This window comes from Mastigoproctus giganteus, chromosome 7, assembly GCF_048544385.1.
Source record: "Mastigoproctus giganteus isolate SK-2022 chromosome 7, ASM4854438v1, whole genome shotgun sequence".
NCBI lineage: Eukaryota > Metazoa > Arthropoda > Arachnida > Uropygi > Thelyphonidae > Mastigoproctus > Mastigoproctus giganteus.
In genome coordinates this window covers 151924094-151996182 of record NC_143581.1, presented here as the reverse complement: position 1 = coordinate 151996182, position 72089 = coordinate 151924094, and positions in this window count along the sequence as shown.

The window sequence follows — 72089 nt, the reverse complement described above, 5'->3', positions numbered from 1 at the left end:
GATTATTTTTGCGTGGCATGTTGATCGTTAGCGACTGCCTCTGCTACAACTACTCTCTACATTATTTGCTGTTTTCGTTTCTAGGCCAACAATGTGCATAATATTCGTTTAATGACGACCTTTTCTAGTCATCTCACATATTGGCTGGCAGTATAAACGGTAATCCTAATATGGGCCACGTGTCTTCTGTCTATACGTTATATTCTCAGGCCGATTTGCATGTGCGGACAGGTCGCTGCTTCCCTCTCCCTGTGGTCGGCTAACTACAGCTCTGTTTCGAGGCATTAACGAATTCAGTCTGTTTCAGAATTCGAACTTAGACCTCTCCAAATGGAAATGTATCAGAGGTAGCTGGAGAGGTCTAGGTTCGAGTCCGTCTCTGACTGAATTCGTTATGCCTCGAAACAGAGGTGTAGTTAGTCGACCACAGGGAGAGGGAGGCAGGGACCTATCCGCACATGCAAATCGGCCTGAGAATATAACGTATAGACACTGCCTCTGAGACGATAGACGATGACAATACGCATATTATGTATACATGAATCAGTTTCTTTGCTATTGTTGGGTTTTAGGTGCATCAGCAACTTAGGTTATGTTGCACCGTATATAATATGCCTGTAAACTGCGTGTATTCTGTGGTCGATTTGCTGTTTGCTGAACGAAAAATTCGAGTTTCCAGGAATAATAAAACAGTGCTGTCCTCAGCTGAGCCTGATTAAATCAGCCACGTTGTGAATAAGGCCGTAAAAATTCCTTGCGTCATTGACGGGATTTGAACTCAGGTCTTTTCTTCTCGGTGTGGGGAGGACGATGATTATACTACTTGTGCTACCCACGAGAGCAAGTCCTTTGTACGAGATGAATTAAACAACCATGAAAGAATGAAAAACTGTAGGAGAAACTGAGAAACTGTCTTAGCCATAGTTGGTCCTTTAGTGTCGGTTTTATATCTCAGAAACTCGGTCTGTGATTAGCATTACAGACCGAGTGCTCAGAATCTCTCCTCCTGGAACGGCAGTTAGCACATACTGACGGATTCCATTTGTGTGGGCAGTCTGCGTATATATGGCCTTTGCGTGAACAATGAAATCTAGACTTGTGTGACGCTTGGTTACCACAACGAAAGATTTAAATTTGTGGGCTGTGAATCCAAGGTATAAGTGTTGTTGTTTAAAAATAAGCCAATTATTTTTAGTTACTCCTGTGACTCCAATGGGTTATTGGAGTCACAGGACTGACTCCAATAACCCAATGAACACAATTTTTATTCATAGACTTCGCGATGAATTTAAAGGTTCATTCCTTTGAGAGTTTATCCAGAGTTATGCCAGCAGCGTCCTGTCCAAGTCGGAGATAAGAATAGTAGGATCCGCTTTCTTTGGGGAGGATGACGTGGAGATACCTGCAGAAGATAAGACTGCAGAATCAATCTTGGAGTCTGTTTCAATGTTACTTCATTGTTGCGTGTAAGGCTCACAGCCTTAATCTTAACTTCCACAAGGTTTTACTGAGAACCTCAGTAATTTATTACTTGACATCCTGGCTAGTAGTTAGCGTAGAGTTTTCATTGGGTTTTAAACAGTACTGTTGTCGGCGTATTTGTAGAAAAATAAGAGAAATTTATCTGAGTATGGTACGTAGAACACTTCCGTATGACACTCTCCAGAAATTAAAACGAATATAAAATGAAAAATATACGGCGTATACACTGAGTGATCACTCAGTTATGACCATCTACCTAATACTTCATAGGTCCTCCTTTTGCCCTCAGTACAGCAGCTATCCGACGTGGTATTGATTCAACAAGATGTCGAAAGCGTTCGGGAAGTATGGCCAACCAAGCTGTGTGCAATGCGGCTAGCAATGCAGGTATGGAGGTGATTGGTTTATCCAGATGCCTGATATGCCTTTCCATAGTGTCCCACAAGTGCTCTATGGGATTGATATCGGCGGAGTTCAGAGGCCAATCGATATGCTGGAAGACAGATCTGTGTTCCTCAAACCATTCTTGCACATCAAGTGCCCGATGGCTCGGCGCATTGTCGTCTTGGAAGATACCATCGCCATTCAGGAAAAAGTGTAACATAGCGGGGTGTACACAGTCAGCAAGCAGTTCACGATAGCGGAGACCACTGATACGTTGTTCCACATGCACCAGGGGCCCAAGTTCCTGCCAGTGAAACATGCCCCACACCATACATCCACCTTCACCGGCCAGCGCTTTTAATACCATGCATGATGGATCAGGAGCCTCATGTTGTTGATGCGAAATCCGTACACGACCATCCAAGGTGTGGAGTAAATAACGTGACTCATCGGACCAGCACACCTTCTTCCAGTCTTCTAACGTCCAACTTGTATGCTCTTTGCACCAGGCGAGTCTTTTACGCCGATGAACCTTGGTTAGGAGAGGATGCCGTAGGAGTCGTCTGCTGGTAGAGCCCATACGTGCGAGCGTGCGACGCATGCCAGATATTGTTTCGGGTTGGCCCATGTTGTATTGGATAGAAAACTCTTCAACAGTGCTGCGCCTGTTCGCCTTTACGAGTTGTCGGACTCGGCGCTCACCTCTAGCATCAACCTTTCGCTGACATTTGCAGTTTTGCCGTCGGGGCGTTGTTTGACCATTTTGACGCCAGTCCTGGTACATTTTAACTAGCGGCTCTTAAACACCCGACCAGTTCAGCCGTTTGGAAAATAGAGGAACCAGCTCGTGGAGCACCCACAATCTGTCCTTTATCAAAGTCCGATAAATCCTTCCTTTTACCCATCACGCTCGGAATTTTACTACCTACTGAACCACTGACACCTTATCTATGCTACGTACGTTGACTAACTCCGCACTGTTGTACCTCACGTGGTCAACGGGTCGTATTCAGTTTTCATAGGGGTAATCATAATTCAGTGATCACTTAGTGTATATTAAATACATATAACAAAACTATATAAATATTGCCTACGAATCAAATTCTAATAAATTTAATAATTTTCAGTAAATATTTTAATTATATTTGTTTTTTCAAGTCTTTCAATAACTAGAAGGTATAGGCTATTCATCTAAAAAAATCCAGAGAGTATACGGCGAATACCAATCACTACAGCCCTGGTTTTAAAATGACTGTTTTGGTCCTGAGAAGTAGAACTGATCTTGGGAAAGGAAAGAGGGATATGAGATGAAATGGACTTTAAAGCTTTCCTGAGATCAGGAACTGTGGTAGAGTATTTTTTGCAGCCGTACTTGTTTTTAGTAACAGTTGCTAGTAATACTGCATTAGCAGTTTTTGTTTGTAGTGCTTTTGCGTAAGAAAGAGAACAAGCAGCAGGTGCAAAAGGTTTTTCGAAGTATGCTTCTCAGATACTTCCAGTTCAGCCAAAAGCCGTTCATTTTCGATGATTAACTTATTAAAAGCATGTTACATACCGCTACAAACAAAAATAAACAGTTACATTTTAGGGTCACCCAGAATTTCTTCCATATATCCATATGTATTGTGTTTGTAAATTGCGTGTGTTCTCTGGTCGATTTGCCTGTTTTTCTGGACGAAAAAAAAAACTAGCGATATACGCCTGAGACCGACTATCTCAGCCATGGAGGGAAAAAAGCCATTAAAGTTCCTCGCGTCATCGATGGGATTCGAACCCGGGCCTTTTATACCCAGTGTGGGGAAGATGGTGACGATACCACTATGCTATCTGCGCAGACCGCATACCGCTACATTTTCCATTTAAGCCTCCATCAAGCCGCCATTCCCTAGGCCGAAACCTATCCATGGTTTTGGTCTTGATGGATACTTGCATCTGAGTCCTAAGAATTCAATAAATTTAATTAAAAACATAACTGAACTCAACACAATAAAACTTTTACTATTTTGTTTGGCCACTTAGCCTCTCGCAAGGAAGATTTGATCTTGATATAATCCATCAATCTTAATGACGAGAGTTCCGCCCCTGCCATTAGGAGGCAGGCTTCTACTATCTAGTTCCAGATTCTATCTTCTCTTAAATACCAAGTTTACGTATCTATTAAAATATGCAAACAATCGCTTATCTGTGAACAAGATCCAAAGGGTCTCCCTCTCCAGAATTCCTACAGACATTCTTAGTTCATGTCTTAAATCAGTATAATTTGCACATTCAAGCATAATATGCTCTGATGTCTCCTGTACACCACAATAACACAAATCCATATCCCTGGGCCCCAATTGATAAATTATCATGGTGAGTCCATGTCTAGTTATCAGGAATGTGGCTTGCAGTCCAAACTGCAGCCATATCATCTTCTTACAATCTACTATTTCTACTTTTGGCAGAAACATAAGTTTGTCTACCTTTTTCAGTCCTATCTCAATTTTCCTGCCACTTGATCATAATCTCTTGTAATATTATTTTCTTTTCTAATTTTATATCCGCAGCCGTATACAGGGTGTTTCAGTTAAACGTTTCAGAACTTCTAAGAGGGGTAGGGTACATCCTGACAACTCGAAATCATATAGCAATGTGGGGTCGGAAATGCTTTCCTGAAGCGGTGTTGTACACAGAAGCACCATAAAGAAAAGAGTCTGTAAGTGAGAAATCGTTTTAATAATACATGAAAAGAAGCAAAAGGTACATGGATTAAAGTAAGTGTTCGAAGTTTCTTCCACGGGCTACAATGCACGCCTCCCATCTCCGACGCATGGACATCCGAACATTCTGGAATACTCCAGGCGAATTTCGAATTTTTTCGGCAGCTACTGCGATTCTTGCAACCAGCTCCTCAGCATTGTCAACAGGGTTGTCATAAACTAGCGATTTCATATGACCCCAGAAATAAATATCAAGACATGATAGGTCGGGTGACCGAGCAGGCCAACGCACGGGACCACCACGTCCGATCCACTGTTGACCAAATGTGACATCCAGGTAGTTACGAACATCTCCGCTATAATGGGCAGGGGCTCCATCGTGTTGGAACCACATTGTCTGTTGAGTCGATGCAGAAATCTGTTCATCTCTCAAAGGTTGTGGCAATACTTGCTGCAGAAAGATCAAGTAGATAGGTCCGGTTAGACGACGCGGTAACAGGTAAGGTCCGATGAGGTGATCTCCCATAATACCGGGACATACATTGACCGAAAATCGAATCTGTGCTGCACGACGTCGTAATGCATGCGGGTTCTCGACCGCCCAGATATGGTCGTTATGCGTGTTGAAAATTCCTTCCCTTGTGAAGGATGCCTCATCGGAAAACAACACTTCAGCAGGAAAAAGGGGATTTGTAGCACATTTTCCAAGGTACCACTGTGCGAAAGCAATACGAGGTGCATAATCCTCCGGTTGCTGTGTCTGGACACGCTGCCTGGAGTATTCCAGAATGTTCGGATGTCCATGCGTCGGAGATGTGAGGCGTGCATTGTAGCCCGTGGAAGAAACTTCGAACACTTACTTTAATCCATGTACCTTTTGCTTCTTTTCATGTATTATTAAAACGATTTCTCACTTACGGTCTCTTTTCTTTATGGTGCTTCTGTGTACAACACCGCTTCAGGAAAGCATTTCCGACCCCACATTGCTATATGATTTCGAGTTGTCAGGATGTACCCTACCCCTCTTAGAAGTTCTGAAACATTTAACTGAAACACCCTGTATATCCTATCATCCTCTGGGCAAGAAGATATCCCTATATATAAGTTTCTCTCTTATTTCTTTTTGTTAAATACAATAACCCAGATAATAATACCACAAACTGGACAGGAACTCTCCCGGAGATAACCTGCAAGGCCTCTGAGGAGACAGTTCGACACTCTCGACTTATACCCAGTAACGCAAATCTCTGAGCTTGTGTCAAATACTTTTGAACAATTACAGTTGACACTCTATGCACTAAAGCTCCTGAAGCATATGTAACAATGGGGACAAAAAGACCTTCATATAGAAGGTTTAGAGATCTACTCTTCACTCCCCAGGCCACTCTTATAACTCTTCGGAGCTTCGCATAGAGTGTCCTTCATTTTTCTTTTAAATATCGAACATGCTCAGTAAAGAATAGTCGTTCCTTTATTTTTAAGCCTAAATATTTGGTAACTTTCATGTATCGAACTGCATCACCCAGAAGCCTCACTGTGGGTGCTCGGTTCATACTTAGTTTACCCTTTAATAGCATTTGCACAGTCTTATCTTTAGAAATTTCCAGCATATATTTCTTAGACCACATTTCTAGTTTATTTAAAGCCTCATTTGCTTTTATCTCAATTTGCGATCTAGCATTTCCCTGTATCAACATGACTAAGTCATCTGCATACGCTATTTTCACAACTTCAGGAATTTCCAAGTTCAGGAATTCATCAAAAACAATCTTCCAAGTGAAGGGACCTGTCACCGAGCCTTGAGGACATCCTCTATGCACCTTACCAACTTTTGTAAATCTAATTTTCCCAATAACACTTCTATCTACAAAATAATTTTTAAAAACATCATACAACTTATTCGAACATTTCGTTTCCCTTATTCTACACAGGATGCCATCCCACCAGAGTAGGTCAAATTCTCCTTTAGAATCAACAAATATTCCTAGGACATACCGCACACCACTGCCCTCCACCGCCTGGACTAGTTTATAGGCCGCATCCTCAGTTGAATAGCCCTTCTTAAAACCGGATTGACTATCTGATGCCAAGCCTTTCCTTTCATTACTAATCATTAACCGGTTTATGTTCAACAGTTCATATATTTTTGCCAAAACTGATAGAAGGGCAATGGGACGATAGGTCCCAGTTTCATTTAGCATACGATCTGTACTCTCTGCTAATAATTTTATCCTAGCAATCTTCCAATCCAGCTGGAAGGCACCCTCTTCTAAACATCTATTATACAAATCCACATATAAATCTCGGAACATTCTAAATGTTCTCTTTAAAACTTCTACTTCTATTTTATCTAGGCCCAGCGATCTGCCATTTTTCGCGCGGTTCACTGCTTCTGTTACTTACAATAATGTAAATTTTTCTTCTATCTCACTTGAAATATACCTGGCATTTTCTTCAACTGTTTGCCTCTGTAGTGGATTTTCTTGTCCATCATCTTCCAGAAAGAGACCCTCCAAGATCCTATCCACAGCATCTTTCCATGTCATAGTTTCATCATCTCCCTGTCCTATACTATAGGAGATTTCCAAAATATTCTTTTTATTAGTTAAAATTTTGAATATCGAATTGCAAGGATCTCTGGATCCTTGCTCCCTCACTAATTCTTTCCATTTCTCGTTTTTGGTTTTGCTGACGGCACGAACGTAGGAATATCTCAACTCACGATATTGTTCTTTAACAGTTTCACTTAATTCCAAATCACCAATTCTTAGCCGTTGCAATAAACGTCGCTTCTTAAATACCGTACATCTCTCCTCAATTGATATAATTCAGTCGACCAGCAAAACACAGGACGATTGATATTTTTCCTAATTTTCATGTTCTTATTGCACTTTTTGCAGTATCTCAGTAACCTTATACTTTCTAGGGTCACCTAGAAAGCTAATTTATGTAGCCTCTTATCAGCTTCAGCAAGCAAAACCATACTGACGCTGATACAAATCAGAATGATTGGTATCAGCTTCAACATGGTTTTGCTTGCCACGCTGGCTGGCTGGCATACATATGGTTATCATTGACATGCGCCTTCTATACCCGTTATTGAAAAATTGCGGTTATGAAGTAGCTGGATTAATGGGGGACATTTCGTAGTTGTTATTAAGATTGCAGCTATCATTTGCAGGGGATTGTGTCTGAATATTACAATTCTTATCATGAATTAGTTTTGGAGAGTTGTGTTCGCAGGAGATCGAGAAACAGTTATGTTTCTCGATTGCTTGATCGCTCAGTGATTTCTCTACCGTCTAATCCTTTAGTACATTTTCGTCCTTAATGTTGTGGTTGTTTGGCTCCCCACACAGTATTTCGTCATCATTACTTGCTCGTGAGTTCTCACAGATGTAGAGAACAGCAGGACTGCCAATACTGTCGCTTTCTTCGGCTGTTGATGGAGAGTTGGATCCTTATATTTTACTAGCATTATCGGGCTCAGTTGCTTTTTACTTTGTTTTCATCATTTTATTTTGTGATACTTTCTTATGTACAAGCATTTAGTATGCTTGGCGTTGGTAGAGTTTCCTCTTGGCTAGTGGCAACTTTGATAAATTATTAACACAGCGGGCCCTTAGGATAATTGAATAGCTGACGCATTGAACAGTGAGCGAAGCAAGTTTCTGACACTGCATGTGATATTTTCGACTCTCACATTTATCTTTTGTATTGGACGGGACTTGGCATGTTTAAAGGTGGTAAACAATTTTTACAATTTAGTGGCAGTGGAAATAGTTTGTTTTTCTGATTTTGATCTCATAGTTTTCAAAAAATTCATTAAAATGAATACTCGATTTATTCCAGCTTATAGGTTGTTAGTAGCAGGCCGCCAGGGAATTGACTCCTTAAGTGATTTAACCAACCCTATTAAGTGCTTAGCTTGACCTTGGGAGGTTTCCAGGTGGATAGTTTTAGCTTTTGTTAGCGTAGTTATAATTAAACCATTATATTAGGGTCACCTGGTAATTTTTTAGATACCCATATTTGTGTCTGTAAATTGCGTGCGTTCTCTGGTCGATTTGCCTGTTTTGCTGAACTAAAAAACTCCAGTTTCTTGGGGGGAGGGAAACGCTGCAATCGCGGTTGAGACCGACTAACTCAGCCACTGAATGAAAAAAGCCGCCGATTAAAGTTCGGGCCTTTTCCTCGGTGTGGAGAGGACGTTGACGATACTACTGTGCTACTCGCGCAGATAACGTTGTTATAGTGTGTGTGTGTGTGTGTGTCGGGGTGGTCCCTAGGCATTCGCCCCTCTCCACCTAGTTTGAATAGGAAAGTACAAAAAAAGTGTTAAAGAAGTGTCTGTGAGCATAGTGTGTTGTTAGTGTCAGGTCACTTTGCCACCAGGGAGCAGCTGACACCAGGGCAGCTGCTACCTGATGCCCGTCCCCGGTACGAGGAGCCGGACCTGTATCTACTTTTAAAAAACTCTCGTGCAATACTGGTGGGTGCCAGCAGTCCCGCTCCCAGGTTGCCCAATCCTGGGAGCCAGCAAGAAAAAAAAAAAATGAAAAAAAGACAGTGGTTGTTACTCCAATGGACAGAATTCCTGTAGAGTCGATGTCAGTCAGGATTAGAAACATTTAGGCTCAACATGGAAAGCACAGAAAGATCAAGGCAGTGACACAATGACCATGTCAAACATATAATATAGACAGACCCAACACCATGAGCCAGATCCATCCCAGTAATTTCAGCATATGCAGACAAACGTTGTTATAATAGGGCATTTCTCATTAATTGCATTATACCAGACAGAAAAATGAAATTGAAAATTTACCTATTACATGGAATAGCATATTAGATCCGTCTCATACTAAGAAGAATTTCCTGGTATATGATTCATGCGATGGAATGAATATTCGTGTCTAACGGCACCAGGGGTTTCCTCCATCTCCGCGTTGCTTTTATTGTGGATGTAACAATTCACTGTAAATGCTAGATATTTAAAAGTGTATATGTATAATGTTGTGTATCGTTGTTCATCTGGCCATTTAGCCGCTATACTCCTGCTGGAGCCCAACATTGGCCACACTTGGCCTCGTGGAGGCAGACCAGGTACCCATTAGTTTGAAATTTTATTCTGGCAGACCCTGCCACCTAATTTCCTGAGATTTCAGTGGCTAGGGCCTTAAAAAAAAAAATAGGGGCGACATACGCTAGAATGTAGTTAGGCCGAAAGCGGTCCCAAATGTGTTAATTTAGACATTTTTATTGTGAGGGGCATTCGCTTTTCGCTGGCAGTACAGGTAGAGTAGGGGTGGGAGACTGAAGACGGGGGGGGAAGGTAGAAGTATGGGGACAATAGGTAAGGCGACCCCAAGTATCAGTGAGGCAGGCCCATGCCTCACCAGAAGAGGAAGAAGGGGGAGGGGAGGAGACAGCAAGAACTGTCCCCTCCCTTTCCCCGCCGGGATAGAGGGAGAAAGTGGGCCGGGCAAGAAGCCCGATCAGATGGCCAATCGGCAAAGTGGCAGCGGAGCTGCAGTCATCTTCGCGGTTGAAGTATCCCTTCCGGTGTTTGTTGTCAGACTTGGCAGAGGATGTCTGCAATTTTCAATTTACGATCAAGGATCATCCATTTTCTCGACGTTGGTTATTATTTTCCTGTTGGGGTCCTTGTGTTACTAATCATATTCTGAATTTGTCACTATCGAGGTTTGTCTCCTGACAATATTTGTCTTTTGTCTTGTTCTGTTCAGAGTTCGTCTCCTCTGGTATTTATTTCCTGCCTGTGCAACTTGAAAAAAGTCCAGGTTGTCGCACAACCTTGTTTTATTTCTTTTAATTGTTTAGGATGGCTGTCTCAAGCCTTCTTCTTGTGAAGAGGTGCTGTGCAAAACGGCTGAAGGCTTTGTACTCCTCTTCCGTGTCCACTAAGGTAGTGTTCATGGTTTATTGGATTATATTTTATTCTTGTAATGAGATGGAATTTGAGGTGTAAAGTAAAGTGTAAAGTGTGTTTAGGGTCAAACGGCACCAGGGGTTTCCCCCATCTCCGCATGGTATACATTGTCCTGTGATACAGAACACTGTAAAGGCCAGAGATTTAAAGTATATGGGTAATTGTTTACGTGTAGTGTTGTGTACCGTTGTTCCTCTGGCCATTTAGCCGCCAGATTCCTACTGAAGCCCGACGTTGCCAGCACTTCGCCCCATGGAAGCAGACCAGGTACACTAGTAGTTTAGCCGATCGGGCTAGCCGGGTGGGTAAAGTGCCTGCCTGGCAACCCAAAGGTCGCGAGTTCGATTCCCGCCTCGGGCTTGGATCAAAGTACTGCAAAAACCTTGGGAGGTGCATTATGGCTACAGAAGCCTATGCGCCAACAACTACCAAAAAAAAACAAAAAAAAAAAAAACTAGTAGATTAAGATAGTCACTGCCACCTAATCCTGAGATTTCAGGGGCTAGAAGCTAAATAAAAATAAAATAAAAAAAATAAAAAAATAATAAATAAATAAAATAATAATAAAAAAAAGAAGCTCGCACACACGTGAAATGATCGCGGCAGGGATAGCGCTAGAATTCGAGTGGCCCAAAGTTTTGTGGGCGAAGCAATTTGGGTGTAGTTAAATTTGGACGTGTAGGGTGTTTGCTGGCATACAGATAGAGTGGGGAAAAGGCTGGGGGAAGAGTTAGAAATATGAGGACGATAGAGAAGGCGACCCCAGAGAGTCAGTGAGGCAGACCCATGCCTTACCAGGCGAAAGGAGGGGGACAGCAGGGGGGAGGCGACAGGCCCGCTCCTCCCCCCTACCCAGGAAAGGGCATTTGAAAGGGAACCAGGCAAGAGAGTCTGGTTCAGATCACCAATAGTGGCGTGTCATTTATGTCTGGTACGGTATGTTGTCATGATTAAGACGCAGGTCTCAGCTTGGAATGCTGTCTTCTAGTCCAGTTCTTGATGTATGGTATTTTTTAGTTTCTTTTATAGGCATCTGAGGTAAGTAAAGTGTAAAGTGTAAAGTGTATTCGTGTCAAACGGCACCAGGGGTTTTCCCCCATCTCCGCGTAGTATACATTGTCATGTGAAACAGAACACTGTTGAGGCCAGAGATTTAAAAGTGTGTGGATATTGTACATGTGTACTGTCGTGTACCGTTGTTCATCTGGTCATTTAGCCGCTGGACCCCTACTGAGGCCCAACGTTGCCCACACTTGGCCCCGTGGAGGCAGACCAGGTACACCAGTTTTACAATTATTTACTCTGGCAGGCCCTGCCACCTAATTTCCTGAGATTTCAGTGGCTAGGACCTATGTAAAAAAAAAAAAAAAAAAAAAAAAAATGGGGTAGACGCTAGAGGTTTAGGTAAGGCCGAGATAGGTTTTAAATGAAGGTTAGGTTAATTTTTTACATTGAAATTTAGCAGCATGCAGTGGGACATTCACGGTCGGTAAAGGTAGAGTGGGGGAAGACTGAAGATTGGGGGGAACAGATAGAAGTATGGGAACGAAAGAGAAGGCGATCCCAGGAGTGTCAGTGGAGCAAGCCCCACCAGGGAGGAAAGGGGGGGGACAGGGGAGGGGATGAGACAGAGGCCTATCTCTTCCCCTTCCCTGCCTAGGGATGGGGTTTTAAAAGTGAACTGGGCAAAGGTGCCCAGTTTAGAACGCCAGGCGGCGTGCTGAAGCAGAGCTGCTGTGGTCATGTGGTCCAGTCATTGCGTCGCACATGGGAGAAAGAGTCCCGTCCAGAGAGAGATCATTGTCTAGTAGGAGTCCGCATATATGGTGTCGGATCGTCTATCATTTGCAATGGATGTTCAATCCTAGGAGACAGGGAGAGTGAGGTCCCACCATAACGGCCATAGTCTGGTTCAGTTTGGATGCTCATCTGCAGGGAGCCCTGGGCTAATGGCATGCATTATTGATTGCAATTTGTGTTCTCCTTCTTGCAAATAAGTCTTGTGCAAATTTGGCGAGCGCACTATATTCATCGAAGCTGTCCAGGAGATGGTGTTCCTGGTCCTGAGGTAAGTAAGTTAGTCTGGTGATTAAGATTCCGCGTAGGTCGTCGTACAGTGGACATTGGTGCATCAAATGTTGCCAGCTCTCGCGTTCCCCACATGGACAATGTGGGTCCTCCACAAGCCGAAAGGCTGCAAGTTTTTCATTGAAAGGGCCGTGACCCGTCAGGAGGTAAGTGGAGTGCAGTCCTGGGTGGAGCCAAGGCGGTGATTTAGGGTACACTTTGTGTATTTCCGGAAAAAATTTCCTTGTCACTTCTCCTTTGGTACTGTTTGTCCAGCGGGTTTGCCACTCTTGCTTTAGATGCCCTAATAATCGGGTTTTTTCTGTCTTTCTGTCATTTGTAAGTTCGATGGTGTACCCCATGAATGTGACGGGCATCCCTTTAGATAGGTAGTATGACAGGCCACACCTGACAATCTCCAGGTCCAGCGGGAGAACCCCCGCCAGCACCTGGAGCGCATGCGTACTGACAGTCCTGCATGCGCGGGTTATTGTTAGAAGGATTGATCTCTGGATTGAATCAAGAATTCTTTTATTTACGGCCATGGCTGTCTTGTGGAACCAGATTGGAGCAGCATATGAGATTGCTGGTATAAATGTAGCCTTATAGTAGAGAGAGAGTGTTCGCTTTTTCAGGCCCCAGTCACGCCTTGTAACACGGGCTACCAGTGCAGAGTAGTTTCTAATTTTTATTCTTAGTTGCTTGAGATGAGGTTGGAAGGAGAGATTGTTGTCAAGGATGACACCTAGATATTTCATTTGGGTGGTAAACTTTATCGTTTTTCCTTTTATTTTAATTTGCGGGGGTCTTCTGATATTTAATGATCCTTTGAGAAGGATCGACGTTGTTTTTGTCGGTTCAATTTGTAGGAAGTTTTCTTCCGCCCATTGTTGTAGGATCTCTAGGGCATGGTTTGCCTGTATCTCCAGTTGGGCCCTGGAGTCTGCAGCCACCATCAGTGCAAGGTCATCTGCGAAGGCTTGACACTTTACTTCCCCCAAGTTGGTGTCAAGGAAGTCGTCGAAGACTATATTCCAAAGCAGGGGGCCAAGAACGGACCCCTGCGGGCATCCTCTATGGATATTTCTTGTTATCCTTTGGAAGGGCGCTATGACTTCAATTCTTCTTTGGGACAGGTAAGCTTTGATAGTATTGTAAAGGTTTATGGGCGTATGAGCTTTGCGGAGTCTGCCAAGGACGCTTGGCCACCAGAGAGAGTCAAACGCCCTAGCAAAATCCACAGCGATCACCAGGAAATATTTACTTTGGCATGAATTGGCAGTATTTATAAGGTTCCTGATGGCTTCGATTGTTGACAGTCCCGGCCTGAAGCCATATTGGTTTGCTGCCTCTAGGTTTGCTATGGAGTAATACTGTTGAATCCGCTTGTATAAAAGTCTTTCATAGAGCTTGCTCAAGACCGACAGCAAAGCAATGGGCCGATAGGAGGTCGGAAGAGTTGGGTTTCTGTTAGGATTTTTTAGAATTAATTTTGTATTGGCAATTTTCCAGTCCTTGGGGAAGTACCCCTGTTTCAGACAACAGTTATAGAGTCGAAGTAGGAGTCCTGGTGTTAAATCCACAACACGCTTAATGATTTCCGGTTCAAGCATATCCTTGCCCGGGCATTTTCTAGTTTTTATCTGCGCAGCAGCGCTCTGAAGCTCTTCCTGTGTGAACGGCTGTTCCTGGTTGTCAGTGGCGTAGTCATCGTTTTCTTTACAAAGCCTGCATTGTGCTTGGGACTGCGGGTAAACCTGCTCCTTGAAGATCGAGTTGAGGATGTTTTCAATCGACTGCTCCCACGATGTTGTAAGCAGTCCCTGCGGTGTTCTGGTAGTAGTAAGGATTTCCCCCCTGGGGAGTTTGTTGGTGGTAACTTTATATACCACCCCCCAGGGATCTGTGTTTCCCATGTTGGAGACGAGTTGCTCCCAGGAGTTTCGTTTGCTTCTTCTGATCGAGTCCGTATACAAGTTTCTGGCAGCCTTGTAGCGCTGTCTCATGACTTCTACTTCAGCTTCTGGCCAAGAGCGCCGGGCTCTTTGAAATTCTTTCCTGCGCATGATGACCTCCTTCCGCAGTGACTGCAGATCCCGATTCCACCAAGGCACTGCCCCTGGGGATGGAATTTTCTTCTTAATTGCTATCTTGCTGACTTTGGTGATGAGTTCCGTAATCTTTCGTTGAAGGAGGTCCGGATCCTCTTCCAGCATCAGGTCCTGCTCTCCAGCATTTACTGCTGTGAGGAGCTTCTCAGCAAACAGATTCCAGTCTGCCTTGTTTATTGCATATCGGTTGTCCAGTTGTCTTGGGATCTGAGTTCTGGTTAGTGTCCTAGAGATTTTCAGCGTGATGACACGGTGATCGGAGGTTGTCCAGGAGTTTTCTACCCTCCAGTCAGAGACGTGGGCGGCCGTGTTGGTGGACGCAAGTGAGATATCAATTGTTGCTTCCCACAGTGTATTGCAAAAGGTGGGGAGTTGGTGCGGCTGGTTGAGTATGGCTAGGGGTGACCCCGCAAGGAAGTTTTCCAAGAGCTGGCCATTATTTGTTCCTCTTCTATCTTCGGTTGCACTATGCCAGGCAGGCGAGCGGCAATTGACATCTGCTCCGACGATGATTTTCTGGTTTGGAAGGACATCCAAGAGGTGTTGAAGGTAGTTTATGGCAAAAGTGATTTCTACCCCCGGTCTACAATATAAGGAGACCACATAGAAGGAACCTATGGGTGTGATTACGTGGGCGCAAGCTGCCCAGGTCGTACATAACTGTGTCACTTTGGTGGCTGTTATATTAGGATTCCTGATGAGCACCGCCGCCCAGGGAGTGTCTTCATCACACTGAATGGTCTTGTAAGTCAAAGGGTACCCCTTTACCTTTTTTGCGTTGGAATATGGCTCTTGGACAATAATTATATCGGCATTTTCCTCGTCGGCCTTCACTCTGAGCTGGTCAGCCACTGCTCTGGCCCGCTGTGCGTTGTGCTGAAAGATTTTGATTTCCGTGGTATTGAATTGTTTTGGCCTAGTTCCCATAATCGGTCCTGCTCTGGTACATACTCTTGGCTTTTGTATACGACGGGCACTTAGGATCTCTTATGGAATGATTGCTATTCATTTTCGCTGCCTTGCAGTTCGCACAGACGGGTTCTTTGGACTTGTTTGGGCAGCTATTAAAGTTGTGCCCTTTGTCGGAGCAGTGGCCGCATGTTGTTGTTGTTTGAACACAGGTGTGGGAAGTGTGGCCGAACCTGCAGCATTTAAAGCATTTGGGAACGATCACATGTTCCCTGAAGCGGTGACAGCTCCACTCGATGTATATTCTCGTTTGGGTTTTTATCGCTTGCCAGGCCTCCGGGGAGAACTCCACAATCCAGTTATTGGCGTTTCTGTCTTTAGGCTTGGTCGCATATTTTGGAATTACTGACCTTTGCGGGTTTTGGTCGGGGAGCCGATCCCGAAGGTTCCTTGTAAAGATTTCCTCTGTTAGTTGTTGTGGGGTAATATTTTTTCCAACGTCAAAAATAATGGCAGTTGGTCCCCTTCTCTTTGGCAGCTCTGCAGTTAAGCCTAAAGTCGCGATTTTAGGATTCCCTATTATACCTTGTATTTCTTCTCTCGTCTCAGTTTCTATCGCTATTCCCGTACTTCTAATCTTCCTTATTGACTTGATTCGTGTTGTCTTGAAGTCGTCTTTCATTGATTCCATTACTTTAGTTTTAATTTCCTCACTGGTGGTTGCTGGTTCACTCTCCTTCGGTCTTAGGATGATCAAATTTGGCCGCTGGACAGGTGGTTTCTTTTTTGTTTGCGCTACATCTGCCGAGGGAGAGGGAGCGGCGGGTGTCCTCAGCGCAGCAGAGTAAGAGAGAGAGCGCTGTGGCATTTGCTTTTCTCTCCCTTCCATGAAAGCTTCAAGCTTAGCTTTCGCCCTTTCTTGTTGGAGGTGTTCGTTCATTGCGATGGTTTCCAGTTTGTTCCAAAGGATTACTATGTCTCCTCTGACGGCCGTAGTGATCCTATTGTTGTTGTCTTTCATTATATTTTCCAGCTTGGTTCGAAGTATCGAGACCTGATCCAACACAGTATTTTTGTCAGTAGTGGGAGCTGGGAGAGGGCGAGCTGGAGTAGCAGGGGAGGCCTGCACATATCCGTCCAAGGATTCATTTGCAGCAGACGGGACACGGAGAACTGGAGTGGCAGTTTTTAAGCTAGAGGAGATAGCTGCAGTAGTCGAGTGAGCTGGTGTCGCGGGTGGGAGCTGAAAAACTGGAGTTGATGCAGGTGGAGCATTAGCAAGGGACTCCAGGATGGAAGCAGCCACTGGTGTGGACATGATAAAGTCCAGTTCACCCGTGAAGGACTGGTCCGGTTGAGTAGCACGAGGGCTGCTGTTTCTCTGTCTTGTCAAGGGATTATTAGTAAGTTCTCCTAGGTTAGTAACAGCTTCAGAATGGCTTCGTTTATCGAGCTCGGTGGAATACACCTGGCTGTTACTGACATGACGCCTTCTACTATTCTGCAGTGGGCAAGGTGGCGTCAAGTGGGAGTCAAGCAGCAGTTTGGGAGGGGAATCCACGGCTGAGTGGGAAGGGATCCCTTGCCCATTCGCCGGCTTTTTTTCTCGGCAGCAGCATGCAATGAATTTCGCGCGAGCTGCGCTTGATAATTTTTTCAGGCTTATATAAGAGAGACCCGAGCAGCTCTGGCAAATTTGGAATTTGCATTTGGAGCATTTGATGTATGCACCTTTGTTTTCTTCGTTGGTTACTTTTTTGCAAATTCTGCAGATATTTGCATTTTTAAAACTATTCGCCCCTTCCATAATAAACAAAACAACTGTACGTGAAGACTACGATTTGGTAGTCACACAAAACTTAAGCCTGTTAGTCACTGCAGCAAAACAAAGCTTTCTCCAATTGTGAACGGGACCTCCTGCTGTAGGGTATTGCCGCAGGCAGGGAGGTGACACGAAACGGAGAGAGAGCGAAGGGAAAATGTTATTGGTCAGCGAAGCTAGTGTCCACTAACTGCAAATTATGCTATACAGTACAAGAATAACTACAAGCTAGCGTCCATCTTGAAGAAGTGCATTGTCCCAAGCCAAAAGGAGAAATATACAAAATACTTAACTTTTGCTGGAGCAACGCAGCTGAAACTTCATACACGAGTAGACGGGCGTTCATCGATGGTTACTGGATCACTTGAATGGTTGAGCATTTAATATAATTCACTTAAGTCACTGTTTATTAAGAGCGCTAAACACGCACGGTATACTAATAGGCGCCACCTGGCGGAATCGGCATCTGAGGTGTGTGTGAATCTGACATTCACATCAGTCACCTTTCAGGAAGGAGTAGCATATTAGATTCATTACATGGAGTAGCATATTAGATCCGCCAATGGATTCCTCATACTAAAAGGAATTTCCTGGTATACGATTCATGTGATGGAATGTCAAGGTGATGCTGGCATATTTTTGACTAGTTATTATTATTATTATTATTATTATTATTATTATTAGCTATATGGTGCAAGGAAACCTGAGGCTTATGCTGCACCAGCCAAAAAAAAAAAAAAAAAAAAAAAAAAAAAAAAAAATCCGGAGTTATCCTGAGAGAGAGAGAGAGAGAGAGACAGAAAAAGACAGACAGACAGTCCTGACTATGAATCTGACATTCTATTGTAAGAACGAAACGCAGACAATTGGAACCTGGCTCCATCATGATAACGCACATTCACATAATGCCTGTCTTATTTGACTATCTAGCGATACACAACGTTCCTGTGGAACCATATCCTCCCTGCTCGATTTAGCGGCTAGAATTCGGTGTCATGCAGATATTGTCGACCACAGATCCCTTTTGAGTTTCTTTCTTTACCTGCAGACCACCAAAAATAAAATACTTTGTTTTGTTTTCAATAATAATAATAATAATAAAAACTCTGTTATGGTTGTTGGGTTTTAGGAGCATTCGCTACTAATGCCTTGTTGCTCCTTGTATATTTTCTGTAAATTGCATGTTCCGAGGTCGATTTTCAGTTTGCTGGACGAACAACCCGAGTTTCCGGGCGAAAAAAAATCATGCTACCCTCGCTTGAGACCAACTAACTCAGGCACGTTGTGAAAAAGACCCATAAAAATTTCGGGATCCAACTGAGGTCTTTTCTACCCGATGGTGGGGAGAGGGCGATTCTACCAACTGTGCTGTCCACGAGGACAAGAACAGTGTTATACTGTACACAGTTGCTTCTTTCTCTCTCGGCTTCCAGAAATGCCAGAGAAGGGAAGGGTAAAGTCTAAACTTATCAGAATTTGTGTGACTGGTAAGCTTTTTTGTTGCTGTGTAATTCTTTCGTAGTGCATGTAATGAGGCAGAATGTTTATCTATTCGCGGAACTACGAACTCCTTCGTGGACCTCTCTTGGATTCGGGCGTACAGTTTGCGTGCTCTGTGCTGGATGAGTTCATTTTATATAAGTTGATGGTTTGATGTGCAAACTTCGGTTTGCTGTTACAGCTACGTACAGAGTGATGCATTCACACTACTCGAACGATAGCTCTGTTTGTGTGTGGAACCAGTCTCAGAACTTTTCGGTAGGCCTTTGTACATTAGGAGTGCCTGCAGAAGAGTTGCGAGAATTCAAGGGATTTCGAATATCCTCCACCGTTTTACTTTTACGTCCTCAGAGAAAGGGCAATATATTCGTTTCTTTCCTTGCTGTTCAGATTTTTCATTATTCAACACAACAATTGAATTACTTGTCTCGTCTGCTAAAAGCATTCTGTTGTGTCTACCTTGCCATATTTCCCTGGTCTCGGGCTCCATTTTTCACGTCTATTAACGCAAGTTGTTTCGACTTGACGTAAGAGACAGACCAGAAGAGGACTGCCACGCGTCCTAATGACTTTGGGTCATAAAGGATGCTCAAAAATATGGGGACTGAATTTTTTTTTTAATGAGTATATGCAATTGTACATATATACGAAGGCTTTCCCAATAGCCGACAGCAGCTTCCCCAAGGCGAATCATACATAAGGCTGGCCCCAGTCTGAACAAGTATGATCATAATCCTATTTGTTAGCTACAGACTAAGGTAGCGTTCATGGTGCATTCCTTTCACCTGCAATAGCCATGAACCCCATTAATCACATTCAAGTGTCACTTTAAACAGTAAACTTCTTTACTCCCATCTCTCCTCCCCCTCCAGTTAGTTCTCCTCAACTTTTTGTAGAATTAAAAACCGGTTTGAGGCTGTGAAATGTTTGTAGCCCACTATCCTGTGTTACCCCACTTTCTTCCCTCTCTTTGCTTCCGGTCTCTACCTCTTTTTTTCAGTCTTCGGTCACTCTTGAGACTCAGGTATGTGCGAGAAACTAGCTGTCATTTACCCCTGCAAGATAGATTTTTTCCAAAAAAAAAGCGTTTGTGGTCACTATATTTCTTAATTTACACTTATTCTTCTGCGATAAGCTACTGTATTAGGCTGTAAGGTGTTAAATTTTGATTATTATTATTAGTAGTATCTGCTTATTGCCCATTTCATGAGAGCCAACTCCTGGACAGCGGTAAGCTGGGGGGGGGGGAGGTAATATTGATATTCTGAGATTAAAGCAGGGACATGTCCTGGGTTACACTGAGCAACGTGTATGCTTAACCTGAAAGATGTATATATAGATTTTCCCTCCCCCCAATACATACATGTTATTCCAGTTTGTGGGATATCGAAGTATCAAAAATTCAGTTTGATACTTAATTTCGTCTCTAATCTGTACTGTAGAATGATATGCGTTGCTATTGCATTTAAAAAAATGTAACAACGCATTGGAATATGCTATGAACGATTTGATTACAGTGTTAACATTAATAATAATGTGTATGAGTTAATGTACATATTAAGAAAGCTCATTGAAGTAAAAACGGTCCATCGGTTGAGTCTTTATATATATATACACTGAGTGATCACTGAATTATGACCACTACTATGAAAACTGAATGCGACCTGTTGATCACGTGAGGTTTGTTTGGTTTTTTTTTTAAGGAGCATTAGCAACTAAGGCCATATTGCTCCGGGAATATGCGGTGGTCATTCCCTAACCTTTCCGCATCCTCCGTATTTGGTGGTGACGGGCTCGAACCCCGGTCTAATCAAGAAGCGTGTGCTACCCTCTGCTGCCCCTTTCCACCTGGCTACGGAGGCGCCTCACGTGAGGTACGAGAATGCGGAGTTAGTCGACCTACGTAGCATAGATAAGGTGTCAGTGGTTCAGTAGGTAGTAAAATTCCGAGCGTAATGGGTAAAAGGAAGGATTGTGGGTGCTCCACGTGCTGGTGCCTCGATTTTCCAAACAGCCAGCTGAACTGGTGGGGTGTTCGAGAGCAGCCGTAGTTAATGTACCAGGACTGGCGTCAAAATGGTCAAACAACGACAGCAAAAACTGCAAAGGTCAGCGAAAGGTTGATGTTAGAGGTGAGCACCGGGTCCGACGATTCGTACAGGCGAAGAGGTGCAGCACCGTTGAAGAGTTCACTACCCAATACAACATGGGCTAACCCGGAACAATATTATCTGGCATGACCATGCATAGCACGCTCGCACGTATGGGCTATAACAGCAGACGACCCCTACGGCATCCTCTCCTAACCAAGGTTCATTGGCGTAAAAGACTCGCCTGGTGCAAAGAGCATGCAAGTTGGACGTTAGAAGACTGGAAGAAGGTGTGCTGGTCGGATGAGTCACATTATTTACTCCACACCTTCGATGGTCGTGTACGGATTTGGTGTTAACAACATGAGTCTCTTTTTTTTTTTTTTTTTTTTAATAATAGCCATATGGTGCAAGGAAGCCTCAGGCTTATGCTGCATCAGGAAAACAAAAAGTTCCCGAGTTACCTTGAGAGAGAAAGAGAGAGACACACACACACACACACACACACACACACACACACACACACACACACACACACACACACACACACACACACACACACACACACACACACACAAGTAGAAGGGAATCACCAAGAAAGAGAAGAATGATGATATCCAGCTCAGGACCCTGGGTGTGCCAAGCCCATACTCACCAGATGTGAGCCGCCGGGGTTTTGATCCATCTTGCATGGTATCAAAAGTTCAGGTCGTTGGAGGCGGTTGTATGGTGTGGGGCATGTTTCACTGGCAGGAACTTGGACCCCTGGTGCATGTTGAACAACGTATCAGTGGTCTCCCGTATCGTCAACTGCTTGCTGACTGTGTACACCTCGCTATCTTACACTTTTCCCCCAATGGCGATGGTGTCTTCCAAGATAACAATGAGCCGAGCCATCGGGCGGGTACTTGATGTGCAGGAATGGTTTGAGGAACACAGTTATGACTTCCAGCTTATCGATTGGCATCCGAACTCCACCGATTTCAATTCCATAGAGCACTTGTGTGACACTAATGGAAAGGCATATCAGGCGTCTGGATACACCAATCACCTCCATACCTGCATTGCTAGCCGCATTACACACAGCTTGGTTGGCCATACCTCTCGAACGCTTTCGACATCTTGTTGACTCAATACCACGTCGGATAGCTGCTGTACTGAGGGCCAAAGGAGGACCTACGAAGTATTAGGTAGGTAGTCATAATTCAGTGATCATTCAGTGTGTGTATGTGTGTGTGTATGTGTGTGTGTGTGTATACTGTATATATATATATATATATATATTTTTTTTTTTTTTTAACCTGTCAGCTTTTTGGTTTCCCTCGTGTAAATAAAATAAATAAATATATTTTCTGTTTATACTCCTGGACGCTCACACTGCCACAGGAGTTAATCTGGTATCCTTGAAATCATAACGATAAACGTGTGTGTATGTGTTTCCATTAGTTAGGTGTTCGTGTGCCTTCTACTGGCACAATTTATCGAGGTCAATGGACAGATTATCAATCAGATGTAACGTGTTTCCAGGAAACGTGCATCTCAAACCTTTGAGGTTGTTAAAAATGTTTCTGAGTAGGAAGCTTTTCTACTTGATTTCTTACAGAAATGTGGGGAGTTTTAATCAGGTCTGTGATATCAGGAGCGTGGAGGCGTCCTGTGATGAGTGTGGATGGTGCAAGTAGGTCATTTGCCAGAATCTGTTGTTTCTATGGGATGACTTTGAGATTGATGTAGAGTTGGGTCCTAGAAATAGTGTACTGGTTGCCAATCCACCGTTTGAACCATTTCAGAAGCCAATATTCGAGACTAAGGAACTTTTTGGAATGTGTTGTAGGGACAGACCATATACACTGCTCGACAAAATTAACAGAACACGTATAAAACGTGGTGTAACTCTTGCAGATTGCGACGAAGCGGGATTGGTATGGTGATATACCATAGAATAACGATGATATGAGACAACGAGAAACTTCAGGCAGGTATATATATTTATAGTGGTTGTATAAGATTATTATTAAATTAAAACCACTTAAAATGTAGGCAAACAGCCTAATAAACGTATTATTAATTTTCTTCACATGGTATAAGAGTGGTTTTAATTTCATAATAACCTTAAGGGAAAACAACCATGTAGCGTCCTTCCCTAACTATATTGGTTATATAAGAATTACCAAAAAGGTTACATTACAGAAGTCGATGCTCAAAGATATGATCACATGACATCAGTACGGCGTATGATCCCGTCCAAAGGCTAAACAGGCCTGACAGCGATGAACCATGCTCGATATAAGGGTGCCAATAAGATTTTGTGCCAACAAATCCCATTCTTCCACTAGTACAGACCTTGGCTCACCAAGTGACCTAGAAGTTGGCTGTCGGCGTGAAATGCCACGCCCAAGGGCGTCCCACACTTGATCGATCGGATTTAAGTGTGGCGATCGTGCTGGCCACGGCTGTCGTTGGATATCTTCAGTTTCAAGATATTCCTCCACCACTTGACCTCTGTGTGCAGTGGCTTTGTCGTGCATTCAAAGAAAATCTGGGCAAATCGCACCCCTAAAAAGTCGCACATAGGGTTTGGGGATCTGTTCTCTGTATTTCTGCGCAGTTAGTACCCCTATCAAAAATATGAAGAGGGATGCGGCCGTTCATCATTATTGCGCCCCACACGAGAACACCGCATGCACCGTAAATGTCACTTTCTCTGTTGTTGGGATGGTACCGCATTCCTCGTTGTATCCAGATGAAGTAACGTCTAGAATCTGTTTGTACGCTAAAATGGGACTGGTCCGAAAACAGAACTGTACTCAATTTGTCAAAGCTCCAAGTTCATGGCACCAGTTTCGACGAGGTCTGCTGTGGTTTGGGGTTACTGGGATGGAACCACTGGCTTCCTTGCGTTGCGTGGAGTCCACTTAAATTGAGCCTTCTTAACATAGTCCGGTTGGAAATCTTTTCACCTGTGGTCGCAACAGCGTCAAGAGACAGTTGATGACAGGTCATCGTAGGGTTCCGTCTTGCTGTTAGAGTCAGATAGCGGTCTGTTCTGGTTGAGCTAGCCCTCGGGCGACCTTGGACAGTTCTTGTAATGGTTGCTCTCTCCTGAAAATGTTTTCATAGAGCCGAGACGACAATGGAGGTGGCACGTTGGCTTAATGTTTTACATTATTAGTATTATTATTATTTTCTCCTAAGAAACATCCGCTTACAGCTATTAGCCAGGGGGTGCACATTCATATATACAAATATAAGGTATATACTGTACATAATTATCTATTTATGATTTATACAAATCATTGTCTTTATAAATTGTACATTGTCTAATTAATTATATTATACATATCATTGCCTTATTTTACATGACAGGCAGATAGAAAGAGAGCACAAGCATAATTTGCAATTTTACAAGGAATTAGAGAATGTTCACATCTACACCACTATTTACAGCGAGATAACAGAAAGACAAGACGTCCAATATCAACATAACAGGAGCACCAGTGCGGAGCAAAAACAGTCCCGACTAGTTCATTCTTCATTTCCCGCATTCTCTTCTGTTTTCATATGTGAGCTTCACTCAACATTTATAGGTGGAGTAATGCGTTTTGAAACACTTCAGTCCTGTATCTCTTCTCTGCGCAAAGCCTTTCTGGGTCTACTTGAAGATCGTTGAACATCTTAATGGTGTTCAAAGGGAAAAAAAATCGCCGAAGGCTTTCCAACTGCGTGAGGGCGCTACTGTTTGGAGGGGATGGTGTTCTATTCGCCCACCTTTGCGTCATGCGGGGCCGAGTCAGCAGGTAGTCAGTTTTCGGCGAGTCGAGTCTCCCAGTCAGCAGTTTTGCAAGCGTGAGAATGTTCTTGGTGACAATAATGTGAGACCAAGGCGTGACATCCAAGTTGGCATATAAAATGGTTCTTGAGATTGTAAATGGCTGCGTAGTGATCCTGTTTAACCATCTCAGCATCCAGTACTCTAAACCCAGGAAAGCCTTGATGGTAACATCTGGGGCAGAAGATCAAATCTGAGATGCATAGAGAGCGATGGGGAGACGCATCTTAAAATATATTGCTTAACAAGGTCAGTGTTCCTGATACCTACCAGTTCTTGTCTGGAGGTCCATAGCGCTGCGTACGTTTCTTCTTTACATGTCCGAAATGGGGTGTGAAGTTTAGGTTTTCGTTCCATTTCAGACCAAGATCAATATGTGTCCTGACTTTTTTGACCACACTACCATTTACGCGTATTGATATGTGGTTTTTTAATACCTTGTTGGTGAAAACCATTTGTGCTGTCTTGTGTTCATTTAGTCGGAGCCCCATGCAATTAAGATATTCTTGCAACTCGGCGATTTTGGAGTTTGCTTCGTTGTTGCGTTGTAAAGATGTGTTTTGGTCATTCGAGGTGACGAAAAATTTCAAGTCGTATGCATATAAGACAAATTGTTTATGATTTTGGGTCAGGAAGGGATGCAGTGCTGTTGCAAAGAGAGTAGCAGAGAGGACACCACCCTGTGGGACTTCCCTGTTGACTTGGAAGGTCTCTTTGTAAATTCCATTTATGGCAGTGATGTGTCTCTCCCTCAAAGAACTCGTTATTATAGCTAATACGTGCCCAGTTATACGGAAATATTCCTCCAAGATCATAGTAATAGCCGAGATGGATATACTGTCGAAAGCGGATGCAACATCTAAGAAGACAGTGTCTAATTTCTGTCTGAAGTTAAGGGCGTGTGATACGGGGGGGAATGATACGCGAATTTTATTCTTTTGATATCAAACTCTATGATTTATTATCTTTTACAAATCTCTATCCCTACTTGGAACCTTCATTAGGCTTAAGAAATTTATTTTTTTCTAACCTTTCTTGAAGCAAAGGGGGTTTCCTCTCTTCCCTTCCAAGACTCACAAGCTATCCCTGCGCAGTTAATCAGCACCCTTTCTTACTCACTCCTTTGTCATTAAGGTTTTTGTATCAGAAAATCCAAGTTGGAGGAAATACTAATTTTCTCTTATTTGTGTTATTATCTCCCCGTGCTAGAATAGTTCCCGTGACTTACAGTTAATGCTTGGTGTCAATATCACACATAAAGCTCATGATAAAACAAACTAGATTTATTTACTTGTTTAAACAAGATATTTACACACACTATATAATTCATAATATCCAATTTCTTACAATCCACCAATTATTAATATACAAGGGGTAATTCCATTAAGTTTCACCTTCATCCTATATACTCTAGAGAGGAATGTTCTACTGAATTTCTACAGAATAAATATTATACACTGTTATTGCTAGTTATACATTCCATGAACTTGACCTTTTTCAGGTTTAACAACTTTCCTTATTTTTCAGATACTTCTAATCACAGATGCGTAACACTCACACACTTTCTATCTCTCTCCCAAGTTATTGACTCTAATTTCTATCACTTACAATATAGTGTTCATCTGGTTTCAGTTCTTTACTGAACAAGTTCTCTCGAAGTTGTTTCATCGAGAGGGTTTCCACAGTATCATTCACTTGTCCTGTCCATTACTTTTTATTTCGTTTATTTCTTTATAACACCGTTTCTGTTAATAAATATTCTACATAAACTTACTTGCTTTCCTTTTCTACCACCTGGATGAGTTTTCCTTCTTTGCTTCTTCCGCTGTTTCCTCGCTGGACTTGGCCACCGCAGACTCGTTAGATGTGCTCCCGGCTCGACCTCAGACGTTCCTACCGCGCACAGGATCTTTCTCCAGGACTGTTGCTTTTAGCCCTCCGTGGATAACTCGAACGACCTTCCTTACTCTGACCATTCTGCCTTTTTTTTGCTATTATTTTTTTCCACTATACTATCATTTTATCGGAACTTTCTATATGCGTTTCCCGCACTCACAAAATTATCTTTCCGCCACTCTCAAGCCTCTCCCCTGAATTTTCTCCGGATCCTTTCCTTCCAGGTTTCGGGACACTTATTTGTTTCAATCTGATGCATGAAGAAGAGGATGGCTCTCCTCTTCTTCATGCATCAGATTTTTGTTTCCAACTCTCCTTTATCTCTCCCTCTTCATCTTTAATTTCATTCGCTCATTTTTTTCCACGTCGTCCCGACCCGCGTCTGGTAGGTCGAGCTCCCTTCTTTGTTTCGAGAACATCCGGGCGCTAAGCAATCTCAAGACCTATCCTTGGGATGACCATTTCACTTTACCTCTTCCATCAACCTTCCTTACGAGATGCCGCCTGTGAAATTATTGAGAGTGCCTCCCGTGTCGGCTTGTTTGGACTTTGTTTACCACACTATCACGTTGAGCTCTCTGATCTGGGTCTTCCCTTTGGATGGAGTCCGAAACCATTCTAGGGGTGCATGCGTTCTTTTGTCCCCTGCTACCGTCAGTTGGCTACAGCCCTTTTTTCTGTACGCATGAACTGCGTAAAACTGGCCTACCCATTGTATCACAGTCCGGTCAGCGTCCCTCCTGCTGCTACGCTAATCTCTCACTATTGAAAGTACACAGCACAAGCAAATATGCTGAGTGCTTGTCTGTTTCTAACTTAGATATTTATCAAAATTTGGTATTTATAAACTCCGAAAAATATATGTAAGAATAGTTCTTACAAGATCTTTGTGGGATCACTGAATGAAGGTACTCCGGTCTATGCCCGAAGCAGTGATGGTTGATGGTATTTAAAATGGATTTCTCAAATATTTTTTGAAACGAGCATCCAATTGCAATAGGTCTGTAGTCTTTGGCGAATTTACGATTGTTATTTTTGGGAACAGGTTTAACGAAATATGTATTCCATATCTTCGGAAAGTGGTTTTCACTTAAAATTTTGTGGAAAATGTGAAGGAGCAGATCTATGATGTATACACTGCTGATCGTAATCATGAAGAGAGAGAATTTATCAGGCCCAGTTGTGGCTTTATTCCTGAGGCTATTCACAGCAGCTTTAACGTCATCTCTAGCGATATTGATTTGAGACAGTTCAGGATAGACCTCTGTCTTCAGTTTGCTGATTGCTTCGCGGATTTTCTCTGCGTTGACTTCACTTTCAACTTGATTTTCTGTCAGAGGAGTTCCAAAGGTGGCTTTGGTCCATTCTGAGAAGATGTGCTCGGGCATTATATCCGTACGCCTTTTCTTATTATATATCCTGCTTCCTTTCTTTAAATGTGATCGCACCATGTCATAGTGAGCTTGACGTTTCAATTGAATGAACCGCGCTCTAGCTTCTTTATATCGAATATAATCAGATGGGTGTTCAGTTTTTTTCCATTTTCTGAAGAGTTTTTGCTTGTTCTTGAAAGAATATTTTATTTGTGGACTAAACCAGGAATTTGCTCGATCGGAGATTTTAATGCGTTTTGATGCACCCTCAAGAGCAATAAAGTGAAGTGTATCCGAAAGTGCTTCTAAGGCATCGTCTACGGGGAGTTGGAAGAGATTTTGCCAGTTGAAATTCGCGAGCCGTTTCAAAATTACGTCTGGTTTTATATACTTGGTTGAGAAGATAAAATCAGCGTTGTTTTCCCACCTCCAGTGCTTTTTGACTACAAGCTTGACTTCTCAGGTTGGCTTGGATTGAGATAGGGATGTGATCAGAAGCGAAGAGAGTCGTACTGTCAGTTAATGTGATGTGTAGAGCATTATAGTATACCAGGTCAAGGCGCTGTGTGCCTCTTGTGAGGGGCGTTTCAAGTTGTTTCATCGAGAGGGTTTCCATAGTATCATCCACTTCGCTCTTTGCATCTTTGTGCTTAGGAAGAGGCATGTTCAAATCTCCCATCACGATAGATTCTACATTTTGGTTGAAGTTTGCGACGAGCCAAGTAAGGAGTTCATTCCTGGCTTCGCTGTCATGGTTGGGTGGAAGGTACATAATACAAATTTGTACATTCTTTGTACCTTCTCTGAAGATTGCTGAGACGGCTTCAAAATTTTCCGAGTGTGACTCTTGGTTTTTAATTACAGAGAAATTATTCTTATAGAGTATCATTACTCCTCCTCCTCTTTTGTTTTCTCTTCCTCTTGTAACGCATTTAAAGCCAAAATTGTCAGCCAGAGCATCTAGCTGTCTATTATTTTGAAGCCAGGTTTCTGTCCGGCAGATGAATTCATATTCCCAGCTAAATAGAAGGTTCTGCAAAGTGTGAAGCTTATTGGCTATGCTGCGCACATTTTGAAGGTAAAGAGAGACTTGCATATTTTCTTTCGAGTCTGATGAGAAACGTGCCACCTCCGCCTGCAACTGCCCAGCTTCAAGTCGTCCAACGACCTGCCATCATCTAAACGACAACTTCCCAACTTGAGTACTGGAAATGTGGCTATCCCTCCCACTGAGCAAGTTAATAAATGAGAATGAAGTGATGTGATCGTGAACTGTGTTTTTATAGTTGTTATTGAGTTTCAGGAACATTAGCGACTAAGACCATATTTCTCCGTATACGGTGTCTGTAAATTGCGTGTGTTCGGTGGCCGATTATCTGTTTGCTGGACGATAAACCCGAGTTTAAGTAGTACTGTAGTGGTAGTAATGGCCATATGGTGCAAGAAAGCCTATGCTCCTGAGGTTCCCCCATATCCGCGTATTTTCTATGTTTCGGGCAAGCCTGAGATTTTTTTAAAAAATGTATATGGTTCATGAGCTATGTGGCGTGTTATGCCCTTTGTTCATCCGGCCTATTAGCCGCCAGGCCCCTAGTGGGACCTGACGTTTCCACAATCTGCCACGGGGAGGCTGGCCGGGTGTACACAATGAGGCTATTTTACTCTGGCGGATCCTGCCACTTACTTTCCTGAGATTTCAGTGGCTAGGACCTAAAAAAAAAAAAAAAAAAAAAATATATATATATATAAAATAAAATACATTGGAGAAGTCGCGAGCGTAAGTTTAGTTAGTTAAGGTTCTTTTAAACATCGTTTGGGGTTTACACTGAAAGTCTGTAAGGCCTAAAAGGTCGGGCATAAATTTTGCTGTCTTAAATTTTGATGTTGGGCTGATCGCTATGTAAGATGACAGTTTTGTGACAGGTGGGAATAGGAAGCAAAAAGGTCGATAGAGAAGATGACTCCCCCCGTTTTTCAGTGGAGCATGCCCATGCCCCACCAGAGGGAAAGAAGGATGGCAAGGGGAGAAGAGGATTCTCCCCCTGCGAGGAAATGGGGTTTAAAGAGGCTCCTGCAGGTGCAGGATCTGAGAGCCAGATGGCGCTCTACTCTATCTCTCGGACGCTTCGTCAGTGTGACGAGAATTTGTCTTGTCTGGGGTAGTTTTCCTCAAGATAGTTGTTTTCTCCTTTTCCTGTGAGCAACTTTGATTAGACTTTTAGGCGCTAATGGTGCATTTTTCTGTACTGTTGAATTTTCTTCTTTGATTCTGGTTTGTTTGAGTTTCTCCGTTGTTCTGGTTCATCCATTCCTTCTAAGTTTAGGCTTTTCTATTGAGTGTTGTTGTCTTCCTGCTGGACAGGTTATATTGCAATACTTTCAAGACTCTTGAAAGGGGTACTACTTGAAAAGACCAACTCTCGGTCCTCTTAAAAGGACCAACTCAGTCCTTTCAAGAGGACCGAGTTGGTCTTTTCCGGTGCTAGTTTTAGGTTATTTAGTTTAATCCAATCCTGTAGGATTTGCAGCGCTCCATTTGCTTGTTTTTCAAGGTTGGCTCTTGAATCAGCTGCTGTGATTAAAAGTAAATCATCGGCAAAAGTCTGGGCCTCAACCTCCCCCAGATCCTTGCAGAGAAAGTCATCGAGGACAAAGTTCCACAGGAGCGGCCCCAGAACAGAACCCTGGGGGCAGCCTCTGAGAACTGCTCGCGATAGGCTGGAATAGGGCGCAAGGATCTGCACTTCCCTGTCAGTGAGATAGGACTTTTCACAGTCAAATAGACTAGCATTAGCATTAGCATTAGTAGAGGCATTTGATGCAAGAAAGCAAGCTTATGCAGCATCAGCCAAAAAAAAAAAAAAATAATAATAATAAATAAATAAATCAATAAAAAATAACCACTTCCACATCACCCCTCTGTTCGTTCGAAATACCTGTCCAGCTGAGCCTTAAACTTATTCAGGCTATCAACCTCCACGACAAGGGATGGAAGTCTGTTCCACCAACCAACCACCCGCTGGCTAAAGGCAAATTTCCTCACATCTATCCTACATCCGTCTTTCCTCAATTTGAATTTATGCCCTCTCAGGTGATTATTCTGAGCAAGAGGAAGAATCCCATCAGCATTGAGCATGCCCAAACCATTCAAGGCTTTATACACCTCTATCAGATCACCTCGCTGGTGCCTAGTCTCCAGACACTGTAATTTGCAAAACTTAAGCCTTTCTTCGTAAGAGCACCCCTTTGTTCCATTCACCAATCTTGTTGCCCTTCTCTGTACTCCTTCCAGCATCTCTACATCCTTCTTGAAATGAGGCCTCCAGACCTGTATACAGTACTCTAGGTGTGGCCTGACCATTGCCTTATACAATGGAATAATCACCTCCTTATCCCTGCTAGAAATATTCCTATATATCATCGACAATACACCATGAGCTACTCTTGCAGCCCGTCTGCACTGCTCAGAAAACTTCATATCTGTCTGCACAACCACCCCCAGATCCCTTTCATTCTCTACCACTGTCAGTGTAGTACCACAGAGTTGATACGTTGCTCTGGGGTTGCTGTTTCCCATATGTAGTACTTTACATTTGTCAATGTTAAACTTCATTTGCCACCTCTCAGCCCATCTGCTCAGCCTGTCCAGATCCTGTTGCAGTAGCATAGTGTCCTTGACAACCCTGCCAACCTTCGTATCGTCTGCAAACTTGGACATTAAGCTTGATATACCATCATCAGTATCATTTAGAAATACAGAAAACAATAATGGACCCAATACTGAACCCTGAGGGACTCCACTAATAACATTAGTCCACGATGAGCAGTGTCCATTGATTACTCTCTGTCTTCTCCCCCTCAACCACCCCTTTATCCATAGCAGCAATTTGCCTCCAATGCCACACTGCTCCAATCTGTGCAGCAATCTTCCATGTGCAACAGTATCAAAAGCCTTTCTAAGATCCAAGTATATAATATCAAAGTTATTCCCTGCATCCAGTTCTTTTGTGACTACATCATAGTATCCAATCAAATTGGTCAGGTAAGACTTCCCCTTAACAAAACCATGCTGTGTCTGAGCTATAACTGAAATCTTGTCTAAATGAGCCTGCAGTGCTTCTTTAACCAGTGCCTCCATTAATTTTCCGGGAACAGAAGTTAAACTAACAGGTCTATAATTACTTGTGTCGCCCTTTGATCCTCCTTTGTGAATTGGGATCGCATTTGCACATCTCCAGTCCATGGGTACTTCCCCTGAGTCCAAGGAAGCTCTCATAGTTATAGCTAAGGGTTTGCTTACTTCCTTTGCTGCCTCCTTTAATATAACTGGATAGGTCCCATCCACCCCAGGTGCGTTTCTTGTATTTATCTTCAACAATTTCTCCTCCACTTTACTCTCAGTTATTACAAGATTCTCTAGTTTACTGCCCGAGTTGAATACACCTCTGGCATTCCCCTCGCTGAATAACTCCTCATGGGTGAATGTCGATGCAAAATATTCATTTTGTTTGTTAGCTACCTGAGCAGGATCATCAACAGTTGAACCATCGATATCAAGTGGACCAATCTGATTCATCCCCTTCCTTCTTGAGTTTACATAAGTAAAGAACTCTTTGCTGTTTTTCTTTGCATCCCTGGCCAAAGATTTCTCGATTCTGCCTTCGCCTGCCTAACCTCCTTTGTAGCTTGGTTACAGATCAACTTGTATATCAACTTGTTACAGATCAATTGTATCAACTTACAGATCAGGCTTCTGTGAGACGTGTTAATTTGTATGTATCCCATGCATTTTTCTTCTCATTAGTTCATCTGACATCCACTTAGGCCTAAACTTTGAACAGTATTTCTTAGTTGGTATGTAAAGCCTAATAGCTTCCAAGATAAGTTCTTTGAATGCTTCCCATTTTGAATTTGCTGTTGGTAACATCATCAGTTGGTCCCACTGTATAGAATTTAAATACTGTCTCAGTCTATCGTAGTCGCCTTTACGAAAGCACTAACCCTTCCCTTTACCCCTAATGGTAGTTACCTCTTTGAGTAAATCCCACTTCAGCACACTGTGATCACTGCCACCTAGTGGTTCATTTACCTGCAGATTGTTAATGCATGAAGAATCACTACTGATAATCAAATCAAGAGTATTGCTAGTCTGGTCACTCACACACTAGCAAGCCTTGCTAGTGTGTGAGTGACCAGCCCCCAAATTGCAGTCAATATCTGGGAAATTGACTGGGAAATATGCAGATAAAGGAACCACTAGGTGGCAGTGATCACAGTGTGCTGAAGTGGGATTTACTCAAAGAGGTAACTACCGTCAGGGGTAAAGGAAAGGGTTTTTGCTTCCGTAAAGGGGAGTACAGTGGTCTCAGACAGTTTTTAAATTCTGTACAGTGGGATCAACTGACGATGTTACCAACAGTAAATTCTAAGTGGGAAGCATTCAAGGAATTAATCGTGGAAGCTACTAGGCTTTATATACCGATTAAGAAATATTGTTCAAGGTTTAGGCCTAAATGGTTATCAAATGAACTAATGAGACTCGTGACAGAGAAGAAAAATGCATGGGATGCATATAAATTATCAGGTGACGCAGAAGCCTGTGGCAGATATAAGCTAGTCTGTAATCAGGTCACAAAGGAGGTTCGGCAGGCGAAGCCTGATTACGAGAAATCTTTGGCAAAAGATGCTAAGAAAAACAGCAAGGATTTCTTTACTTATATAAACTCTAAAAGGAAGGGGATGAATATGATTGATCCACTTGACATCGATGGTTCGACTGTTGATGATCCTGCTCAGAGAGCAAACAAACTGAATGAGTATTTTGCATCTACATTCACACGTGAGGAATTATTACAGTTTGAAAATGGAAGAAGGTTATCAAATTGTAGCAGTGTGCTTAATGATTTTGTAATAACTGAGAGCAAAGTGGAGGAGAAATTGTTGAAGTTAAACATAAGAAATGCACCTGGGGTGGATGGGATCTATCCAGTTATTTTAAAGGAGGCGGCAAAGCAACTAAGCAAACCCTTAGCCATAATTATGAGAGCATCCTTGGACTCAGGGGAGGTTTCCACGGACTGGAGATGTGCAAATGTGTCCCCAATTCACAAAGGTGGATCGAAGGGCGACACGAGTAATTACAGACCAGTTAGTTTAACTTCTGTTTCGGGTAAAATAATGGAGTCACTGGTTAAAGATGCATTGCAGGATCATCTAGACAAGACTGCAGCAATAATTCAAACACAGCATGGGTTTGTTAAGGGAAAGTCTTGTCTGACAAATTTGATTGGTTATTATGATGTGGTCACAAAGGAACTGGATTCAAAAAATAATTATGATATCATATACTTGGATTTCAGGAAAGCTTTTGACACTGTTGCGCATGGAAGACTACTGTACAAATTGGAGCAGAACGGTATTAAGGGTAAGTTGCTACAATGGATAAAAGGATGGTTAAGTGGGAGAAGACAGAGGGTGGTAATCAATGGGTGCTGCTCTTCGTGGACTAATGTTATTAGTGGAGTCCCACAGGGTTCGGTGTTGGGTCCACTGTTGTTTTGTGTATTTATCAATGATATTGATGAAGGTATATCAGGCTTAATGTCGAAGTTTGCAGATGACACAAAGGTTGGCAGGGTTGTTAATGACAGTAATGGCAGTGTGCTACTGCAACAGGATCTAGATAATTTGGGCAGATGGGCTAAGAAGTGGCAACTGAAGTTCAACCTTGACAAATGCAAAGTACTGCATATGGGTAGAAGTAACACCAGAGAAACGTACCAACTGTGTGGTACTACACTTAAGGTGGTAGAAAATGAAAAAGACCTGGGAGTAATTGTGCAGTCAGATATGAAGTTTTCTGAACAATGCAGACAGGCTGCTAGGGCAGGTCATGGGGTTTTGTCAATGATATATAGGAATTTTGCTAGCAGGGAAAAGGAGGTGATTGTCCCTCTGTATAAGGCAATGGTCAGGCCACGCCTTGAGTACTGCGTACAGGTCTGGAGGCCTCATTTTAGGAAGTATGTAGATGTGCTTGAGCGTGTACAGAGAAGAGCAACACGATTGGTGAGGGGAATGAAGGGATTCTCTTACCAAGAGAGGCTTAAGTTCTGCAAATTGCAGTGGCTGGAGACTAGGCACCTGCGCGGTGATCTGATTGAGGTCTATAAGGCCTTGAATGGGTTGAGCACGCTGAATTCTGATGGGATCCTTCCACTTGTTCAGATTACGAACCTACGGGGACATAAGTTCAAATTAAGAAAGGACAGATGTAGAATAGATGTGCGGAAATTTGCCTTTAGCCAGCGGGTGGTTAATTGCTGGAACAAACTTCCATCTGTCGTTCTGGAAGTTGATAGGTTAAATAAATTTAAGGAGGAACTGGACAGGCATTTGGAGGGAATGGTGTGATTTTTTTTTTTTTTTTTTTAATTTTTTTTTTGGCTGATGCTGCATAAGCTCCTACACTTGCTTTCTTGCATCATGTGCCACTACTACTACTACTACTACTACTACTACTACTAATTAAAATCCCCCATTATAAGACTCTGTGATTTACTGGCCCACTCTATTTCCTGTTCAATTTCTTATTATACTCATCAGAGTCATTAGGCCTATAGCACACTCCTGTTTGTTTGTTTGTTATTTGGTTTTTAGGAGCATTAGCAACTAAGGCCATATTGCTCCGGGATATGCGGTGGTCATTCCCTGAATGACCTTTCCGCATCCTCCGTATTTGGTGGTGACGGGCTCGAACACCGGTCTAATCAAGAAGCGTGTGCTACTGCTGCTCCTTCCCACCTGGCTACGGAGGCGCCTAAAAGCACACTCCTACTCTCAATTTTGATCTCCCAGTGCTTATGTCACACCAAACTGACTCGACCGACACTGCTCTGTCCAGCAATGTCGACTGGCCTCACTTCCTTGGATTTTATGTATTTCTTAACTAATAGCATAACCCCTCTTCCCTTCCTATCCTGTATATCCCTTCTGTAGACATTGTACTCCCCAAATTCCAGTTCTGCATTCCTTATTTCTGTGTGACACCACGTCTCTGAAATCTCCACAGTATCTGCCTTTGATGTTTTGAGCAATACCTCAAATTCATCAAATTTATTTACTCAACTCCTAGCATTGGTGTACATGCAAGTATACATGCACCTGTTCTTTTTCTTAGCTACCCTAACACAATCCATGTGTTTACTTGTACCCCAATGATTCCCAGCAGTCTTTGAAATATCCTGCATCTTATTTTCCAGGCTGCGGCTCATACCAATAGACGTCGTGCAAGAATCACTTTCACCTCTGCCAGTGGCTACTGTTAATCTATGTTCCTTGTATCCCCCCAATCTAGCAGTTTTCCAGCCCACCTAGATTTTTTGGAAGGGCTGCAGCACGAAGCCGCGCCAGGACGCTCGGCCATCAAAGGGTGTCGAATGCTCCAGCGAAGTCCACCGCGATCACCAGGAAGTACTTGCTGGCACATTGTGCAGCTCTGTTAAGGAGATCTCGGATCGCATCAATAGTAGAGGTTCCAGATTTGAACTCATATTGTTCTGAGTTGCTAAGGTTTGCTTCCATATAGTGCTGTTCAATTCTCTTGTGTAGTAGTCTGTCCAGGATTTTGCTCACCGTCGATAGCAAGGCAATTGGTGTGTATGATGTAGGCAGCTCCGGCAGTTTTGTAGGGCTTTTTGGTATCAATTTTAAGATGGCTTTTTTCCATTGTGTTGGAAAGTGACCTTGCTCCAGGCAGCTATTGTACAGTCGTAGTAAGAGTTGTGGGACGCATTCAGCAGTCTTTTTAATCATCTCTGGTTCAATTAGATCTAAACCTGGGCATTTTTTGTTTCTTGTTCTGCCCGACGCTTCTTGGAGCTCCTCAAGAGTAAACGGCGGTTCTTTGCGGGTGTTTATGTAACTTTCATTTACGTGGCATATCTCCTCCTGCTCCAGTGTCAGTTCTGTTGGCGGTTCCACGAATATTACTGCAACAATATTTCCAACTGAGTTTCTCCACGTTGTGGTCAATGAGCCTTGTGGCGCTTTTGTTGCCACCATAACTTCTCCTCTGGGGAGCTTGCTAATTATGATTTGAACACCACTCCCCAGGGATCCGTGTTTCCTGTTGTTTGGACGAATCTCTGCCAGCTTTCTCTTTTGCTCTTTTTGATTTGCTCCGTGTAGTGATTTCTAAGCTGGTGGTACCTGTTTCTCATTTCCGTGACTTCTTCCTGTGCCCAGGTTCTTCTTGCCCTTTGAAATTCTCTTCGGTTTCTCAAAAGGGAGAGATCACAAAGAAATTTCTACCCAATATTGAACAAATCTACCCAACCTCACCCAACTGGTTCTCCCCAGGTCTACAAGCAACGTACGTCGTAACCGGACACGGAGCGGTTAATGTCAAACTGTCTCTACTTGGGATTCAGGTTGATCCAACTTGCACTTGTGGGGGACTGGAGAGCTGACAGCACCTAATGTATGGCTGCAGGCTCTATGAAGACCTACGTGGTGTTTTACTCACCAGAATCCACTACTTACCACAGGGACAAGAACATCACCTCCGAGACACGAAGGAGGAGTATCAAGCCTTCTCGGATTACGCACAGGCACTGTTCGCGAGAAGGAGGAGAAGAAACCAAATGGCCGCAGCCCACAACCCACTACCATTATAACCAAAGAACATCTGTCCTTCAGCTCGCTAGGACTGGCACACCAGAAATGACCCACCCCTAAGAATTAGAAAACTCAGGAAACAAACTATACCAAAATAGACTAACATGGACAGGACCCATGTCCCATGAAAGACAAATGGAGATGACTACCAAACTTAGAAACCCCACCAGCTGGGTCTATGTAAACAAGACACACTCCTCAGAACTTGAAAGCTTAGGAAATAAACCACACTAAGGTAAAGGACTAACATGGACGGGACCCAGGTCCCAAGGATGACAACTCGGACATGACACCAGATTGGACACCACCAACAGGGTCATTGTATAGTTTTCCTGCAGACGCTTGTTGGCGATCGCACCGGGCTCCCTTTCCTGGTGCCTTTCCACTCCCTTCCCTATGCCGGTGGTGGGACGGTCTCCCCCTCGTCGCCCCCTACTTTCTTCTGGTGTTGCCTACTTCTGGGGTTGCCTACTCTATCATCCCCATATTTCTGCCTTAACCCCCCCCCCCAGCCTCCAGTCTCCCACTCACTCTATCTTTATGCTAGCGATCTTTATGTCCCACACACAAAAACTTAATATGTCAAAATTCCCGTTCGCCCATTCTTTCGGCCTTTATTATGCAAGCATTATCATCCTCACCTAACGATCATCAAACCGACGATGATGGATATATGTATCTGTCTGTACGTACGTGCATATAAAAGAGCGCGCGCGTTTTTTTTTTTTTTTTTTTTTAGGTCCTAGCCTCTGAAATCTCAGGAAATTAGGTGGCAGGACCTGCCAGAGTGAAACTAAAACTATTGGGTTCCTGGTCTGACTCCACGAGGCGAAGGTGGGGCAACGTTGGGCCTCAGCAGGGGTCCAGCGGCTAAACGACCAGATGAACAACGGTGCATGACACTGCACATATACAATATCCATACATTTTTAAACCTCTGGCATTTCCAGCAAACTGGTATACCCACAATGAAAGCAACACGGAGATAGGGGAAACCCCTGGTGCTGTGTGACATTAAATACACTTTACACCTTTCCTTAGCCTTTGCAGCTCAGGGGTTCACTAAGGCATTGGCCTTGAGATCGGTGTTCTCCTTTTCATGCTTACTTCCGCCGCCGTGGTGATCATTTTGGTCATGACTCCTTGGAGGATTTCCGGATTTTCCATCTCCGATTGTATATTTCTGTGGGCTTTCATGTAGGCCTGTTGTTGGCTACTTAGTGTCCTTTTGAATTTGTCCCAGTCAGCTTTGTGGACGTTGAATCTGTTCTGCATCTGTCTTATAATAGGGATCCTTTCCAAGCTTCTGTTTATGGAGTATGTGATTGTCCTGTGGTCTGAAGTCGTCCAATCACTTTGCACCGTACAGTTGGAGATGTAATTTTCAATATTCCTTGTCACCAGGGTAACATCTATGGTCGATTCCCACAGTGTGTTTGAGAATGTGGGAAGGCAGTGAGGTTGATTCATAATAGTAAAGATGGAATTTGATAGAAAGTCTTCTAACTTCTGTCCATTTGCTGTTGCTCGTCGATCAGGGGTATAGCTATGCTACTGTGGGGACCGGCAATTTACGTCCGCACCTATAATTATCTTGTTTCCAGCTAGGATTGACAGGACGTTTTCTAGATATGCTGTAGCAAAGTCAATTTCTACGCCGGGTTTAAAATATAGAGCGATTATATAAATGGTTCCAACAGATGTGATCAGCTGGGCACAGGCTGCCCAGGGTGTGCAGAGCTGTTGGATTTTAGTGACAGTTATGTCTGGATTCCTTACTATGATTGCCGCCCAAGGCGTATCTTCTGTACAGTGCACGATTTTGTACGATATAGGGTATCCCCTCAGCCGCTTCTTATGTGTGTATGGCTCCTGCACTAGTACAATATCAGTGGTTTCCTCGTCTGCTTTCTTTCTGATCTGCTCTACCACTGCTCGGGCTCGTTGCGCGTTTAGTTGCTGTATCTTTAGGATCCCGGTGTTGTATGATCGTTTAGAGAGTGTCCCCATAATCTATCCTGGCGTGGTATAAATTCATTGTGTGGATGTATATTAGGCAGTTTGGATCTCTGATTGAGTGTGTGTGCATGATCTAATTTTAAGCCTTTGCAGTTGGCGCAGTTTGGTTCGCTAGCTTTATTCGGGAATTTTTTAAATTCGTGACGTTTTCCCGAGCAGTGGCCACAGGTAGATTCCTTCTGTGTGCATGTATGCGTTGTGTGGCCATGCTTGCAGCAGCGAAAGCATTTTGGTATCACCACATGCTCTCTCAAGTGCAGACTACTCCACTCGACATAGATTTGAGATTGATCCATGATGATTTGCCAAGCAACCGGAGCTAACTCTATCGTCCAGTCGCTATCTATTCCGTTTCTTGCCTTTGTTTTGTATTTAGGCATAACTATATTTTTTGCTTCCTTGTGTGGGAGGACCTGTTTGAGATTTTTTCTAAAGATTTCCTGGGCTAGTTGTTCTGGTGTTACGTCAGAGTCGACACCGAACACAATTATTGAGGGGCCCTTTCTTCGCGGGATTTCCGCCTTTAATCCAAGTGTCGTTATTTTGGTGTTTGTCAAGATCTGCTCAGCCTCCTCTTTGCTTGCCGTTTCTATGACCACTCCCGGGTTTCTAGTTTTCCTTATTGACTTGATTCTTGTGTTTTCAAAGTTACTCTTCATATTTTGTTTAACCTTTTGTTTGATTTGGTCGCTTGTATTTTTCCCTTCTTCTGTTGGTCTGAGGATTACTAGATTTGGGGTCTGCAGCAATGTTTTTTTCTTCTGAGCTTGGTCATTGGTCTTGTTTGTGTCCTCAGGAAGTGTGTTCCTCAGCGCGTCGGCGTATGATGGGGTGCGCTGTAGCATTTGTATACCTCCATCAGTCTTGTATGTTTGTAGTGCTGTGATTGCTTTTTGGTGTTCTACATTAGTTTGAAGTAGAATAGTTTCTAGCTTTGTCCACTGTAGGGCTATCTTTGCTCTTATTTCAGAGGAAATTCTGCTGCTGTTATCTCGCATTATGGTCTCTAACGCAGCTCTGAGCACAAGCATTTGGTCAAGCACCGAGCCCTGTGGCAGGGTGGGGTCGAGGGGGAGTTCTTTTCCCCCTTGCTTCAGGTCTTCTATTCCTTTAGTTGGTTCTGGCGGTTCTTTAGCCTCACTGTTACTCCTGGTTTCCCTGTCAGAAGGCCGCCGTAGCCTAGTGGTCAGGCGCGCGGGTGCATAAGTACACGTGCCTGGAGTGACCGGGGTTCAAGCCCGTGACTGCTGAATACGGTGCTGTTTCTTGCATTCGGTGTATCTTGTAAACTCCTCTGACCGTTTGGTCGTCCCGGAGTATAAACAGAAAATTTATTTATTATTTATTTATATCTTGCGATGGTATTTTTCCTGTCTGCTTCTGGTTATTGCGCCTTGTTTAGGGTCTTCGTGTTCTTCTGCCCTATTGTTGATGTTCATGTCTTGTTCCCAGTCCTGCAGTGCTATATGGTTGGGTTCAGTTGTATACATTCATCGTTTCTGTTTCATCTGCCTCCATTTGCTCAAATTTCGTTATAACGGGATATCCGGTTTAACGGGGTTGAAAATCTGTACGTTTTAAAGAGGACTGAAAATACTGCCGAACGACAACAGTGTCAGGTCCGTGTGATGATTTGAAGCCGCACGTCACGTTTCGAAAATTTTGAGTTATCCCCAGAACACAAGTGGGGGGGGAAGAATTAGCCAGTGGTGAGTGTGGCCCTAGAGATAGGAACCGACGGCGAAGCAGACCACTTTCTGACAATTGTTATAAAGGGATTAGGCAAGGTGTTTGTGGTAGCACAGCTCCCTAGTTTATTTCAGGCGCAGTGTTTAAAACAGCCGGAGGCAATGAGCTAAATACCAAGAGGTGGGAGCACTCACAGTCGTCGAACACTGGTTGTCAATAGCCAACTGCTTTTGTTCTATAGTCGGGAATTGAAAGTACTGTATCGTATTGAAAAAAATCAAACAAGAAATCATATATATTAAAACATTACCTGAGGAAGATGCAGGCGATTTGGCATCATTACCGGACAGATCATCACCAGAGGAATTCCTTAGAACATCTTTCTCAAATATCAAAACAGTATAACCGCACAAATTATTAACTTTAATCGGAGCTCATTCGCAGGCTGCCACGCACTATACGTGCAGGCACTTGCGTCAATTCAGAACTTTACGAAATACCCAGCAATACCCACTAAGCCTAACTGTATATGGGTAATGTAAAGTACAGTGTCGTGTACCGGTATTCCTCTGGTCATTTGGCCGCTGAACCCCTACTGGGGCGCAACGTTGCCGACACCTCGCCCCGTGGAGCCAGACCAGGTACCCGGTAGTCTAAGATATTTACTCTGGCAGGTCCTGCCATCTAGTTTCCTGAGATTTCAGTGGCTAGGACCTAAAAACAAAAATCCATGTATATGCGTATATATATACATTTGAGAACGATAGGACGCATGAGGGGATATCGCGAGGTCTTAGATAGTCCGAATTTTGGGCGAGCAGTAATTTGGAAATGTTAAAATTTTGAAGTGTGGGGGGGAGACCGAAGACTGGGGGAGAAAGGCAGAGGTGGGGTGAATAGAGTAGACGGCCCCGATTTTCAGTGGGGCATGCCCATGCCCCACCAGGAAGGAAAGTGAGAGGGGCAAGGAGAGGAGGAGACGGAAAAGGCCCTCACCTCCTCCCCCACCAGAGACAGGGGTTTAAAGTGAAGAGGGCTAGGGCGCCCTCTTCAGATCGCCATATGGCATCAGGCAGCTGGGCTGCATTGTCTTCTCCGGGATTCACAGCTTAGCTTGACATTCATGGGGCGAAACCCCGTCCGTGTATTCATGGATTTCTCCATTTTGTGGTTCAAAGTCTTCCGGTAAATGGCATTGAGCGTCTTTCTTCTGGCGAAGAGGTCCTGCACAAACTGGGAGTGCGCTCTGTACTCCTCTTCAGTGTCCAAGAAGTGGTGTTCCATTCCTTTTGGAAGGTATCTAATCCTTGTGATGCGGATACCTCTGAGGTCCTCATAATATGGACAAGTCGTATACTAGGTGATTCCAACTTTCGACCTCCCTGCATGTGCAGTTGGGGTCCTCCGTGAGGCCAAAGCCAAATAGTTTCTCATTATATGGCGTAACCGGTTAATAAAGTTGTCATGTGCAGTCCCGGGAAGAACCAGGCTGCCTGTTTGGGATAGATTTTCTCCAGGTTGGGTAGGTATTTACGGGTGATTTCCCCTTTTGTGGTTTCAGTCCATCTCCTCTGCCATATTTGCAAGAGGTGGGTCTGCAGTTGTGCTTTCTCTGTTTTATGGTTACTCACTGGATCAGTTGTATAGTTGAGATGTGTAGTGGCCACGCCTTTAGATAGCAGGTGTAGTAGCCCGGTTCTGGTGACCTCCAGATCCAGGGGGAGTGCCCCAGCGATTACCTGGGGCGCAGGAGTGCTAACTGTGCTACAGGCACGCGTTGTTGTTAACAAAATTGTCCGTTGTGTCATGTCCAGGATTCTTGTTTACTGCCAACGTCGTTTTCGGGAACCATATTGCGGATGCAAACGTAATTGCCGGTAAAAATTTTGTCTTATAGTAGGGCTCTTTTTTTGAGACCCCAATCTTTTCTAGTGACTCTAGCCACCAATGCGAAGTAACCTCTGATTTTTTTTTTTTACATATTTTAGACGTTCTTGGAATGAGAGTTTTTTGTCAAGGATGATGCCTAAGTGATTCAGCTGGTTCATTAGCTTGATGATAACGTCATCTATTTTGATTTTCGGCGGCCGCTGCAAGTTGAGTGTGCCTTTAAGTAAGATCGATGCTGTCTTTGTAGGTGATATGTTTAGCTGGTTTCTGCAAGCCCTTTGTTGAAGTTGCTGTAGTTCCTTATTTGCCTGGGTCTCCAAGTCAGCCCTAGAGTCGGCCTCTATGGTCATGATGAGGTCATCCGCAAAGGCCTGGGCACTGACGGCTCCCAAGTCCATCCCCACCCAGGAACTCGTCGAGGACCATATTCCACAAGAGTTGCCCAAGTACGGACCGCTGCGGACGGCCCCTGTGTATGAACATTGAAATTTTTTGATACTGGACATTAATTTAACTTTTTTATGTGATAAGTGGCTTTCCATAACTTTGTAGAGGTTAGTTGGGACTGCGGCCTACCTCAGCCTGACCAGGACGCTCGGCCGCCAAAGTGAGTCGAACACCCCAGCGAAGTCAATGGAGATGACTAGCAGGTACTTCTTGCTGCAGTCCTGAGTAGATTACCCAATGCGTCAACCGTTGGGGTACCAGACGTAAAGCCGTACTGGTTTGCAGCCACTAGGCCAGCAGCTTCATAGTTGTTAAGCAACCTTCTGTTGAGCAATCTTTCAAATGGCTTACTAGCCACTGGGAGGAGCGCGATGGGCTTGTAAGATTCCTGGTATTCAGGATTTTTTGTTGGATTTTTAATGATAAGTTTTAAGTTAGCCGTTTTCCATGCGTCTGGGAATTTTCCTGTCTCTAGGCATCGGTTGTAGAAGTTGAATAGTAGCTGCGGTGCGCACTCTACTGTTTTCTTTAGCGTTTCAGGTTCCATTATGTCTGTCCCTGGGCGTTTTCTGTTCCGAATCTGGGTGGCGGCTTCGCTGAGCTCTTCCTGAGTGAACGGGGTTCCGTTGCAGGGTTGGAGTAGCTGGCGTTGTTCTTGCATATTTGTTGTTGCTCTTGTTGGATTGGCGTTACTGGTTCCCAATAGATTACGTCCAATATATTACTTATCGACTGCTCCCAGGTGAAGAGCCAAAATCTTACAGGCCAATTGCTCTCTTGCCAGTCCTCGGCAAACTTCTGGAAAGGCTTCTACTCAGCAGGTTGTCAAAATGCTACTCTAAAGAAAACCTCATTTCTCCACTTCAGTACGGTTTCAAAGCTGGTTGCAGCACTGAAGATGCTCTTCTTAAATTAATATCTACTGCTTCAAGCACTCAAGCCAAGTATGCGCTAGCCATCACAGTTGACTTTGCTGGAGCATTTGATTGGCTGTGGTGGCCAAGTATTCTCAGTAGACTCCGACAAGCCAAAGCACCACTCAACCTTTATAGTTGTGTCAAGGAGTACCTGAGACACCGCACTGTCCATGTTAGTACCAGGTACAAATCTGTCACTAGCCAGGTCTCACGAGGCTGTCCCCAGGGCTCGGTCCTGGGCCTTTCTTTTGGTCCATCGTCCTGGACGAGTTCCTTGGGATGGACTTGGGGATGACGCAACCCCTTGCGTTTGCTGCCGATTTGGTTTTGGTGGTACATGGTGACACAAGAGCTGATCTAGAGGAGCGAGCAAATTGCGCACTAACTAAGCTCCAGGATTGGGCAGCCATTCACCGACTAAAGATCTCGGGAGAGAAAACAAAATGTATATTGCTCAAGGGAACGCTCCGACTACGAAGACCACCGGTTATCAAAATTGACAACACCTCCATAAGATTATACCCAGAAATCAAGTATTTAGGAATGCCCTTAGATATGAAGCTAAATTTCCATCCTCACTTGAAATATATGTCACTGAAAATAAAAAAATACTCGGCCATGGTCATCCGTATAAACCGTGCAGACTGGGGTCTTAAGCGCCATGCTCTGGCCCTCATCTATAATGCCATATTTGTCCCAATAGCTTGCTATGGAGCCTCAGTACGGTGTACTAGGGCCTCCCTCGACCGAAATCGCCGTAAACTAGACTCCATACAGCGTCTTATTCCGTAACAAGAGCGTGCCGTACAGTAAGCACCCCAGCTCTACAGGTGCTAGCTGGATGTATACCCCTACACCTAGAGGTAATAAGAAGAGGATTGTATCAACGGTTGAAGAAGCGTATTCCAACCGAAACAGCAGGCATCACTCTTAACCTTGATAACAACTGACGTATCCCAGTGGTCAGGCGCGAGAGTGCAGAGCATGCGTTCCTTGAATGCACCGGGGTTCAAGCCCGTGACTACTAAATTCGATAAGTATTTGTATTGACGATTTACTGTAAACTCTACTAACTTGGTTGTCGTGCCGGAGTATAAACAGAATATTTATTTAAAATTGTTTCAGTAACACATTTGGTAGTTACCAGGATTTTTTTGGCTGCCGCCGTAGCCTAGGGGTCAGGCGCGCAGGTGCATCAGTACACGTGCCTTGAGTGACCGGGTTTCAAGCCCATGACTGCTGAATTCGGTGCTGTTTCTTGTATTCTGTGTATCTTTTAAAACTCCTCTGACCGTTTGGTCGTCCCGGAGTATAAACAGAAAATTTTATTTAACACCAAACAGGAAAGGAAGAGAATCTCTGAAATTATGTACACGACCTGGCAAGAGACATGGGACACCACCAACAAAGGATTGATAACCAAAAAGTTCATTCCCTCTGTGAACCTCATCAGTCGAAAGCCTCCTCCCTGGTACTCACCAGGCCTCCATACTACATTTCTATTGACAGGCCACGGACCCTTTTAAGCGAAGCTAACATCCCTAGGCATTGAAAATGATCCACTGTGTCACTGCGCGGCTGAAGAAACGTGGGATCACGTAATGTATCATTGCCATGAATATGACGAGTTCAGGCTAAGGTTTGCCACTAAAATCCAAGAAAATCCCCGGCATTGTGAGCACCTGATTATAATGGATGAGCAGCGCTACGCCACCTTTACCCAGTTTGCGCAGTCTATCTTCACTGCTAGACGGGTTAGGCACCCAAACACCACCCATTGAAGATCAAACTAAGAAACTTCCTGGATATGACAGTCCTCTCAGGAGAAAGAAAAAACTCTCCTTCCTTCCTTCATCCCAGGAGTGACAGAACCCACCAGCACAGCTCAGCTAGTGCCAGTAGGCCTCCCTAGCCACGGTCCCTTGCATGGTCCTTTGCCTCCACTCTCCGGCGGGAGAGGGAGATTACCCCTGGTGTCTACCCTCGCCACCCCTCTTTTTCACTCTGGTGGGGCATGGGCCTGCTCCTCTGACTTGGGGTCATCTTCTCTATGGACCTCGTATCTCTATCTTTCCCCCCAGTCTTCAGTCTCCCCCCTTTTATAACTTACAACTAGCGTCCGATTCAACTCCAAATTGCTTGAGCCGTACACCAAAAAAAACTTAGTAACATCATACCGCCCAACTAGTACTCCCTTTGTTTTGACTGACCGCTATCTATAGCGTTTTTTTTTTTTTTTTTCAGGTCCTTGCCACCGAAATCTCAGGTAATTAGGTGGCAGGACCTGCCAGAGTAAATAACTATAATAGTGGTGTACCTGATCTGCCTCCACGGGCGGAGTGGGGCAACGTTGAGTCCCATTAGGGGCCCAGCGGCTAAATGACCAGATGAACAACGGTACACGACACTACACAAATACAAAATCCAGATACTTTTAAACCTCTGGCATTGACAGTGTTCTGTTTCACACCCACAATGTATAGTACGCGGAGATGGGGGAAACCCTGGTGCCGTTTGACATTAAACACACTCTACACTCTGCAGTCTACTCTGCTCCCAGGTGGTGGTAAGGTTCCCGTGCGGAGTCCTAGTGGTGGTGGTTACCTCTCCTCTGGGGAACCTGCCAGTAGTTACTTTATATACTACGCCCCAGGCGTCAGTGTTTCCTGTGGTAGAAACGAGGAGTTCCCACGACCGCTTCTTGCTCTTCTTGATGGCGTCCGTGTAAGGACTTCTGGTTTCTCTGTATCTTTGCCTGAGGACTTTAACCTCGTTGGCAGGCCATGATCTGCGAGCCCTCCGGAATTCTTTCCTTCTTTATTTGTTTGTTGTCTCAGCGTGGCTATTTCCTGGGTCCACCAAGGACCCGCACCGAATTGAGGGTTTTTCTTTCTGATTGTTTGGTCGCTAATACTTGTTATTATGTCTGTGGTTCCCTTCTGTAGGTCATTCGGATCGCTCTGAGGATTTAAGATCTGTGGGTTGTTTCCAATTGCCTTAGTCAGCAGGTCCTTATACAGGGGCCAGTCAGCTTTGGTGACTGCATATCTGTTTTGCAGTTTGTTGATATTGCTTGTGTCAGCGCTCTTGCTATTCTATAAGTTATGACTTGGTGATCCGAGGTGGTCCAAGCTTCTTCAACTCTCCAGTCGGTTACGTAGCCAGCCAGATTCCTAGTGGCTAGAGAAATATCTATTGTGGTCTGCCAGAGGGTGTTGCAGAAGGTCGACAGCTGGTATGGTCAGTTTAGTACTGTGAGTTGGGATCCTGAGAGGTATTTTATTATTATTTTAGGGTTACCCGTAATTAAATACATTAACCCGTATTTGTGTCTGTAAATTGCGTATGTTCTATGGTTGATTTGCCTGTTTTGCTGGACGAAAAAACCCCAGTTACTGGGGAGAAAAACCTTGCTATCTACGCCTGAGACCAACTAACTCAGCCACGGAGTGAAAAAAGCCCATTAAAGTTCCTCGCGTCATCGACGGGATTCGAACCCAGGCCTTTTCCACCCGGTGTGGGGATGACGGTGACGATACCACTATGCTACCCGCGGAGACGATCCTGAGAGGTAATCCTCAAGTGCCTGCCCGTTTCTGGTTCCTCGTCTGTTAGGTGTGGTGCTGTACCACATTGGGGAGCGACAGTTTACGTCTGCGCCTATTATGATTTTTTGATTTGGAAGGGTATCCTGAAGGTTGCGCAGGTAGTTAATTGCTATTTCTATCTCTTGACCCGGCCTGCTGTACAGGGCCACTACACAGAAGGACCCCAGTGCGGTGATTAGTTGGGCACATGCGGCCCATGTTGTACATAATTGGGTTACTTTTGTAGCGGCGATGTTCTTGTTCCTAACCAGGATAGCAGCCCACGGTGTATCCTCTTCCATGTGTATCATTTTATATTGGAGTGGGTATCCAATTATTCGTTTCGCGTGTGCGTACGGCTCTTGGAGTATTATTATATCCATCTTTTCCTCTTCTGCTTTAACCCGAATCTGGTCAGCCACTGCTTTGGCTCGCTGTGCGTTAGTTTGGAATATCTTTATCCTAGCCGTATTGTATGTTTTGGTTTTAATTCCCATAATCAATCCTGCTTTGGTGTGTGCTCTTTCTTGGCTTCCAGGTAAGTTGGACATTGTGGATCCCTGGCAGAGTGGTTAAGGTCAAGTTTCATTATTTTGCAATTTACACATGTGGATTCTTGTCTTTGTGTGGGCAGGCGTTGAATTCGTGTCCTTTTTCCGAACAGTGGCCGCATATTGGGGTTTTCTACTCATAGGTATGAGTGGTATGGCCGAACCTGCAGCATCTGAAGCATTTCGGCACAACCACCCGCTCATGGAAGCGGTAACTTCCCCATTCAGTGAAGATCCTGGTATGATCCTTTAGTACTTGCCATGCTTCCTGGGAAAGTTCCACGATCCAACTTCTGTTTGTGCCTTCCCTCGCTTTTAAATAGTACAGTATTTTGGCATTACTACTTCGTGCGGTTCCTTAAGTGGTATTTTTCGCTGCAGATTTCTGCAGTAAAGTTCCTCTGCTAGCTGGGCGGCCGTAACTTCTGGACTCACATCATAGATGATTATAGATGGTCCCTTTTTCTTGGGCCGTTGGGCCATCAGCCCCAGGGCATCTATCTTTGGGTTTTCGAGGATCCCTTGCATTTCTTGCTTGGTCTCGGTTTCTAGGAGTCTGGGAGAGGGGGGGGTTGAGCATCTTATTTTCCATAGTTAGTCTTATTGCGTACTATATCTGCTGCTCTTCTGTATACAAAGCACGCTCCATCCCGCACAGAGTGATCGTAGGATTTCTTAATTGCTTTGCAATTTGAGCATTTAGGAGGTGAGGCTTTGTTGGGACAGTCCTTGTAGAGATGCCCTGCCTCAGCACAATGCCCACATATTGGTTGTTTTTAAGACACTTAGCAGAGGTGTGACCATAACCAAGACATTACATTTGTAGCATTTCAGGACTGGTACAAAATCTCAGAATCTGTAGGATGACCAGCCCAGAAAAATTCTATCCTGGCTGTGTAGGAATATGTGTAGGATCAGGTCTAGAATATTCTTTTGACGATTAGATAATGGAGAAATACCTGAAAGTGCATAGAAATAACCTCTACATATCTGTGCAATCAGTGTCAGTTCTGTTCATAATATAATATATTTCTTAAAATTGGCCAGAAACTGGAGTTGTTTCGTCCAGCAAAACAGGCAAATCAACCAGAGACCACACGTAACTTACAGACATATAATATATATATGGGCATATATACGAAATTATAGGTGGCCCTAATATAATAGTTTGAGTGAGTTTTTTCAGTTTATATACTGTATGTAAATGGCGAGTGTTCTGAGGTCGGTTTTCTGTTTGATGTACGTAAAACCCGAAATCTGAATGTAAAACACCCACTGGGTGGCAGTGATCATAGCGTTGAGAAATGGTATGTATTTAAAGACTTAACTACTGTCATGGTTAACGAATAGGACTTTTGCTTTCGTAAGAAAGGACTTTTGCTTTCGTAAGAACTACAGTGATCTCAGATAGTTTTAAAATTCTGTACGGTGGGACTAACTGATGATGTTACTAATAGCAAATCATAAATGGGAAGCATTCAGGAAGGTAATTGTAAAAGCTACTAGGCTTTTCATACCAACTAAGAAATACTGTTCAAGGCTTAGACCTAAATGGCTGTCAGATGAACTGATGAGACTTTTGGCAGAGAAGAAAAATGCATGGGATGCATATAAATTAACAGATGATATAGAAGTCTGAAGTAGATATATAAAATAGTCTGTAATCAAGGCACAAAGGGGGTTAGGCGAACTAAGGCAGATTAAGTTAAGTCTCTAGCAAAGAAAAGTTTCAACGACTTCTTTACTTATGTTAACAATAGAAGGAAGGGGATTGATCACATTGGGCCACTTTATGTCGATGGTTTAACTGTTGATGATCCTGCTCAGGTTTCTGACAAACTGAATAGGTATTTTGCATCTCTCGTATATTCACATATGAAGAATTCTTTAGCGAAGGGTATGTCAAAAGTTTGTCAAACTCTAACAGGGAGCTAAATGATACTGTGATAACTGAGAGGAATGTAGAAGAGAAATTGTTGAAATTTTACATAAAAAAAGACGCCTGGGTGGATGAGATCTATCCAATTATATTACGGGAGGCAGCAAAGGACGCAGGCAAACCCCATAACATAATTATGAGAGCATTTTTGTATTCAGAGAAGATCCCTATTGATTGTAAATGTGTAAATTTATCTCCAATTCACAAACGGGGATCAAACCCATGTTTGGTCTCTAGAGCAAAGTTTCCGGCATCCCCATACTTCTCCTTCAACCCATGCACGGTACTAAGTACTATAGGTTTTGATACCTTTCGTGTTTGGGGTTTTCATAAAATAAAAAAAAAAAAAAAAAAAAGGTGACATGAGTAATTACAGATCTATTAGCTCAACTTCTGTTCGCAGGAAAATAATGGAATCACTATTTAAAGAAGGAATACACGACCATCTATACAGGAATGCAATTATGCTACATCATATTGAATTGCCCTTTAACAAATCCTTGATGTGCATGGATTTTTGAAGTGGCTATTTAATATGATTGGATGCAGTGATAAAGCAACTGGGTGCAAAAAATAATTTTGATCATATACTTGCATTCAGGAAAGTTTTTGAAACTGCTGTTCATAATAGATTATTAGGCTTAATGTCTAAGTTTGGGTGATTTGTCAGGTGTTTATTTACAGTAATCAATTTTTTTTTTTTTTTTAATGTAAACCCCAAACACGAGCGGTATTGGAACCTATAGTACTTAGTACCGTGTTTGAGTTGGAGGTTGCGAAGACGAAAGCAGATATTTGTTGACATTGGACTTGAACTTCTGTAGACTGTAATTTTCAGGAAATAAGTATGAAGGAAGGTTGTTCCAGAAAACGGCAGTTGAATGAATAAACGAGAAAGATGAAAAGTTGGTTCTGTGAGTTTGAATTTGGACAGTAAATGGATGTTGGCTGGTGGCGGCACGTGTTCGAACTATTTTGAAAGAGAGAGCGGGAATTAGAGAAGCCAATTGAGAAGAACATTGCCCAAGGAAGTATCTGTAGAAGAGGCATGCAGCAGAAACAGTACGTCTATGAGACGGCGAGTGCAGAAACTCTGTTAGAGATAAATCATTAATTAACCTAACTGCCCTCTTCTGAATGGAATCAAGAAGCCTGAGAGAGGTTCTGGGGGCACCACCTCAGATGTGGGCACCACCTCAGATGTGGGAACAATATTCCATGACAGGGCGGATTTTCGATTTATACAGAGTGAGTAGCTGTTTGGAAGAAAAGTAACACCGTGAGCGAAAGAGAAAACCACCTTTTTTTGGTTGCAGAGGAAGCAATATTTGTAATTTGCTTGTGCCAAGAGAGATTAGAAGTCAGTGTAATCGCCAAAAGAGATATACCATTTTGCCTAGAAATCGGAGTGTCACTAAAGATAAGCATTGGAGCAAAAGAATCCTTTTGACGAGATATCAGACAAGACTGAGTTTTAGAAGGGTTGAAATCAACTAAGTTGTCTTTGCCCCACTGGAGAATTACCTGAAGATCGGCATTTAAGGAATTGGTAGCAGATTTTCGAGAAGATGAAGCTGATTGAGCAGGGCAAGGTTTCTCAAAATGGAAAGTGGAATGCAGTGTGCTATCATCGGCAAAACTACGGATAGGATTTCCAGTCAATGGAAGAAGGTCATTAATATACAAGAGGAAAAGAGTGGGGGAGAGAACTGAACCTTGGGGAACACCGGCATTAGTGGAGAAGTTAGAAGACAGAGAGCCATCTACCATCACCCTCAGTGAGCGATCAGAGAGAAAACTGACTAACCAATTACTAAAAACAGTTGGCAAACCATAAGATGGAAACTTGTTTAGAAGACCTTTATGCCAAACACGATCGAAAGCCTTAGAGATGTCAAGAGTAAATACTTGTGTTTCACCGAACCTTTCCATTAAATTAGTCCATAAATGTGTAACATAAGCCAAAATATCACTAGTGGATCGACACTGACGGAATCCATACTTGCGATCGTTGATCAGACGGAAGGTTTCTAGGTAGTTTAAGAGTTGGTGATTAATTGATTTCTCCATTACTTTAGAAAGAGTAGAAGTAATTGCAATGGGACGATAATTGGATGGGAAGGATTTGTCACCCTTTTTAGGAACTGGCTGGATATGAGCAAATTTTCAAGCAGAAGGAAAAACACCTTTGGAATAAGAAAGTGAAAAAAGGCGGCAGAGAATAGGAGTAAGTTCAGGAAGTTGACGGAAGACCACAGGAGGCATTGAATGGAGCGTGTTGGGACTCGTGGAAGGTGTTTTACCAAGATCATTAATACATGAGCTGGAAGAAAAATGGGATGCTAGAAGGTCAGCTTTATATTTGGCTGAAATGACAACAGAACGATCTGGTTTGGACAGAGGTGGGAGCAGAGATGGGCAAAAGTTGCGGCCAATAGCCAATAGCCAATAGTTTTCTACTGCTGACGAGGCAACTAGAGACGGTCGTGTTCAAAGCCGCTAAGTGGATTTTTCTTATTTATTGATTTGAAATTATTGTTTTTCTAAAACTTTTGATTTAAATTTAGTAGTATAACATTATTTTGTGATTTTCTGATTAATTTGGTGTATTTATTCTTTACTCGGCCTTGTAATTGCATAAAAGTATCGGTAAGGGTTCCCACGTGTTTCAACTCCGTTACCGTTCGTAATTTTCCCGCCTTTGTGATACGATAGTTATATACCGTACTAGATAGCGTTAGTTGAACTTCGTTAGCAGTTAAATTGTACGTTTAAATAAATACATATAACGACTTAGATTACAAACGTAATATAATTAATTATATCTAACATAATTAATAACATAACATAATTAATTATAATTAATTAATAAATGAATAGACTCAGACCAGAGCAGCAAAGCAAAAGGCTCAAGCTAATGGAAGTGCTGTGGCTCAGAGCAGAACTGAGGGGGACAGTTGTCCTCTGACTCACAGCCTTATAAAATGCACTGTTTGCTTGATGTTTGCAGAGCTGTTGTTGTTGTTATTTGGTTTTTAGGAGCATTAGCAACTAAGGCCATATTGCTCCGGTGCGGTGGTCATTCCCTGACCTTTCCGCATCCTCCGTATTTGGTGGTGACGGGCTCGAACCCCGGTCTAATCAAGAAGCGTGTGCTACGCACTGCTGCTCCTTCCCACCTGGCTACGGAGGCGCCTGTTTGCAGAGCAATCGGGTACGGGACATGATACTGCCAAGGGGGATGTCTTTCTGTGTGCGCGATGCAAGGAGTGTATCGATATCAGGCAACAACTCGGCGTTCTTGTGGGCCTATATGAGAGCTTGAAGGACAGGGTGGATGCCCTCGAAGAAACTAAATTGAGGGGCCCATCAAGCTCTCAGCTGCCCACATCAACGCCAGAGCTTGCACTTGGGCATCGCGTGACACAGAGGCAACCCCCCAAGGCAGAATGCGCTGGTCCCGAAGGAACTAGTAGTTGTTGGTGACTCTATTGTCAGGGAAACGGGGAACATGCTTTGTAAAAAAGATAGGTGGAACAGGACCAGGGTATGTCTGCCAGGGGAAAGGTTGATGACGTTGTAGAGCGAATATCATCTTTTAAGGGCACAAAAGGTGATATAGTTGTACACGTTGGCACTAATAATATTAAGAGTAGGAGACCGGCAGAATTACTTAACAAGTACAGGTCACTGTTGAACAAAAGCCGAGAATTAGGGTTGAATTTGAAAGTGTCTGCAATTCTGCCCAGACACGATAGGAGGGAGTATATGATGAGAGCCTTGTCGATCAATTCGGCTCTGGAAAGATTGTGCAAGGCTCAAGGGGTAGAATGTTTTTCAGCCTGGACTGTATTTGTTAACAGGAGAGATTGCTTCTACAGGGATGGGATACACTTAAATAGAAAGGGTGCAAGAATATTTGCTGATGCTATCGAGGCATTGTTAGGTGGGTCGGAAAACTGCTAGCTTGGGGGGAGACTAAGACCAATAGATTGACAGTAGCCACTGGCAGAGGTGAAAGAGATTCTTGCACTGCTTCTATTAGAATGAGCAGAAGCCTGAAAAACAAGATGCATGGTATTTCAGAGACTGCTGGGAGCCATTGCGGTACAAGTAAACACATGGGTTGTGTTAGGGTAGCTAAGAATAGAAACAGGTGCAGGTATACTTGCGTTACACATGCGTGTACACCAATGCTAGGAGTTTAGTAAATAAATTTGATGAATTTGAGGTATTGCTCAAAACATCAAAGGCAGATATTGTTGGGATATCAGAGACGTGGTGTCACACAGATATAAGGGATGCAGAACTGGAATTTGGGGAGTACAACGTCTACAGAAAGGATATACAGGATAGGAAGGGGGGAGGGGTTATGCTATTAGTTAAGAAACACATAAAAACCAAGGGAGTGAAGCCAGTCGACATCGCTGGACAGTGCAGTGTTGAGTCACTTTGGTGTGACATAAGCATTGGGAGATCAAAATTGAGAGTAGGAGTGTGTTATAGGCCTAATGACTCTGATGAGTATAATAAGGAACTGTACAGGGAAATAGAGCGGGCCAGTAAATCAGAGAGTCTTATAATGGGAGATTTTAATTTCCCAGATATTGACTGGAATTTGGGGGCTGGTTACTCACACACTAGCAGGGCTTTTGTGGATTTATTGGATGATTGTTTTCTACATCAGCATGTTCGGGAGGCAACTAGAGGGAGTAATACTCTTGATTTGATTATCAGCAGTGATTCTTCATGCATTAAGAATCTGCAGATAAATGAACCACTAGGTGGCAGTGATCACAGTGTACTGAAGTGGGATTTTCTCAAAGAGGTAACTGCCATTAGGGGTAAAGGGAAGGGTTATTGCTTCCGTAAAGGCGACTACGATGGACTGAGACAATATTTAAATTCTATACAGTGGGACCAACTGATGATGTTACCAACAGCAAATTCAAAATGGGAAGCATTCAAAGAACTTATCTTGGAAGCTACTAGGCTTTACATACCAACTAAGAAATATTGTTCAAGGTTTAGGCCAAAATGGATGTCAGAAAGAACTAATGAGGCATATGGCAGAGAAGAAAAATGCATGGGATACTTACAAATGAACACATGACACAGAAGCCTATGATAGATACAAGTTGATATGCAACCAAGTTACAAAGGAGGTTAGGCAGGCGAAGGCAGATTACGAGAAATCCTTGGCAAGGGATGCAAAGAAAAACAGCAAAGAGTTCTTTACTTATGTAAACTCTAGAAGGAAGGGGATGAATCAGATTGGTCCACTTGATATTGATGGGTCAACTGTTGATGATCCTGCTCAGGTAGCTAACAAACTAAATGAATATTTTGCATCGACATTCACACATGAGGAATTATTCAGCAAGGGGAATGCCATAGGTGTATTCAACCGTAGCAGTAAGCTACAGAATCTTGAAATAACTGGGAGTAAAGTGGAGGAGAAACTGTTGAAGATAAACACAAGAAAGGCACCCGGGGTGGATGGGATCTATCCAGTTATATTAAAGGAGGCAGTAAAGGAAGTAAGCAAACCCTCAGCCATAATTATGAGAGCTTCCTTGGACTCAGGGGAGGTACCCATAGACTGGAAATGTGCAAATGTGACCCCAATTCACAAAGGAGGATCAAAGGCTGACACAAGTAATTATAGACCTGTGAGCTTAACTTCTGTTCCAGGAAAATTAATGGAGGCACTGGTTAAAGAAACACTGCAGGATCATTTAGACAAGACTTCAGTTATAGCTCAGACACAGCATGGTTTTGTTAAGGGGAAGTCTTGCCTGACCAACTTGATTGGATACTATGATGCAGTCACAAAAGAACTGGATGCAGGGAATAACTTTGATATTATATACTTGGATCTTAGAAAGTCTTTTGATACTGTTGCACATGGAAGACTGCTACACAAATTGGAGCAGTGTGACATTGGAGGCAAATTGCTGCTATGGATAAAGGGGTGTTTGAGGGGGAGAAGACAGAGAGTGGTAATCAATGGACACTGCTCATCGTGGACTAATGTTATTAGTGGGGTCCCTCAGGGCTCAGTGTTGGGTCCATTATTGTTTTCTGTATTTATAAATGATATTGATGATGGTATATCAAGCTTAATGTTCAAGTTTGCAGACGATACAAAGGTTGGCAGGGTTGTCAAGGACACTACTGACACTATGCTGCTGCAACAGGATCTGGAAAGGTTGAGCAGATGGGCTGAGAGGTGGCAAATGAAGTTTAACATTGACAAATGTAAAGTACTACACATGGGAAACAGCAACCCCAGAGCAACGTATCAACTCTGTGGTACTACTGACAGTGGTAGAGAATGAAAGGGACTTGGGGGTGGTTGTGCAGGCAGATATGAAGTTCTCTGAGCAGTGCAGACGGGCTGCAAGAGTAGCTCATGGAGTATTGTCAATGATATACAGGAATTTTTCCAGCAGGGATAAGGATGTGATTATTCCATTGTATAAGGCAATGGTCAGGCCACACCTAGAGTACTGTATACAGGTCTGGAGGCCTCATTTCAAGAAGGATGTAGAGCTGCTGGAACGAGTACAGAGAAGGGCAACAAGATTAGTGAATGGAACAAAGGGGTGCTCTTACGAAGAAAGTCTTAAGTTTTGCAAATTACAGTGTCTGGAGACTAGGCACGAGCGAGGTGATCTGATAGAGGTGTATAAAGCCTTGAATGGTTTAAGCATGCTCAATGCTGATGGGATTCTTCCTCTAGCCCAGAAAAATCACCTGAGAGGGCATAAATTCAAATTGAGGAAAGACAGATGTAGGATAGACGTTCGGAAATTTGCCTTTAGCCAGCAGGTGGTTGGTTGGTGGAACAGACTTCCATCCCTTGTGGTGGAGGTTGATAGCCTAAATAAGTTTAAGGCTCAGCTGGACAGATATTTTGAACGAACAGAGGGGTGAAGTGGAAGTGGGATTTGTTTTTTTTTGTTTGTTTTTTTTTTTTTTGGCTGATGCTGCATAAGCTTGCTTTCTTGCATCAAATGCTTCTACTAATGCTAATGCTAATGCATTGAATGGAGCGTGTTGGGAGTCGTGGAAGGTGTTTTACCAAGATCATTAATACATGAGCTGGAAGAAAAGTGGGATGCTAGAAGGTCAGCTTTATCTTTGGCTGAAGTGACAACAGAACGATCTGGTTTGGACAGAGGTGGGAGCAGAGATGGGCAAAAGTTGCGGCCAATAGCCAATAGTTTTCTACTCTTAGCCTGTTCAAAATCTAGTTTGGACTGATTAATAACTGCTTTACAATTGTTCCTAGCTTTGGTGTAGGCAGAAAATGAAACTGAAGAATTAGAAACAAGCCAATTACGATATGCAACGTTCTTCTCTTGAATAGCTTTAGCACATTTATTGGAAAACCAAGGTTTAGATAAAGGACGAGATTTTAAAGTGGAGCGTGGGATAAAGGATTCCATTCCTGCAAGAATAATTTCACTGACACGATCTGAGCAAACGTTGACATCAGAAGTTTTGAAACAGTAATCCGACCCCAAGGAAAAGAAGAAAAGAAATCTCGCAGGTCATCCCATTTGGCATTCGTGTAATGCCAAACAACACGAGGTTGGGAATAGCCATGAGATAAAGGCTCCATTGGAGAAGAGACAATCATCTAGTTGTGATCTGAAGTGCCTAAAGGACCACTCACTTCGACCGTGTACTTAAAAGGGTTGTTTGTGAGAAAAAGATGAAGCGTGTTGGCTGTATGATTAGGATTGTCCGGTATTTTTGTAGGTAAATGAACAATCTGTGCAAGGTCATTGGTAATTGCAAATGCCTCAGCATCTCGACCGGCTGGGTCGGTGTCACTAGAAAACGGAAGCCAACTGGATTTGTGAATATTAAAATCACCAAGGAATATTACCACACTGTTAGGAAAGTTGGACTGGAGAAAGTCAAGTTGCAAAGAGAGGAAGTCAAAGAGCTCCAAGTGATTAGTGGTGTTGGGAGAACGTTAGAGACAACAGATGAATTTGACACAATGAGGTAGAGAGATTTTAAGCCAGAGAAGATCAAAGAGAGGAGATTCCAAATTGCCAAGTCTCTGACAGGGAATATCAGAACGGACATATGCACAAGTACCACCTTTTAGGCAAAATGAATCATACAGCGAATAATTTCGGCATCTGAGATGAGCAGTAGTTGAATCAACCGATAACTGAGATTCTGTCAGAAAAAGTACATGGGGTTTGGCAGACTGCAAGTGGAAATGGACATCGTTGAGATTAGATTTGAGACCACGTATATTTGTGAAATGAATTAGGCAGTGCTTGGGAGGGATAGATCTTTTCGCAGATAAGCTTGCTCTGTTAGTTTGACAATTCGTGGTGTATTCAATAGTAAGAAAAAAGTGGGTGGGACATGCTGTATGAAGTAATGAAATTTGTGGATATGGCGTACACATGGTAAGAATATACCCAGATCCTTGACATAACGTGCCCTCGACAATGTTCCCCGCATACACACTACTCGGACTCCCTCCAGTTACTATCTGGCAGAGTAGAGGTAGCAAGAATATACACTAGCTGATCCGGAAGGCTCCTAGAGAGTTACCAATAGGTTCGGGCCGATGTACTAACTAGCGGCCGGCCTGCGAATACCGTTTTAGAACTGTACCCTCGAAATGTAAGGAATATTGGATCTCCCCACGATGTTCATCATAACCTCAAAAGTCAACAATCATATTACATGATGGAAGAGAAAGGGAAGAGTTGACCGGAACTTAGCTCTAGAGACTAAACATATGTTCCACCACTTCAAGCCTCCAATAAATAAAGTGGTGGTATTGCATCGGTTGATGAGAGTCATCTACCACCTAGTACTGCCTTGTAACGTAGAGGAGCGGCATTCCTCCTTGTGGTGTGGGCGCCGCACCTCGTCCCCTGTTTACGTTGGTTCATACCTGGGTGGTCACCCACCATATACTTGTGCATGGAGGTTATACCCAGGATTACTAACAGTCCCACCGTAGTGAAGGTCCAAGTAGAGAATTTGGCTGTCACAGACCGTTCGGACTTCGCCGAAATTGGGTCCACTTGACTTGAGTGTCACCCGAATATCAGTTCCATCAGCGTTTTGGACTCCTAGGTATCAAGTACAGCTTGTCTGGCATATCTGAAAGAATGTCTGTGACAACCTCAAAGACCCGATTTTTTTGCAAGTATATGATCAAAATAATTTTGATCATATACTTGCATTTAGGAAAGCTTTTGACACTGCTGTACATAACAGACTACTGTACAAATTGGAGGAGTATGGCGTTAAGGGAAAGTTACTGCTATGAATAAAGGAATGGTTGAGTGGGAGAAGACAGAGAATGGTTTTTAATGGTCATTGCTCTTCGTGGACTAATGTTATGAGTGGATTTCCCCAGGGTTCACTGCTGGGCTCATCGTTGTTTTCTATATTCATTAACGATATTGATGAAAGTATATTAGGTTTAATGTTTATGTTTGGATGATTTGTCAGGGTGGTTAATGACAGTAATCAAAGTAAGCTACTGCAACAAGATCTAGAAAAATTAGGCAGACTGGCGGAAAAATGGCGGTTGAAGTTTAACATTGACAAATACAAACATATCGGTAGTATTCCCAGATTAATGTACCAACTGTGCGGCACTACACTCAAGAAAATAAAAAAAGACCTGGGGATAATTGTGCATTCAGATATAAAGTTCTTTGAACAGTGCAGACAGGCTGCCAGGCAGCTATTGGTGGGTTTTATCGATGATATACAGGAATTTTGAAAGCAGGGAGAAGGAGGTGATTATCCCATTATACAAGGCAAATGGTTCGGCTGCATCTTGAGTACTTTATACAAAGGGTACTAGGAAAGTTTTGCAATATGACGCAACAATGAATCACAGGAAGCTGCTTGTTGCTGCATGTTGAGACATGTTCATACGTGCATAGTAGCCGCCGCGCCAAGTCGATGGGCTCAGTTATTCATTAGTAGTGAGAGTGTAAAGTGCTTGCGATGGCATCGTGGTCACGAAATGAGATAAGGACAGTTTTGCGGTACAATTTCGTGCGTGGTTTAACCATAGACCAGTGCTTAGAAGAAATGACTCTTGCACTAGATGATGATTGTCCACATCGTACAACGATATTCAGGTGGTATAGAGAATTCCAAAGGGGAAATTTCACTCTGGAGGATTCTGAGAGGCCGGGAAGGCCACGAACGTCAGTTACGGAGGAAAACGTTACTGCTGTGAGGAAAATGCTTGACGAAAACAGGCGAGTGACCTACCAACAGATAGAGGATACTTTGGGCCTAAATGCACCAGCAATTCATTCGATTCTGCAAGATCATTTGCACGTGAAGAAACTTTGTTCTCTCTGGGTGCCGCATCAACTGACTGAAGAGCAGATGACACGACGTGTGACGGTGCCGGGAGATGTTAAAAAAGTTTGATAAGGGACAATCTCGGTATGTGAACAACATCGTGACAGGTGACGAGACTTGGCTGTACTATTACGATCTGCCGACCAAGGCTCAAAACAAAGTTTGGGTCTTTGATGATGACGACACACCCGTAATTGTCAGAAAATCCCGATCTGTAAAGAAGAAAATGATAGCTGTATTTTTCAAATCGAGTGGAATTGTGGAACGTGTCGTTTTGGACACGCAGAAGACAGTCACAGCTAAGTGGTATACTGAACAATGCCTGCCTAAAGTCATTGGATCTATGAAGAACCTGCGGCCAAAGTCAAGAATGGACACCTGGTACCTCCATCACGATAATGCTGCAGCTCACCGCGCCAAAGCCTGCACCGAATATTTGACCACGACAGGACTGAAACTTCTCGAGCACCCTCCCTACAGTCCAGACCTTGCTCCCTGCGACTTTGCACTGTTCCCGCATGTGAAAATGAAGCTAAAAGGGAGGCGGTTTTCCAGTGATGAGGACCTTCTACGGGCTTGGGACAACGAGTGTGCTTTACTCCCTAGTGAAACTTGGCAGAACTGGTTTAAAGATTGGTTTCGGAGGATGGAGAGGTGTATTGAATGTAGAGGAAATTACTTTGAAAAAATTAAATAAACAAAGCTGTATTGCAAAACTTTCCTAGTACCCTTTGTACAGGTCTGAATGCCTCATTTCAGGTGGGATGTAGATTGCTGGAACGGGTGGGCAGAGAAGGATAGTGAGATTAGCGAATGAAACAAAAGAGTGGTCTTACTAAGAAAGGCTTCAGTTCTGCAAATTGCAGCTTCAGGAGACTAGGCACTTGCCATGTGATCTGAAATGTTTAAGGATTTGAATGGATTGAGCCAGTTCAATGCTAATGACATTCTTCCTTTTGCTCAGAATACATACATGAGGTGGCATAAATTCAAATTGAGGAAGGATGCAGGATAGATGTGTGGACCTTCAGCCAGCGGGCGGTTGATTATTGGAATAAACTTCCATCCCTTGTTGTGGAAGTCAGTTGTTTGTATAAATTCAAAGGAAGAACTGGACAAACTATTGGAAGGGATGTTGTTATTTATTTATTTTTTCTTATTTGAGTTTACTTATTATTTTTATTTTTGCTGGCTCCCGGGTTTGGGTGGCCTAGGAGCGCGATCGCTGGTACCTACCGGTATAGCACTACTTGTGGTGGGTGCGGGACTTTAGTGCATGAGGCACTGTCCGAATGGTGGACTCAGGTCCCGTTCTATGTGCCTGGGGACGGCCATCGGAGGGGAACGTCCGGGTACCGGCTGCTCCCCGGTGGCGCAGGGGCCTCTTCCATACAGGTCCGTTTTGCAGAAGTTCTGCGTAAATTCGGCTTTTCAGGTGGAGATAGACGGAAGTCTAGGTGCCACCGTAGACATGATGATAATAATAATAATATTGGAAGGGATGGACAGGTGATGTGGGAAGTTTTTTTTTTTTTTTTTTGCTGATTTATTTTTAAAATAACAAATTATGATACAAATTAAATAGCCGCCAAGAAATTAGAAACTGAAACCATGGAGAAATAAAACTGAATTCACAAACTAAATAAAGATAGATGTGGTTGAGCGCCCGTGGCCACCATATCGTCGAAGGAAAATTCCTTAAAGGACATGAAAAGGGGATAGAACACTGAAGAACACAAAGAATAATAATGAACGGACTGTATACTGTTCGTATCCAGGTTAACTCAAAAAAATAAAAAATAAATTAATCACGAGTTTGTTTTTAATCTTTATCTGTGTAATTATGTTACCTCTGTCATGAGCTTTATATTTGCAGAAAGACGTAGGAAGCTAAAATATTGATCATATAAAAAAGTCACGAGCTAGCTGAGTTACGAAATAGCTCATTATGCTAATTCAATGCAAATTCACAAATCAAGATGCTGTGACACAAGTGCAGCATTGTAGTCAGTATATCTAGTTTTCATGTTCACCATAAGATGGCGCAAGTTCATGGCACTAATTACATCTATTCGATAGACGTATTCATTGATTAGTGAAATTATTGTTTCTGCTATGTATATAGATATTTTGAGCTGTGAGTGCGTGCAGTGGGCTTGCGAAATAGAATAAACTGAATCTGTAATAAGATAATAAATAATTATGAAACAAGCTCTTTGTGACATTTCATTTAGTCACAATCTCCTGTAGGTCCACAAGAAACGTACTACTTAATTGACCCGTCTAGGACGTGCTCGGTATACTCTGAACATTAAACCACAGTAGTTAGCAGAGTATGAATCGATATTATAGATTATAAGCGTTGTGTGTGTGTCGGAGAGAATGATAGCGAGAGTAGTGCATGTATTGCATGACCCGCAGGGCAAATCGATTAGAGAATGACTACTGAGATCACTTTCGTTTTTCCATCGAAACTGCCTATCTGTTTATCTTTTTTAAAACTTTATTTTCTGTCCATGTTTCATTGGCTTTCTCTTGTAGTACTGCAGTTTCTGATTTATCCGACTAGGACGAGTTACTGTTTATCGCTCACTTATTCTGCTCACTTATTCCACTCCTCTCTTTCTGTGTGTACAGCAGCTTTCTATCATTACGTCATTCTTTCTATAGGTGAACATTCACTAAAAGAGGGCATTTCTTTCCCATCTTATCTTTTCTTGCATTTTTTTTGCTTTAGTTTCGTTAAATTCATTTTTTTTTATTAACATTGCTTTCGAGACGTTTTCTCAAAAAAGTATGAATAATTCTAATTGCATTTTTGCCATTTATATTTATTTCCTTTGCTCCATGCACCATGGAGCAAAGGAAATAAATATATGCCGATTATGCCGATTTCCAAGCTTAAATGTAATAGAATAATGTAAATAATCGACACTTGAATAGATAGGACGTTCTTAAAATACAAAAATGTAAGGGTCCTTTAGAAAAGTATCATTCAAATACCCGTAGAATAAATTTGAGAGTTCCCATGATCCGCCCTTATTCTTGATACAAGCATTTGAGAAATCCGAAATTACGCTTTTAGGTTATATAGACGTTATAAATCTCCAAAAATTTAATTCTACATATCCCTTGAGACAGGTACCTAGTGAAATGTTTATAAAATAATAGTTACATGACTATTTATTTTTAATTAATTTTTTTATTTTTGTATGCTTTACCATTCAGAACTCGATATTCCATTTTTAAAATTCAAATAGCCATCGCTCCATAACAGTTCAGAATCAGACATGCGCTCTATTGTCAAAAGTTTCGGAATAGGTATAATTATGTCCATTCAAGTAAGCAGGTGAACGATTTGTTTTGTTTTGTTTGTTTTGTTTTAGGGTTTTATGGCGCATTAGCATCTAAGGCTATAATGCGCCTCAGGTGAACGAAATGCAGTTTACGGTCGAGGCGTTTAGCTTAGTGACTTCCAATAGGAAGTAATCATGGCATCCGATTAGAGACTTAAGGTGGGCTCCCCAGAAGTTCCTCAAGTGCTCGCCCAACACCTTTTGGGAACCTCTGGACTGGAAGAATTTCTAAAGAAGTCTAAAATCGGGGTTGCAATTAGACATCTCAGACAGAGGGAGTAACGTGTATTATGTGAGTACACACGCACTTGTATGCACATGATACACAACAGCGCAAGCAGAAATTACTGATGCACTTAAAAACCAACAACAAGAAATAAGATGATGCTAACTCTGACGGAGTTCTCTCTTGGATAACAATACAAAACAAAGTGAATTTCTTACGGTAGCAAAGATAAGCAGCCTTTATTTTTCTTGCTGATGAAACAACTGAAATGAGAATAAGCCATTCGTTTAGAAACACATGTTTGATGCTAAATGGCATAATGAATTATTCCATGGTAGTATTAGCGCTTACAAGACAAACTCTTATTTCATATTCGTGTTAAGCTAATTATGGACAGAGGGTAACGAAAATAAGTGAAACAAAAATATAATATAACAATTTTCGCGTGCCATAGAAAAAATTACGGAAATTAGTAAATAATGTTAATTGATATTTTTAAAAGGTGAAAGTTACTAATAAGAAATTTGTTCCCGCATAATTTTCCGCCAAGTTACATTTGCCCTGGAACGTAACTGCGACGAAAAACGAGTTACTGTAATGTGGGCTTCACACGATAAATATTACTGTCAGTGTTTTCAATACTGACAATAATATTTATAGTGTGAGGCCCGTGATTTGTGTTGGTGAAAGTTCGAAATTCAGACTTTTACCAAAGCGATTTGGTAGAAGTTCGAAGTATCAACACATTTCACTTTATTTAGTATTATTACCGCCCTCACTCATTAAATCCTATTATTTAACAGTTCTGTTTAGCAAAAGCTTATTTGATAATGGCATTTGAGAATTATTTTCATTGTTTTGAGCCCCCTAACATATACATTTTATATATGTTAGTGGGCTCCAAATATGGTGAATATGTTATCCAGGCAACATTGCGGAGATAGGAGATGTATCTTTACTTTGCCCTTGTTTAATAATCGAAAAGGTGAATGACACAGAACATTAGTAGTGATTTACCTTACGCTCTGAAAAAGGGATAATCGGAAGATTATCTCTTTTTCAGAGCGTAAGGGATAATCTGAAAAAGAGATAATCTTCTGATTATCTCTTTTTCAGATTATCGCTTACGCTCTTTTTAGCAGATATATCCTCCTCTATGTCATTCTTTGAAAATCAGAAAAGTGAATGAAACAGGAAAGTATTTTTGCTTCACTTTTTGCGCTTTCCGGTTATCTGTTTTCAGATTTTTAAACAAGGGCATTGATCGGAGGTTATATCTGCTCTCCTCCAGCAAGGTTGTCTGAGTAACACATTCACTATATTACGAATATAGTGAATATGTAATACAGACAACCTTGTGTGAGAGCAAATACACTGTACATCACCACTGTGCCTTTGTTTAAAATTCCGAAAAGCGAATGAACCAGCAAATTATCATTGTTTTCTTTTTTGCACTGTTATCAACAATCTTTTGAGGACGTGCTTTCCAGAGAAATCAACTTAAGAGGAGCTGTGAGACACGTTTTTGTCTGGAGTACAAGGATTCCGAATTTGCAATTGCACACGAAAATGTTTCAGCAAGAAATGTTTGTGCAGATCATCTAACATATGTAATTCGGAGTGACACGGAGGCAGTAACAAATAAAATAATAACATGCAGGGTATTAAATCATATCTGTTTATGATAAAATTTGTTAAGGCAATTTCTTAAAAAAAAATAAATAACTTTACATATTTTGAATTGTTGGTTTTTACCTCTACCAAAACGAACTTTCGGTATCAGAACGTAAAAGTTGTAAATAAAGTGAAAAGTGTTTGCTATTTCGGACTTTTACCAACACGAATTAGGTAGATTCTAGGATTTATCGGATTTCGGGCTTTTACTGTACTTTCTTTTTTTTTTTTTTTGTTGATGCAGAAAAATCGCTTCCTTGCATCATTGCCATAAAATTACTAACTGTGTCCTAAACGCTTTCGAGGAAATAACAAAACATATGCTGAAAGTTTGGTGTTGGTCATACTTTACCTCTCGAGTAATGCGCCACATCCGAAACTAATACTGATTTCTAGCGGAGTAGGGAAGTGATGAGAGATATCGATTTTGAATTGATTCTGAAAACGTTTTGAAGGAGAATATTTCAGATTCCTTTGTTTGAGAACGGAATCGAGGATTTTTAATAAGCTTCTTTGCATTTTAAATATCATTCAAGCATCATCATGAAGTTATTAATTGAAGATATCAACGTCCAAAAAGATAACATCAGTCTATGCTTTGGCAATCAGAGTCGTCTAAATCCGAAGTAAGATGTCCATTAAATTTATTATCGTCGACCTCTGTGTAAAGTGGCGGTCTTCCGGAAAATAGTGCATGACAAGAATTGGCAGCACAGTCTTCTCGAATAGCTTTAATAAATTGCACCTTATTGACAGGGGGTGAAAGTCTTTTCATTTGGATATTTGGATATTTAGCACAGGTTTTACGATATGTCTTCATATTTCAGGAAGAACTGCAGTGTGAAGAGTTTCTTTAAATATATGAACCAGGACCTCAATGATAAATGGACTGCTTACTTTCATGATGAAAAAGGGGTGGGGGACACAGCAATACCAATGGTGGTAGCTTTATTTGGGAGAAAATTTGTTGCTTTAATAACATTTTCTTAGGTTATGGTGATTTCTGCTGGAAGGAGTTTAGTATCAAGGTTAGAGCCGGATGAAGTCCTACTGTTTGTGTAGTTTACCAGCCAACAGGTATTATCTACTATGGGTTTAGGATCTGCGGAGGGTCCGACGGTACTGTTGCCGATTCCCTAAATAAGAGAATATTTTTCATCGATAGTGAAGTTGGTGTTTTTGTTGCAACAGATTCTTGTAGATTGTTTAAGCTTTTTTAAAAATAGCGAAGTTGTTCTCTTGGCATTTGTGCTTTAAAAAACAGTCTCGTTCTTTTTTCACGTTCTGGTTTTTTGCCACTTTCTGGAAGTTTTTTGTTTTCTTACAAACACTTCCTTGATGCTTTTATTAAACTACCAGTGAGACCTATGCGTGATCCAAATCAAATTAGATTTAGATCCAAACCAAATCAAATTAGACACATCGACGAGCTGTTTGAAATAATTCTTCAGCCAGGATGGAGGAATCTTTGGTCTGACTTATGGTCTAACAGACAGTCTCATTTATACATGGTGAGGCGTTGGATAATTGTTCCTTGTTTATGAACTTAATGGAAAAGACCTCATGTGCAGAGTCCACATTCTTCAACCGAGGGACTGAAGAGATCAGAGTTACCATTAAATTCAGAGTATCATGTTGATCTGATTCTAACAAGAAATCTAGCCTGATCAGCTGCATGAGGGAGATTGTGGTGGAATATGAAATCGAGTTTGTCATTACTCATAGTGGGGAGGGGGTGGGTTACAAGAGGATGATGATTGAGCATGTAGCATGTGTTTCGAAGAAGTCTAAACCATTGAGTAACGGCCCTCGTGGGTGGCACAGTTGGTAGAATCGCCATCCTCCCCGCACCGGGTGGAAAAGACTTAAGTTCGAGTCTCTCGATGGTGAGGTTAGTATGGTTAGTATGGTTATTTTTTCTCTTGGAACTCGTGTTTTTCGTCTAGTAAATAGCAAATCGACCGCAGAACACACGCAGTTACAGACATTATACACAGAGCGATATGGCCTTGGTTGCTAATGCTCCTAAAACCAACTGGTTTTGGCGCATTATAGCCTTAGTTGCTAATGCGCCAATAAAACCCAACAACCAACCAACCTCCTAAAACCCTACTACAACCGTTGAGTTACGTGGGGGAGGCATGTTGAAGTTCCCTACGTAAATGGTAGGGGCGTTGGGCTTTAGTTCCGTGCTAACCTATGAGATGTGCTCTGTGGTAAGGTAGTCAGTGCAGAGAAAGCTGGTCTGATATTGTAGCTTCATAAAGGTCAATAATTACAGAAATGGCTTATTATATTGATTATTCATAAAACTGCAATTCACAATACCGGTAATAATACCTATATTCATATTATATTGTCTATTACGGACAGTTTAATCTCTCTTACTCAGTTACATCTTTTATGCAATCTTAGTGATGAAAGTTATTTTCCTATTATTCATTTGTTTTATTGATTTCATTAAGTTTTGAGACATCTAGTCGTACAGAATAGCAAACTAAACTAGTGGGCTCGCAAACTAAAATAGCAAACTAAACTAGATTACATTATGCTATTATTACAAATTATTTACAATACAGTGATATAATAAATTTATTAACCTCCGTCCGAGCAGAGCCTTTTGTAGATTGAACAATTTGTAGTTTTTATCAAGAGCAATTGTATTAGTTGGGAAGATGCAGGAAATATAAGCAAGATTTGCAGGGTGATATGGTAAAAAAAAAAGGAAAAAAAAAAAAAAAGAAGGAAAAATAAAAGCTGCCATTGCCATATTGGGGCCACCCAAGAACTAACCTATCTGCCTGTGTGTGTATTACTCTTATGTATGTAAATTAACTTTGTTCTCTCGTCGATTTGCCTGTTTTGCTAGACGAAAAAGCCGGGTTTCCTCGGGGGAATCGGGTTATCTAAGCCTGAGACCGACTAACTCAGCCAAATGAAAAAAAAAAAAAAAAAAATCTATAAAAGTTCCTTGCGTCATTGACAGAATTCGAACGCGGTCCTTTTTCATCCGGTGTGGGAAGGATAGTAATTATAACCACTGTGCTACCGCGCCGTCCTGTTCGTACGGTCGTTGGTCCCCGTAATATGGTGACTTCTTCCTTTCCTACTTCTATTCTTAGATAATCTATAGTCCCACCACGAGAATAAACTCAAGGTCACCACCAGAAGCAGCCTATTTTAGAAGTAAAGGGGAAATAGGATGATTATGGTACTTTGATTTTTAGTTTAATTTTTATTTTAAACAAAGCTAATCATGTAAATGTGTAGTGAATAATGTACAGAATCGGTTCTGTTCTGATTTTCATCTTAATCTATGATAGAAATTTAATATCCGCATTCGGCCCCTTTTTTCCTATTTAATAATCCCTCTACTTCTTAAATAAACCCCAGGGCTCACTCTGCTGAGTATGGAGTTAGCACACCCAGGGTCCTGAGCTGGATATCATCATTCTTCTCTTTTTTGGTGTTCCTTTCTACTTCTGACTCTTGTCTCTCTCTCTCTCTCTCTCTCTCTCTCTCTCTCTCTCTCTCTCTCTCTCTCACACAGGGTAACTCAGGATTTTTTTTTTTTTTTTAGCCAGGTGCAACAAAAGCCTCAGGCTTCCTTGCACCATATGGCCAATAATAATAATAGACTGTATATACCGGCGACTTTCAGTTCATTCTCGTTATGATATAGTGCATGAATTAGGAGCTGGCCAAAGGCGACTGTTACGAATTACCATTAGAAATATTCACGGTGTAATGTTCAGGCTAAAGTATAATTTTGATCTGGAAGTTGCAGTTTCTTTGCAGCTCAGTTCATTGACTAATATTCCAAATTTAGGTACCGCTTCAGATGCGATGGAGTTGCAGACTACAAGATCACCGATGTATAGCTCATTATGGATATCATGAACTTCTGAGAATATTTTGCCATTGAGTCTGAGTCATGACAGTCAGTGAGCCCTTGTTTGATTGACCATTATCCTCACCTAGAATGTTTATTTTCAACTGACTTATATTGATTTGATATTTATTTTACCTTCATTCTTTACCAATGATTTCGTTACGCGTTTCTGTTTTATTCTCTAGTCATTTCTTCTCTCTCTCTCTCTCTCTCTCTCTCTCTCTCTCTCTCTCTCTCTCTCTCTCTCTCTGACAACTATAATTCTAACCCGAAGTACACTATTGCTTGTCATTTAACCAAATAATTTTCATGTTAATTACAGTCAACTAATAAATGATGCAGTCTGGCATATTTTGACTTTTAGATTCTTTAAAAACATTATCATACATTAGCTTGACTTCTATAATAATCTCAGTTCTTTCACCATACTGTGTCGATGACAGGTGTGAGCACGTATATTTTTTAAAATAAAATTTTTATAAATTTTTTTTAAATATTAATTTCGTGAGTTTTCTCTCTCCAGATCCCTTCTTTCATTAAATGTAGGAAAGCTTTTCTATCTAGATATTCCCGAATTCTAGGCTAATTACTAAAATGATTCTCTGGCAATTTTATTGGAATTACTATAGCTCTATGGAGATCAAGAGCCACTCTGTTTTCTTCTTCTCATTTCAGATTATCTCTTGTAGTAGGAATCTATATTTAGACTTTTAACTTTTGAATTCTCGATTTACAAACTGTTTGGCCAATAGAACTGGACGCCTGAGCAACTTTTATATCCTGGTGCAGCAGCAACAAGTCGCAGTCCACCATTGGATTTATGCATCTTGATTCCAACTTGGCTTGAAGTGGTGGAACCCATGTTTAGTCTCTAGAGCTAAGTTCCAGTCAACCCTTCCCTATCTCTTCCATCATGCAGTATGATTAATGACTTTTGAGGTTATGATGAACATTGTGGCGAGATCCAATATTCCTTACATTTCGAGGGTACAGCTCTAAAACGGTGTTCCCAGGCCGGCCGCTAGTTAGTACACCGGACCGAACCGAGCTTCTTGAAAGGGTGCAAAGAAGGGTAACTCGCCTGGTGAGATCGGCAAAAGGGCGTCCTTATGAAGAAAGACTTCGAATATGTGGGTTGCAGAGTTTGGAAACTAGACACCTTAGAGGAGATTTGATTGAGGTGTTTAAGGCTCTGAGAGGCATCAGTAAAATGAATGAGGACAAAATTTTCAAGATTATAAATGATGCTAGAACTAGGGGACATAAATTCAAGTTACGGGGAGAAATGTTTAGATTGGACTGCAGGAAGTTTTATTTTAGCCAGCGAGTTATAAATTACTGGAATAAGTTGCCTTCATGGGTGGTAGAGGCCGACAGTTTGGGGAAATTCAAAGGTCATCTGGATAGTACTTTCGGGTAAGGGAAGCGCATAGGATGATAGGATTAATTTCCTTTTTATTTAATTTTTAATTTCATTTTATTATTTTTATTTATTTATTAATTATTATTATTTATTTATTTAATTTTTGTTTTTATCATTGTTTTGTTCGGATTTTTTTTTTTTTTTTTGGCTGGTGCAGCATAAGCCATAGGCTTTCTTGCACTATACGGCCGTTACTAATACTAATACTAATACTAATACTAATACTAATACTAATACTATTACTATTGGTAACTCTCTAGGAGGCTTCCGGATCATCTAGTGTATAATCTTGCTACCTCTACTCTG